Below are 72,089 nucleotides of genomic sequence, written 5' to 3' on the forward strand. Positions count from 1 at the left end.
TTTTCCTACGATTAACTAGATTTCAATAATGTTACTTATCTTGTCCCCATAGGTTCTATTAGAGAGAGATAGAGAGTTGAGAAGAATATATATAGCTAGAGATGGAGAGAGAGGGAGAGGGGAAATAACTGGTGTAGATATTGTTCGCCGTGAAATGTTTTTTTTTTCTTCAGCATAAAAAGAAATATAAAAACCGGCCGAGATTGACAGAGAGAGCGAGAGAGAGAGAGAGAAAAAAGAGAGATATAGATAGAGAGAGATTGAGAGAGAGAGAGAGAAGAAAAAAATGGTGTAAATATTGTTCGCCGTGTAATGTTCTTTTTATGCCGAAGAAAAAACAAACATTTCACGGCGTTACCTACAATAGTTTTTGTTCCCCCCCTCTCTCTCTCTCTCTCTCTCTCTTTCTCTCTCTCTCTCTCACACACACACACATACATACACACGCGCGCACGTGCGTGCGATTTTCTTTTTCTGCCGAAATAAAAAAAATTCTACGGCGTCAACATTATCTACCTGAAATGCCTTTTAACTGTAAACTTTGAATGTTTGTGCAACCATCTTAAACATAATGAGATGTTTGATCAAAGTCTATGCATCATCATCATCATCATCATCATCATCATCATCATCATCATCACTTTCATACATCACAGCTTGAGAATCTTCATCGTTTTCGCACTGGCTTCTGCACTGACACATGTCAGTACAGACTAAGTCTGTAGACCTACAGGAACATCTGCCAGAAGAACAGTCAAATATACATTTACATGTAACCATCTTAGGGGCTGGGAGGACCTTTGTGTTCGTTGGTTTCAGGATGCCATGCAATTGTTTGAAGTACCCATTTTCCAGGAGATACAGTTATGAAATCTGTGCCCATACCCTTGCTTGGATATGGACTCTTAAATTATGCTGCTTTAGAGCTCCAGGTATTGGAGGGAGCCTGTCACTTTCTGCCCTATGCTTATAGAACTGATGCCATTGCAGTTCAGGGATTATTTTTATGTTGATCCCTTTTGGCGAGTTAACTGTATATACAAAGGACTCCAAGTGTTGACAGCATTCCTTCTGTCACTTCTGCTTCATCCCTAAGCATTTGCAGAGCATTGACACCTGCATCTGCTTTGAGGTAGATCTTCAGCCAGTCTGTCTTGTATATACGGGAGAACCTCCCTGTGTTGTTGGTCCCAGTTTCTGCATGGAAGGCTGGCAAAGCCTTTGCTCTTTCTTTACCTAGAGCTCGCTACAGTGGTTCAATTTGTATAACACCAGAGACCATAGAAATGGACGTGTTTTTCAGCAATAGGTCATATTTTGCTGTGACTAACACTAAAGCGTCCGTATCTGGGGAGAAAAATACTAACTGTGCATCAGGTGGGTTTCGTTGTGAAGCTAGCACAGCCTGGTGGATCAGCAGCGTGTCTGCTTCCTCATGGTTATTTACTTCAAAGACCAGGTCTTTGTTGCTCTTAGTGTATCCAGAAGCAGATGTGGTGATCAGCTTGGATGATCCCCTGTTGTACTCTAGAGTTTGGGCAGCACGATAGGCAGTCAGATCAGCCTTCGTCTTGTCATGGGAGAGGAACCTCCTCATTGGGATGTGTTTGATGTTAGTGCCATCTCTGACTTGATACTGAACAGAAGCTTTTTCTTGTCTTTGTTTATCTCTGGTTGAACTTTTCAGAGAATCTGCTCAGTATGTATCAAAAACGAGGATGATTTCATCATAATCTCGTGTTAGTTGCATCAGTCTGTCATTGAAGCAGCCACTCAGATCCTTGACTGTCACTAAAGTCGCTGGTTTTTGCTCAACTTCTGCTCCAGCACCATGCCATCTACCAGTGCTATCTCTCGACTTGGCTGATCAGTAGATGTGGGTTCTGTAAATCTTGTATCCGTTGCATCTTGGTGGGTAGAACTTCCAGCTTGAAGTGACTGATCTTCATGGGGCATGTCTTCTCTTGTCAGCTTCTCAAGTAGATGGATTAACTTGGACTTGTCGTGGAATGGCAGTATTGCCCCATCAGGAGTAAACAGTGCTCTTGGTGTCAGAGTGAATTCATGGTTTCCTATGGCCTCTTTCTGGTTGAAGTCTCGGCTTGAGCTGGCAAGTATCATCAGCTTTGCAAACAGGTCCTTTGTCTCCTTCAGATCCATAGTATTGTCTCTGAGATTCACTGTTATCTTTTTGTTCCCAGAAAGGAACATATTGTTGTTCTCTTTCTTCACATGGGCCCAGGGGCTGACATCTCCTTTGATCCATTCTGACACGTAATCCTTATACAACTTCTGTCCAGTGACATCAACATTCAAGATCTGTGGTACATACTCATCTGGGATGTAGGCATTGTTGATCACATTGTACAGCTTTTCCCCTTTAGTAGTAAAGGGTTTTCCAGGGCTGAGTATGGCTTCCTTGATTATGTCGACTGTACCATGTGCCCTCTTGACTGCACTTGGTCCAAGCTCATGATGCTCTGTGATTCGTTCAGCGTCTATGCCAAACTGACTCTTGAACTCTTTTGACAGACGTGAAAGTTCTGGTGTGGCCAGAAAAAATCTCTGTCTGGCATTGGAATTGTTGGAGATGCATCTAGGAGCTGCACCATCTTCTCATATAGAGCCATGTCAAAGGTAATGACTGTGGGGTAATCTTCCCCAACTGAAAACTTCCTCAGCTTATTTGCTTGTACGATCACAGTAAGCAAAGTTTACCACTCGTGTGCCACCTCAGGGAGTAGTGGCAAGGCTCCAACCTGTGTCAAGAGAAGGCTTTCAGACAGCAGTGAGTTGTATCCTTCCCAGCCTGGAATCTTGCTGGAGGTTTCTCGAGGTTTCATTCTGGGTAAAGCAGATGCAACAACCCATCCAAGCTGTGTCAGCTAATAGGATCCTGAGATCCTCTGGCCGATGGCAAACTGTTCTGACCTCTTGGTAGCCTGCGGTTTTGACTTGTTACAGTGAAGCATGTCTACATGGTAGGGTGTGACTGATATACTCTTTGCATCACCTATAATCAAAGGTTCTGCAACAGGTTCTTTAAAAGGATCAACTTTCTAGTACACTGCCATGATGGTTCTGTGGGTGGTTCTCTTCCCATCAGGAGCGTCTCTGTAAAATCTGTGTTATCTACTACGAAAAACACAAAGATCCCCTTCTTCAGGAATGGTGGAACATAGAGGGCTTTGTATGCTCTGGTGTTTTATACAACAGTATTTGCCAGAGCAGTTTCAATGAGAATGACATTGCAATGTGAAATAGCGTAGCCATGAGCATTGAGAAGATTCAAAAGCGTGTCTTATGGTTGACAGTCAGTGCCAGTCCCAGAACCTGAGAGTTCCCTCGTGCACGGGGTGACTTGAACGCTGATTCATTGCTTGGCTTGTACCTTACATGTTTACTGGATTTGAACCCATACATGATATTCTGGCTCACCAAATTAATGATATAAAAGCAAGATTTTTTAGGAACAGCTGAAGTATGAATTTATAAATGATACATATTTTTTATTACAAAGATATTGCAATAAAACAACACCACATGAGTTTGAACCCAGTTATGTATCTAAAGGCTAATGTTAAAAATTGTGTTGTTTTATAACTACCACCATTGGCTTCTATGACCCTGAAAATGTAGGTTTAGCAGTTAAAATCAGTGTTCCAGCTTATTTACAGGCCAAGATATTACAAAACGTACATTTTACTGCGGCCATTTTGTAAATTCCAATATGGCCGCCATATACACATCTGAGAAAATTTTATAACCACCATCATTGGTTTTCTTTGGCCCTGAAAATGTAGGTTTAGCAGTTAAAATCAGTGTTCTAGCTTATTTAGAAGTCGAGATTACAAAACGTACATCTTACGGCGGCCATTTTGTAAATCCAATATGGCTGCCATATACGCATCTGAGCAAATGCAAACATTGATTTTCTGATTCCTGAGAAAAAACCTTTCCAAAAATGTATAGGTTTGCAAATCTCCAAAAAGTTCCCACAAAATTATATTAGGAACCTTACTATATTAGAGTAGAAGTCTTTCCAGCATCTAGAGACCTCAACAGTGGAAAAGGTGGAATTTTGATGCATGTCTGAAGTACATACGTCAGCGGAGCACAAGTGCTATTGATTCATTAGAGCACATTTCATTAAATTACGTGTAAAATAGACACAGAGATACAGCATTACGGCGATAGAACAAAAGTTAGAGCTTGGTCGATAATGCGGGATCTATTATGTTTTAGACTCTATATTGGACTCTGTCTAAGGGTGAAAGACTAGCAATAGATGCACCAGTCCAGACGTAGCAACAATACTACATGCATGAGCAAATTTTAGTTTTATAATTTTCTAACATGGTAGAGAGAGCTCACCTTTTTTGCAGCAGCCTTGACAATGTTCTCATTGTATTTGTTACAATTAGTGTTGACTGTGATTGGTAAGTCGTTTGAACGGTGAGCTCTTGGGTAGCGAATTATTTGCAGATGTATTATATTCTTGAAACTTATTTATTTTCAACCGTTTATCATATATCACGTCATCAAACACGCCGCTTTAGGTACGTAAAACATGTGCGTTTAATCTTTACTTACGTTTTCACCAAAATCTATGTTAACGCAAGTTTGGAAAGCCGCAATTTCTGCTGATGTTGATTGTTATTGCTGTTGTTGATCATCATTCTTGGTAATAATGTTTGTGTGCATTCGTTTCCACGATATCTTTCTTTAAAGAATTCTTTCTGAAAGGATACTAAGTGCTTAATTAATATTACTTACTTACGTGAAGGTCGCCAACGTTCCTAAATAATAGTGCTAACCACTGAGTCACCCTGCGGATGTTGACCACATGTAAGATAACTTGTCTTGATTAAGATTGGGGGTGAGATTTCAACAATATTAAATTTTATATCATTAAAAACAATGAATTTTCTTTTAAAATTATTTTACAAAAACAATATAGGAAGGTTTCTATTTAACTTATTTATATTAAAAATTATTCTGTTTTAAACGTCTATACAAAACAAAGAATTTTATTTTTATTTTTAGAGATCCCAACAATATTAAACGTTTTATTTACAGAAATAGGTAATTTACCATTTAAATATTGTTTTATTTACAACCAGAATTTCTTTATTAAAAAGAAAATGTTAAAACCAAAAACATGAAAGCAACAAAATGTTAAGAAAATGTTTAAAACGATGCTACCAAACGTATTGTTCTCTAATACGGATGACGTGAAAATTCTTGCCAGGTTTTGTTATAAAATACAACTGAGATGAGTTATCTCCCTCACATCAACATAAACTGAACTTGGGTTCTTTATGAAGCTCTGCGCAGTTATGTTTATTTTTAAAAGTATCTGTTGTGTTCGGGGAACAGAGTATCAGGACCATTAGATATTCTGATAACAAGTAAACAAACTCATTATAATTTAAACACAATTTATTCACGGCAGAAATGTTAAATTATTTACAGAACGATATTCAGTGCCCGTGGATGCCGCCATGTTGTCCTCGGTTCCTATCTCTAAAACTCTCCAGTCTTTTTAAAGGATCTATAAAGGGTGACAACTCTTACTTTCTGTATGTAGAGTTCTTCCGCCTTTTGTGACTTTCCTTTGAAATAAAATGCTTGTAGAATGTTTGATGTGGGTCTATTTCTAGGGTTAAAGTTGGTTTGCACCTTCGTTGCATCCTTCGGGTTGAATCTTTCATTCCAGAATTGCTTTGTTTACTGCATGTTGCTTGAACACTTTGAGGTAATTCAAATGTGTCCAGTCAAATATTTAATGGAATGACTGTTATTTGATTGTCACTTTGGGAGATATGAGTGACGAAGTTGATTTGCATGTCTAACCCAAATAGATGATTGTACATCAACATCATAGATTACATTATCAGAACGACGTACTCTGTGACCGTGTGTCCATTTTCTTTACCATTGCTGTATTTTTTCGACCATATAATAGGAATTTGCGTGATCTTGCTCCATGATGACGATTGAATTAGTTTTCTATCGTCCTGTTTCTCTTGGGAAGATTATTTGATGGTGGATGAATAGCATCCATTGGTAAACGTATTTTTCTGTTCATGAGTGTTTCAGCAGGAAACTTTATATTCATTCATTCCCCTTTTAACTTCAAGAGTGCTCTCTTTAATATGAGAACAAAGCGCTCGACTTAGTCATTTGTTATGCATGGAAAGGTGGAGATCTAAGGGTTTCAGTGCTTAATCCTACAGTGTTGTTGTATTCCGCTCTCAGTGTGAAAGTTTCCCTACAAGTAGTTACCAGAGTTGAGCCTGTTGTTATATTTTGTTCGGATCAGTTTTCCTTTAACTAGTGCATAGGTAGTTACCAGGGCTATATATATATATATATATATATATATATATATATATATATATATATATATATATATATATATATATATATATATACCCTTTCATGTCGTAAAATGACATATAAATTAGCTTTGAGGAAATAACTATATATATATATATATATATATATATATATATATATTAGTGTTGGGACTCGAAAATCGGAAAAATCGGAACTGTTTGTGGTATCGGAATCGGTATTGGAATGGGAAAAATTATAGTCTAATTTCCGATTCCAAACTGATTCTTTATAATTTTTAATAAAAAATTGAACAAGCACAAATTGTTTTATTATTATTATTATTATTATTATTATTATTATTATTATTAGAAGTTGTTCCTTTACAACATAAGACTGAGAAGGGTCACAGAATGAGTTATAAATCTCGTTTACTGACTTAACATTGATTAGCAGTTTAATTTATTTTATTTATTGGTTATTTATAACTTGCCTATTGCCTTTGTAATCGTTTCGTATCTATTCGCTAAAATGTCTATGTTCCCTCATCCGAGGAAGTTCATATGATTATTAAGAAGTTTTAAATGCTCGTGGGGGGGGCGGAATTTAGTTTGCACAAGAGGTACATTGGGGTGTTTGTCATCGGCTTCTTCTGAAATAATTAAAGTTTTATGGCACTTTTTTGGACACAAGGAAATCCTCAGACTCTCCAAACCTTATTTAATTTGTTTTTATTAGTTTTTATTGTAAGCAAAGTAAATATTCTACTGTTCAATTGCCTATTCAATATCACAGATTTTAAAAAGCTTTTCTCACCTATTTGATTGATGGCCATATGGCGTCTATTAAAGACTTCGGACTTTAATATCTAAGATATAACATGTTTTGAATTTTTTCTGGTGCTAGTTTTGTATGATTACCACATCTTTTTAAATATTTCATGTTTCCTTATATTTTGTTTTGTTTTGGCACAAGTGAAAATATAGATGAAAATCTCACAAGTTTATCAAAACTTTGGAAGAGAAAATATTGAGAAGTTGTTAACTTTAAAAAAATTCATTTACATTTAAAATACCGAAAACATATGAGATTCTACTTTTTCATGCGATTATGTGTGAGCACACTGAACCGTTATCTTAGAATTTAGAACAGGGGTTCAGTTGTGCATATAAATATAATGTAAACTGATTCCATTTCGGTACATTATAACTTTTTAAGCAATTATGTGATTTTTACGACTAATTCTAAGGCTGATCAGCCATAATCATAAAATCACATGTAATTGCTATATTTTTCGTATTGCCACAAGTACTTAGGGTTAGTAGTAGGAAAGGAGCATGGTTCTTATGACTTTTAATAATCTATATATTGATCCGATAGCATGCGTGTTATTTATTTTGTGTGTCACGATTGCATCCGAGTGACTGTTGTTTAATTATGGATTCCCATTTCTTATAATAAATAATTTTATCAAGAATTCTTCATAAGTTTGGGTTTTGGCTTTGGTTTTGGTTTTGGTTTCGATTATAGCTGATGGAACTCCAGTGATCCATAAATAATTTTACCAAGATTTCTTCATAAGTTTGGGTTCCGATTTCGATTATAGCTGATGGAACTCCAGTGATCCATTTATTTTCTTAAAATAATTTTATCAAGAATTCTTCATAAATTTTGGTTTCGGTTTCGATTATAGCTGAAGGAACTCAAGCTGATGCACCCAAGTCATATGGATACATTTTTTTTATTTTTGAAATCGCAACTTTATAATATATAAAAATCGATAGAACATTAACTCTATAATAATATATTCGAAATTTGCAACAATTAAAATACCATATGTAAGCGTACTTAATGGAACAGGGTGTCATTGCTAGCTTAAATAAATAAATACTTTTGCAGTTTTAACAAGAGTTACAATAATATCAGAGCATCTCTATTTTCGCCATGAATACCAACATCAATATATTACATATAAATGAGTCTTCTGTGGAATTTCCAAAGGCCCCGCTAGTTGTTATTATTTGCATCTCGTTTTTGTTCTTATTTTGTTTTTACAGCAAAGCAAATCAATTTAATAACCCATCAAATTTATATAATCAAAATAAAATTTAAACATTCATAGAAGGAATGCACATAATATTTAATGAAGCTCAACGTCCTCCCATGTTAAAAATGGTTTTCTAAATAGTAACATTATTATTTAGAAATTCGTTCGAAACAAGGGGGGCGTTTGTAATATTTTGTTCTTACATCGTTTTCTCATTTTACCTACCAATCGTCGGCTATTTTCAACTGTTTATGAAAACTTAATAGGATCATGGTTTCGAATCTCGTTAGATTCAGCAACGCTGATTATCGTAAACGATGAAACATGTAAATAAGTATGAATATATATATATAGAGAGAGAGAGAGAAAGAGAGAGAGAGAGAGAAAGAGAGAAAGAAAGAGAGAGAGTGATTAGAGGAAGAGATACAATTAAATTTACATTCAAAACCTTTAACAGCAAGGCCATGCTAAGTAAGTCAGCAAGTATTTATAGCGAGTTTATTCAATTATTATCTAATGTACATTATTTTATATTATAAATGCATACGATACAAGGAAATTGATAACAGTTCTTATCTTGCACTAGTCACGTGATATTTTAGCCTTCTTAATAATCAGCCACCTGTCTCTTCTTCCTAAGTTTGACTCAACTTGTCATCAAGGTAAGTCTGTCCACACCTCTACTGTTTGTGCTATGTGATTTTCACAGACACCTAATCATTTATCATTGCATAAACATACATTAGAGTTCTTTTTTTTTCTCTTTCATTTTTATTACTTTATCTGACATGTCCAAAGTATTGGTTAGTTTGTCAGGTAATGTTTGAAATAGCATTTTCTATGGTTTGTCATGTTTAAATTTAGCATTGTGGTTATCTACCAGGATATTATTTGAGATATTATTTTCGTGACTCTGTCATGCTTAAGCTTGAAATAGCATGTTAGTTTGTCTGCTATGCTAAAGTTCGAAATAGCATCTTGGTTTGTCCGCTATGCTTACATTTGGAATAGCATTTTTGTTGATCTGCCAGGCTTAATTTTAAAATAGCATGTTAGTCAGTCATCTCTGTTTAAGTTTGAAATAGTATTGTCTATCACATTAAAGTTACTATATTCACAGATTAAATGAACACATCTTCGGAATACTTTTTATTTTTTCGCGTCAATGGTGAAATTTCAAAAACAAAAAATCGTTTGTTTCTTTTTTAGAAATTACATATAAAAATCTATCTGCGACGTTGTTTGACTGCGGAATTTATTATATAAAATCTCGCACATTCTGATATATATATATATATATATATATATATATATATATATATATATATATATATATATAAACAAACGTTGATAAAGACAACAGATAGCTTCCGTTTGATGAGACCTATTTTATTTTTTCAAATTTTCTGATGATGTGCTTAGTATTTATATTAAAAGAAATAATATAAGTTCCATGTGTACTTGATTGCGGTGATGTTTTTCGTCTTCCCAAGAAGACATCATCAGAAAAGATATGTGAATATTATTTGCGAGGTGGGCTGGTAGGTTTGTGTATAATAGCACCGCTGAATACGTGCGAGCCTATGAGTGCCCAATGTCGATGTGAGGGGTGCCCAGTTCTGTGGTCAGTACTGGGCCACGTAGGGAAAGGGAGGGTTGTTAAGAAAATATATGGCAATTACGTTACACAGAATGTGCGTTTCATTCCTGTAAGGAATTGAGCACAGTTGAAATAAATACTGGAAATTGATACATAATATATCTACTTAGAACATTTTATGCGAGTACACCAAAAAATTATATACATACATACATACATACATACATACATACATATATATTATCGCTAGCGTAAAAAAGCGATGCTTAGGTGTTTGGACAATGTTTAAACATTGCTATTTCGCACGTAACGGTGAGAAGTGCTGGCTGTCGCTTAAGTGGTCAAGTTTCAATACTGGCTTGAGGTAAATGCTAATGTAGCTGCACTCATGAGCTGTGATACGGCAAAACAGTGTTTTTTTTGTTTTTTTTACAAAGGTGCTTACACTTATCAAAGTTCGGAGGTCATTCGAGGATAAGTGTTAATGAGTCGATGGGACAATGTCATAGTAATCGTTAGTAGTGGAAATTTGATAAATTAGATTGCTTAAAGGGGCGGCTTATCAAGAACTTGTTTACGTTCGACTTGAAGAGGACAATATTGTAGTCAGCTAGAAAGCAGAGAAACAGAGGAAAGTTCCACAGGTATGCAGTTCTAAGAAAAAAAAACACACGGAAGCTACTTTTATGTTTAGGCACAAATTCATGGAAGCTACTTTTAGGTTTAGGCACAAATAAAGAGTGAGGCAAATTATTGATAGTGGTTTCAGCTAGACGAGTGGGGTTTGTGAAAGTTTGGTGAGGGGAGACCACAGACTCTAGTTCCGACGAGCACTTACAATGAAAATAGCGATAAAGCAGAGGCAGGCTCGCAACGTCTCTTTTAAGGGAAAGAAGTTGCAGGGAAAAGAGCATCCCCCACTAGGCTGCGAAGTCTATTTTTAACTCAAGGCAGAATAAGCTGCTTCTAGTAGCTCCTGCCCAGATGTGAAAACAGTATTCCATCCTTGGACTGCTTGTATCTTATAGAGATAGAGAGTTACATTAGCAGTAGAATGATCCCACACTTTTTCCTTGACAACGGATTTGATGTACGTGTTCCATTTTAGATCAAGAGTAAAGGTCAAACCCAGAAGCTTCTCAAAACATGAAACTTATCCAAGACGAGAAACATTCATTTCAGTTGATGACAGCTGGGCATCAGAGTAGAGATAGAAGCTTGATTTTAGATGCATTAAAATTAACCATTTCCATTGCACCACGTTGTCAAGATCAGAAGAGAGAGAATCAGAAACAACTTGGTCATTTACGGCCTTTTCTCTCCTTCTCTCTCTTTATTTCTCTCTCTCCTTCTCTCTCTCTCTCTCTCTCTCTCTCTCTCTATATATATATATATATATATATATATATATATATATATATGAATAAACATCTGTAAAACCTATACACCTAAGACAGATACAAATTGAAGCACATAAAATACATTTATAGCATAGTCATGCGGAAAAACAAGAAAATGAGGAAAATCTTTTTCAAATGTTCGAGAAATAGAAACAAGAAAATATGCATCTGCACTAACGGCGCCTTAGTGCGAATCAGTTTTGGATTCTGAAATAGATATGCCCAAAATGTTGACCACATTTAATAGAAAGCGAGTTATTTCCAGCTGATAAAAAAGTAATATACACTTGAGTTAACCATCCCATGAGAATATATTGTTTTGTTTAGAAGAAGTCTTGTAATACAGTTCAGCTGAAAATACCGTTTGATACAAAGAGAACGGTAATTGGATGAAATAACAATGTTGAAGAACTGTATGATTGTCAAGTAAATATTCATTTACCAACGGAATTTATCAAATCATGATAGGTTGTTATATTTTACTATTATTATCTTGTAGTTATATACGTATAATCCTCCTTAACAAGAAATCTCCACTCGATCCTCAGATTGTTCTCACATGAAAGTTGCGAAAACGCTCGGATGCATTTTGTATCAGTCTATCAGAAATTAATATATTTTTAATCAAATTATTATTGGTTGTAAATATTTCTTGATATTTCTTGTGTATCATCATCATCATCATCATCATATTTCAATAGATTTTTATGTTTAAAGTATTGTTTTTTTCTCTTGATCCGACTAAAAATTTACGACGTACTTTAGATTCGAAATGCGATAATCGAATACACATGCCAAAGTCCACATCAGTCCGACACACATCAAACAAAACTAGTATCGATTCGTAGATGTCTGTAAACAATACCGCAGATTGTTTAACATCAATCCTGCTATCTGGGAAAACTCAACACTGATATTTAAATAGTAGCAATTGCACCGATTTCAATGATTATGAAAATATAGTGTAGAACATTCGTTGCTCCTCATTCAATCCCCGACAACGTCGGGTATCGTTGCTAGTTTATATTATAGCTAACCTTTATAAAGTAGGACGGCGCATAACGCATATGAATTAAAACTAGTTTTGGGGGATACTACACTTTAATATTATTAAAGAATATAAGTAAATCAAACCAGACGCGAACAAATAATTCTTCGACATATCAGTGCCGTAACTGCATAGAATGTCGGTTGGACTTTCACGAACTGCAAAATCGACGTTGTGGGGGTCGCAGATGCTCACTGACGTTGTATGTAAATATCTGTTTTCGTGATGCCCTTCTGTTTTGTTTTTCCTCCTTATTGCCATAATTCATTACTTTCTTTTACCTCCTATTTAATCTACTATATATCTAGAAAACTAATTACCCTTTATATTACTTGTTTTGGTCGGACTATTGTTCTCATCTTATTTGTGCAAATGTTTTTCTCACCTATACGAAACCACGGCCAATAAAACAACTCCAAGAATACGAAAGCATCTACAGAGTCAGTAACTTTTTCTCCTTTCTTTTCCAAGATAACGACCAACATGCCTGACGACGGTCGAAGGTTATATCGACGGAACGTTGCAGAAACCACAGCTATATAAAACAGAGACTAACTCCAAGAATACGAGCCTATCTACGGAGCCAGTAACTTTTCTCATTTCTTTCTCCAAACAACAACCAACATGCCTGACGACCGAAACGTTGCAAAAATAACACTCAAGATGAAAACAATAGTTCGATCAATACAAGTAATATAAACAATCAGCCCTCATCTAAAAAATTCAAAACTATAATAACTTTCTTTCGTTGAGATGTATATATTTTTATGACAAATAGAGTCTGAAGAATATATATTTTCTGAATATTTTTAAATAATATAATGAGTAAATTTGTTGAAATGATTATGAAATATATATGAATATATTCATGTATATATATATACGCACATACATATATATATGCACACACATATATATATACACACACACACATATATATACACTAAAATACATTATATATACATATATGACAAATGTATTTTAGTGTCTGATGAATATATATTTTCTGAATATTTTAAAATAATATGATGTTTAAATTTGTTCAAATGATTATGAAATAATTGTATCACATAAGAAAATACACTATATGATGTTCTTATTTTATATTTTGTTGTCTTAATTTTTGCAAAAATATTATATATATATATATATATATATATATAATTTTTACGAAAGCTACCGATTATCGATTAGCAAAGCAGTGTGTCTGTGAATGATTACGCTAATGCGCTAATGATATCGCATGCTATGATACAACTTTAAAAAAAAACTTAAATTCAAGTAAATATCACCATACGAGTAACAAGGCAATATAAGATAATCAGTAGGTTGTTTGATATGACAGCGGCGCGTTCGAAATGAATGTTTCTGATTAGAGTACACTTGAAACATGATACTTGACTTTTGTATTTACACTTTATTTCATATATTGTTATCATACATAAAAATAAGTTTATAAAATCAACAGTAGGTTCTCTACAGTGCAATGTAGATTGCAATACATTGTGAACTTAGTGAAACTTTCTCCCGGCGCACCGCGATGGATTCCACACTAGAACACAAAACCAATCGATTTTATTGAAAAATGGGCAATTTCACCGATTTCGATGACAATCAAAATATGGGAGATTGAAGTATTCGTTGATCATCATTCGATCATGGCGAACGTCAAGTCTTTTTTTGGTAATATTTCTATCCCTAAATGCAACTTCATCTGTGTGTGAGTCTGTTCCTTATAGACTCCGAAACGGCTGAACAAATTTTCTTTAAAATTTACAGAACTTTAGTGTATAAGTCTTGGAGTGATCATAGTTAAGTTTTGTCTCAGAATACCCCAGATAATTACCGATAATCAATAATCGAAACCGTTATTTTCATTTATCTATCATCGGTAAAGTTATTTTTTTCCATGTCGTCGCTTAGCAACAATGATAGAACGTGAAAATTCTAATGTGGGTCAGTTGATGGCGTGTTTTTTTGTTTGTTTGTTTTTTGTTTTTTGCATGACGTGGTTCAAACTGCATGTCAATTGGTTAATTTGTTTTTTCGTTAACTGGAAAGAGTATATATATATAAAATAATTTTATAAAAGAAACAGTAGATTGCAATGTAGAATAACATTAATTTTGAAGTAAGTTACTGCATGGAGGCATGTGAAGCTTCCTCCCGGGTTATTTCACGGATTTCGATGACAATAAAAATATAGGAGTGTGAAATATTTGTTGATCATTATTCAATCCCGGGCAACGTTGGATCTCACGGTTAGTATATATATATATATATATATATATATATATATAGAGAGAGAGAGAGAGAGAGAGAGAGAGAGAGAGAGAGAGAGAGAGAGGGAGAGGAGAGAGAAAGTTATGGAAAAAATAATCCAATGTAATGGAAAATAAACAAAGGAACATTGTTTAAAAAGTCATCAAAACGTCTCGTCTTTATTTTCAGACTTTCTCAAGATAATTCATTCGAAGGAAAGTGTAAAAGTCAATATGTTATGCCTGAATTGACAACTAAATTAGTCGAATTTAGTTTTAATGGATATCTATTTTGTCAAGTGGTTGTGGGTCCTGTTCTTGCAATATTGTTGTAGGTGCTTATGAACATGTCCCACAACATTTTATTTCGTTATGTTGATGACACTTTGGCTTTTTTTAAATCACATATGATATCTTGCAACAGTTTAATTGTCTTCATCCAACATTGAAATACACTATGGCGGGGAAGTCGAATAACTCATTATTGATTTTGAATGTTTTGTCTCAGAAATTAATTGATACATTCAATACAAGTATACACAGAAAGCCGACATTTTTAAGTCTATATGTTAGCTAAGATTAATTCTTGCGCTTACAGAATTCCATACTCTCATGATTATAAGGTTCTTCTCAGATAAATAAAATTCCAATGTTATCAAAAGCTTGTGCCATCATTCTCTGATAATCTGCTCGAAGTGTAATTAGGAGCTTTAAAAAATAGCGATAATTTTTGTTATCAATGATTATCATGAAAATATAGTAGGCATTTTCAATAATGAAGAATTTAAGCGCTCCTCTAATTTTATTTTTGATTTTAATTGTTTTTCGAAGTTTATTTTTGAAAACTATTACTGTGCTCTAGAAGCCAAGATGGCGCCGACTAGATTGTTTCCGCTGAATCTTTTTTTAAAACGATCTTTCGAATTATTTTAAAGTCTAAAGCTCTCTTTCCATGTGTTCGCTAGGATAGTTGTCTAACTGAAGAGCCCAAACTCGAGTCTTGGACTTCCAGTTCGTTGACTGTCATGGCTCTTGTGGGCTGCGACGTTGTTTGGCTGTGAAATTTATTATGTATATATATATATATGTGTGTGTGTGTGTGTGTGTGTGTGTGTGTGTGTGTGTGTGTGTGTGTGTGTGTGTGTGTATGTGCGCGTGCGTGTGTATGTATGTGCCTATCTCTCTATACTCATATAAAAGTAACTTTTCTTTCTTATATTTTCTGTTATTGTCATTTTCCCTATTAAATAAACCTTTTTCGTAAATCAACATCAGCGTCCGAGTGGTTTCATATCCATAGACAAGTAAGAATCTGTGTTCACGAAGACGACAACACGGGTGTATAATAATTTTTACATGTATCGGTAAGCGAAATAGGACAACAGGTGCGTGCCTGTCTTTTTCCCCATCATTATAAGTTAGTGAATAGTTTAAGGTCTCATTATGTGTTTCAAGTTCTAACAATTTAGACTGTTGCTGACGCATCCAAATTATTTATGCGACTATAGGAATGGCACCGAAGTGAGAAGAAAATGCTAAACATCTCGAATACGACACTCGGTGAATGATGTTTCTGTTGAATAATTGACAAATGATGGAGACTCGAAAAGAAATTTAAATAATGGACTGCGATGTTTCGTCGGCAAGGAAGCGAGAGGGAAAATGTTTTATGATCAATATCGATTGACTTTTCTGACATGAAGATGGTGTGTATATGTGTGTGTGCGTGCCTGTGTGTGTATGTGTGCTTGTGTGTGTCTGTGTGTGCGTGCGTGCACGTGTGTGTGTGCATGTGTGTGTCTGTGTGAGTGTCTCTGCAAGTCTGTAACTGGCTTTCTGGAATTCTAAATATTACCAGACGAGGCTTAGAGCGGATCAACGGAAGTATCATTTAATCAACGTTGCCAGAACCATAAACCATTCCTAAAACTGGAAAGATACTGAAATAGTTCGACCCTGTCAAAATGTGTGTCAGATCTGAATACAGCAAGCAACGACTCGAACGACTTCATTAAATGGGAAATAGTGAAATGAAGCAGGCGTTTATTTTATTTTATTTAAAATCGCTTTTATTAAATCAAACAATCATTAATCACAGAATTAGTCATCGTATGGGAAAAAAACTATTAAAGTTCTTTATGAATAATTTCAATTCTTTTCAGTTTTTGGTGGGGGGGCATTACCATTTTCTAGAAGACAAGTCGAGGTTCTTCTAGAGTCACCAGTACTTTTTCCGTGTATATAACCATCAACGTTTTAAGCAAAATCTATTTATGGAAATGTTTTAACATTTGGAATGTTGACACTTTTTAAAGACAAACAAGAATTTTCCCAAAACCATCATAACTTTAGGCAGAAATATCTTATTTCGTTATTATTTTTATTAGCGATAGCAACAGCGTGGAAACATCGCCGTCGTATTCAAATTTACTTACCTAAGTGGTTGAGATTTTCTTCTCTTGCACCCAAATGCCTGCATTACGTTTCTCCTTTTGACGGGGCGTATTTATATTTATATTTATTTTATGTGTATTTATTATTTTTATTTAATAATTTTTTTGTATTTTGATGTATTTTTATGCATCTTTATGCGCATAAAAATATATCAAAAATATTTGCATGTATGTATAAAATAATTTCAATCTTGCTTTGTCACTACAGTTTCAGTGCGAACTTAAACACACACTTCTAAAATATATACATGTCATTCTCGCCGCTTACAGCACTTTTTAAAGCGTGTTTCACGAAAGTATGCGTACATTACATTTATTTCGATCAAATACGTATTCCTACAAAGAGGGTAGCAAACGCTTTAACTCTCTATCCATTATGCTATCTAACTCGGATCACGTCACCACCAAAATATTTTTATCACTTATTATTATTTCTGCTCCACATCTTCTCTCTGGATTTGCTGTTTATAGATACCATAATCTTTAGATTTCATTACAACTTCTTCACATACAGCTTAGACTATTCATAATTATTATATGTCTTTCAGTTATTACAAAAACATCTATCTATGAAAAGATGAAAATAATATACGGAAAAATTCTTGCGCTTACAGAATTCCATACTCTCATGATTATAAGGTTCTTCTCAGATGTACGAAGATCCACATAGCCCATTAACAAACGTATCCAAATTACATTTGCGTTTATTGCATTAAACAGACGGGTCGTATTTACTGTATTTCCTTAAACTACTACAAATCCATTCCTGTGAAACGTTATGCATAATAAACCGAATTATTTTGCCACTTGAACCCATCCATACACCAAGAGCCCGTTCGTTTACTTGCCTGAACGCTAATACGTTTTTCTGACATTTGAGAAAATCGTTGCAATTTGACGAAAACAGTATCTAAATTCCCTTTACGTTTAGTATCTTAACAATCTGAACATGTCCTAACAATTTTACTTACATTACTGCGAGTATTTTTTTTTCAAACTAACCACCTGCCTGCCGTTGGATTTAGTAAACATGTGGTGATAACATGTTTACATGTATGTCTACCTCTTTTTTTTAAGTAAATCACCACTTATCAAGGCCTGAAGGCCCCTCGATGATTAGGGTTAATGAATGTGTGGTAGTGACGTCATCGTTAATGGCGTAGATTGAGTAGAATTTGTATTATTTAAGTGGACGGCTCAACAAGAACTTGCTTACATTGAACTTGAAGGTTACCATATTGTAGACCAGTGGAACAGTGTTCCACAAGCGGGCGGTTCAATGAAAGAAGCTTTGTTCGTGTAAGTAGCGTTTAGATTTAGGCGCAAATAGAGAGTGGGGAAAATTGTTTAGTGTGTGTAGCTAGTCGTGTGATTTTTGTAAAAGTTTGGCCGGGAGGGACCATATATTGGAGCTCAGGTGAGAAGCTACCATGAAAATAACGATAGAGCAGACACAGGTCCGCAACGTCTTTTCTGTGAGAAAGCGGTTGTAGAAGAGAAAAGGGCATCACCTACAAGTTTCTGAAGCCGATTTTGAACTCTATCAAGGCAGGATAGGTAGCGGTGAACAGTTCCTGTCCAGATGTGGTAGCAGTACTCCATTTTAGGATATACTTGGCCCTTATACAGATATAGGATTGGATCGGCAGTGAGATATCTACTGGAGTGGTAGAATGATCCAACCATTTTTCCAGCTATCTTGGCAACTGATTTATATGTTCCATTTCAGGTTAAGAGTGAAGATCAGTTCCAGAAGCTTGTCAAGACATGGAATTTCCCCAAGACAATAGCTATTCATTTCAATTGCGACCAGATGGGGCTCAAAGCGATTGTGATAAAAAGAGAGAAGCTTGGTTTTAGATGCATTAAAATTAACCAACCACCTTTTTCCCCATGTGCTCAAGATCAAATGAGAGAGAATCAGAAGACCTTTGTTATTGCCGGCCTTTTAAGTGCTGTCATAGTTTGTAGTATCGTTTGCATAAATGTCTATACATGATCTAAGAATGTGACTTGAGAAATCATTAATGAAGCTCAGGAAAAGAGTTAAGCCTAGGATAGATCCTTGAAGGATGCTTGCGTTGATATCATGAGCTTCTGATTTCTGCCCATCGACGATTACTCTTATAAGCCTATCAGAAGAAAGGATTTAATTGTTGAGAGAACATTTCCAGCTATTTCGTAGCTGGAGACCTTGTGAAGTAGACCTTTATGCCATACCCTATCAAAAACATTGGATATGCTGTTTTTACTTGGTATGTCGAGAACTATTGCTCTAGAGAGGAATCCCCCGTCGATAAATTAACTAATCCTATGTGAAATTATAGTCTGTACATCAGCTATAAATTTCTCAGGGCGGAAATTATATTGCTTCTTGCTAAGTAGGTTGTTTTTTTTTTGTTGTTTTGTTTTTTGCCGGGATGGTTGACAATTTCTGTATTTAGTACGAATCCAAGCAACTAACTCATGATGCACAAGAGACTAATGTACTGAGATGCCGAAGACTGATCTCTCGCATTTTTAAATACTGGGCAGTTTAACGAGGTTTTCAATTGTGTTGGGAAGCATTTCTCTTTTAGGCATCGATTGAACAGCTTATCAAGAATGGGTACTAGTTCCGCTTGTAGCTTTTTGAACTCTATGACTCGAATATTTTGAGGAGCGGTTTTTGGTGGCAACATTGCGATCACGAACAGATATGTGGATGTCGCTCAGATTATGGTCGGAATTGACGATACTCATCTGTTCATGCTTTTGTTCGTTATACGTAAAAACTCATGGGGGCCAAGCATCTGTTCTACTTTGGACATGATGTATTGAGCATATGACCCTCTCGCGTTTTCTATAATTCTTTTACAGTGACTGCTAGTATTCGTAAAAGCTTCTTCGGTTGCAAAACCTCTATTACGTTTAAAGCAGTTGAAGTAGTAGTTTCTATGAGTAATGTCTGCAGTACATTTTCAGGTCTGCCATGGCTGACTGTTCGGGTTCAATTGAAATGTTTTGGAGGGTATGTAGCTGCCTATGCCAATGATTATCCAATCAGTAAAGTCAGATACTATAGTAAACGACTTCTTTTGAAATTCTTTTGGGGTTCTTTTCGGGTGGGCAGTTCCGATATCAATGTTTGGAAACCATTTCAGTTAGCCATTGCGTATCGATACACAGTTCAACGGAGAGGGATATTTGAGGTTTTGTTGTACTTGGTTTTTATCTTTATTTGGACAACCTAGTGTATTGGGGGGTCTACGTTAGAAGTTGGAGTTCAGCGTTTTTTCTTGTTTTATATATAATAATATACTTATGTGTACAAACATTTAGCGGTTACACATGAAGAAAATTTCAAATCATACCTTTGATAAGCTCGACTTTCTCAGACCGCTAAGAATGATCGTCAGCTGTTTTATGATTTCATAATTAAGAATGGAGAAAAAGTAATACCCGTAAGAGTCACAAGATCAAATTCTTTTTGAATGTGTAAACCATAAAATGATCAGAGGATTTAACTAGCATTACTTGTTTCGATCGGACTATTGTTTCCATCTTGAGTTCTTGAGTGTTATTCGTACAACTTTTCGGTCGGTGTAGCCTCCAATCTTCATCAGGCATTTTATTCGCTAAGTTCTTTTAGTCTCCATTTAAATAATTCTTCTAATACATGTGTGTGAGTGTATATATATATATATATATATATATATATATATATATATATATATATATATATATATAGTGTAATCATATAAAGTCTAATGAAGAAACTGGCATCAAAGATTCAAAGAGCATGAACAATACAAATACCTTGACATTGAAGAAAATTAGTCAATACCATGCGAATATGTACACTGTGTAAAAAAGTCTACAAAGTAAAACTTCCAAACAAAAACAAAGTAACAGCCATTAACCAACTTGTTATAGATCTTTGAAATTATGGACTATTAAAATAGGGACATAACTAAATTATGGACTAGTCAAAAAGGGACATAAATAAATTATGGTTTAGTCAAAAAGGGACATAACTAGATTATAGACGGAGTGAAAAAGGGACATAATTAAATTATGGACTAGTCAAAAAGGGGCATAACTAAGCACTAAAACAAGAAAAACGTTGACACTGTCAAGAATAATGCAGAGAAATCAGTCTCTACCAAGATTGTATCTGACAAGAGGAGAAGGAGAAAGTATGGATCTCTCATAAATTGACCATTAACACGTAGCCATTATTGTGACCACTGACTAATATCGGATGAGCTCCAAGAAACCAAACTTATTATGGTACATAAATATCAAGAAACAAGAACCAATAAAACAATCTCGATCACAAAACTTGCCAAATATTTTGGACAAAACTGTCTGACAAGAGAGACAGGTACACCAAACTAGTACGCCAAGGAAATAGCCCAAATGAGCCATCAGAAATGTGTGTGTATGTCAGTTTTAGTAATATTTTATACAGATATATTGAATTTGACTCAAAGTATGGTTATTTTTCAGAGTAGAGAGTATATTCCCATAAAATTGAACATGTCTGTTTATCAATCTGTGGCTATTTTTATTGTTTTATCAATGTTATTATTATTATTATTATTATTATTATTATTATTATTATTATTGTTGTTGTTGTTGTTGTTGTTGTTGTTGTTATTTTATTATTATTATGATGATTATTATTATTATCATTATTATTATTATCATTATTATTTTTATTATTATCGCTGTTATTGTTATTTTATTGTTATTGTTAACACTATTATGGCTACTTTTTTTTTTTTTGTTGTTGTTGTTGTTGTTGTTGTTGTTGTTGTTGTTGTTGTTGTTGTTGTTGTTGTTGTTGTTGTTGTTGTTGTTGTTGTTGTTGTTGTTGTTGTTGTTGTTGTTGTTGTTGTTGTTGTTGTTGTTGTTGTTGTTGTTGTTGTTGTTGTTGTTGTTGTTGTTGTTGTTGTTGTTGTTGTTGTTGGCAATATTATTGTTAGTATGTATTAATTTTCATTATTATTCATTATAATTATCAGATGAAGACTTCTTTCGTGTTTGTTGCCAGTTTCCTCTTGGCGATTGGGTGAGTAATACTACGAATAAGTTTTCTTTATTTTTCTCTTGATAATCATTATGAAAAAGAATTTTGATTCGGACACCCTATGCAAGATGTCCGCCTCACAAACTTATCCCATCTTATCCCTTTCCATTTCATCTAACCCGACCATTCCAAAATCTATTTTGCCAGCACCTGCTAATCCCCTTTTCTGTGTTTATTTTGCCTACCCAACTTCCCCACCCTTACCAACTAGTCATATAACTTGTGCTACCTTTATTCTGTGTATGATTATAAACGACATCAGGGTGTGAGATCCCGAATTTATGAATTTGATGTAGTGTGGTCTCAATTGTCAGATGCCATTACTTCTATATATTACCGTGTAATATCAGAGTTTACTCTAATATTACACGGTAATATATATCAGGCTTCAATCTATGGTTTAAACAGAATATATTATATGCAAACTATATACAGTGTATCTATTATTATACTAAATGTGTGTTAATCAACGTCTCTATTTTACCAAAGCTGTTTTCCTCTGTAATTTTATTAGAGAAAATACATGCTAAAATGTTCCTCAGTTTAGATATGTTTGAAGAAACTTCATTTTAAATCTAATTAGACGTAATTTGTAATTAACTGAACAAGTCTTTTATCTATCACTTATCTATTTATTTCTCTCGTCCTCTCTCACTGTGTATTGGTTTAATCACTCTCTAATACTTTTTATGTGCCTGTGAGCATATAGATAAAGATTAATTATCTTTGCATTTAATTTACGTAGGATGTCGTTCATATCGGAAAAACTATACTATGTAAATTATATAACAAAATGACAGTACTGGTCTTTTTTTCTTTTTTGCTAATGATTCACTAATTATCAAGGCCAATAGCCACTCGAAGATAAGATTCAGCTGGACATATTGTTAGTTCAATGATGAAAAATCTTATGAATGGAATTTTCTTTTTCTCTTTTCCTCATTCCCTCTCCCACTCCCTCCGGAATTTAGCTGTGGGGATGAGGAAAATATGTAAGTAAGGAGATTTATTGCTTTTACTTATGCAATGATTTATTTTTAATATCTTAAAAGACATTGTATGATAGTTTAAGAAAGTTTTATTAAAATCAAAGTAAAACGAATAGTGATGGTTGTAATCCAGCGGATCAATATTCTTCCCCATTCAAGAGACAATACATTCATCATAATATTTATCCTCGAGTGGATTTTAGCCTTCGTAAGTGAGTACTCATTATTCAGATTAAAAATCAAGAGGTTGGTTTACGGTAAAACATACAAGCGGAATTAAACCTTATTTTGTAAATATCAATGTCCTTGCCCTATCTCTGTTTGAATAAGGTGAGAATGTAGAGACGAAAGTTAAGTGAGTCGCGTGATGTCATCGACGCAGGAAAAATACGTTTGAGAGTCGGAAGCTGGTTGGAGGCGAATCGGTGTGGTTTGATAAAATGTGCTCCCCCCCCCTCTCTCTCTCTCTCTCTCTCTCTCTCTCTCTCTCTATATATATATATATATATATATATATATATATATATATATATATATATATATATATATATATATATCGGTTTGTGTATTATTAATTGCAATGTTCGATGTATCAAACGAGATTTCCATAAGATCCGGAGCGTCGTGTGTGAATGCTTCCTCTGTAATCTCGGCAGTTCATGGTTTGTTGCCCAGCAGTAGGAATCCAGTTGAGTTAATCTGTTTTTCAAAAAGGAACGGCCATTTTGTTTTTGTTTTTCGAAAGAAGATCGATGAATGACAATAACCGTTAAAAAAAAGCAATTGGACATAGAAGAGAAGAAACTGGGAAATAAAAATACGGCGTTTATTCAGGCTGAATTCTCCGCGTGGCTAGAAGAAAAAAGAAACGGATATTGAAATATAGTTTTTAAGCGTAACATAAAATATACAAAAAAGAAAAGAAAATGAAGAAAATAGAAAAATAACGTGAAACACAAGGAAAAAAAATAAAATATATCAAATAGAATAAGAAGCAGACAATAAGAAAATTGTTCGGTAGAATTTTTAATTTTCGTCGAAGTGGAATCAATCTATCGGGCGGTGGTCAAATTTCCACACCCGCAAATGAATTGATCGGACATAAAATACTGCTTTTCTCTCGTTCCTTTTACGCTTATTAAATCTCGTCATATCACGTGAAGTTATCATCTACTTCAATAAAAAAGTTAGACCTCTTGCGTCTTTTTTTTCTGGTTTCTTCGAAGTAAGATTGCTTGTGGCATTATTACTACACTCCACTCTGATCCTATAATTACATATGAAACATTCAGTACGTAGTCTTTTGCGCCCTGTGCTTCCTCGCAGTGGTACAGTTATTGGGTCTCCATTAGAAGTGTCATCAGAAGAGCATGTCCATTTATATTGGATGCCAGTTCAGGCGGTCTCTCTCAAATTGACATAAATCTTTCACTCGCATTCTCTGTAGATATGTCAGAATAGACAGTCGTCGGGCCTAGTCCCACTATAGATCGCAGATCTTTCACATGGCGTGAAATTCCGTCGACCGACATGTTCTGTGCACTGTTGATTCTGGACACACGTATTACTCCATATTTTTGGTACATCGTCAGTGTGGAACCTTTACTAACACTCGGTAACCCGTTTTGAAGACAGTCTGCTGTTGATTGCGTGCTAGCGCTAATGTTCTATTAATTCCTTTTCGGCCGTATTGATAAATTATATTGGCAGGTGCTGTAGCAGGGGACACGTCATCCTTTGGCGTGACATTATATCAGTATACTGTTTCCGGTATAGTGCACAGTTTTTTGGCGGCGATCCTTTTAAGGTTCTGTGACGTCGTGTGATGATGCCGTTACCAGAGAGGATGGATGCACACCGGTATTAAAGTCGGTAGAACTTTCCACTGATTTAGGAAGGTTTTGATTAAGCTGCACTGAAACGCAGTGTCATTATATGTCAGAATCTCTGTTTGCAGGACCCACTCATAAAGGGAATCTTCAACTGGTTGATTACACTTTTCGCATCTGCCGGGGGATTCATTGGCATATAGCAAGCCGAGTTGGTCCGCTGTCAATCAATGAAATGGGGACCGTTACAATGGATAGTATCCATCTCTATCCGATGTCATGTTCTGACCAGTGCATGGATGACGGATCGATCGATTGACACTGTTCACTTTCACTGACGACGGTTTTCCAAGTGACCCTAAAATTCCACGGTTGATTTTGTCGGTAAACAATCTTGATCTGGTGAAACCCGACTGAGCTCACAGATGCAGTACAGACAGTCTGAACAGGCGCAGTGTTACTCTTAATTTCATCACGCCGCCTTTAAGACACTCTCGTCAATCGATCTGCCTTGTTTTGACGAAGGTACCTTCATCGACAGCGCGTATTCACCAATTTATTATCGCGTCTAGCCGCTGTCAAAGAGCATCTCACTTGTAGCTTTGGTTCGTATCCTGGCCTTACCGGTAACGGTATCTGAGATCCCTTTATGAAGGCAAGATAAATCAATGAACAAATGCAAGGTGATCATTTTCCAGAAGATTGCCAATGTGTTCCTTTAATAATATAGTGTTCCGCTTGGTAACCAGCAAGCACTCTCTACTACAGCCCCACTATATACCAACGACACATCGGTTGCGAGAGAGCTTGCGTGAACCCATACACTAAGATCTTGGCTGTCAACGCACCATTTTCCCCGCGCTGGGTCTTCTTTATGCATTCTGATGAGAACCTCTTTATTGTGGTGTTTATATGGACGTCGTCAAATTGTCACCTCATTGAATGGTGACATCAGATGCTCTCTACTTGACGAACGCCACGGTAACATGAAACCAATCATCAACATAACGAAAAATATTCCGTTGCGTGACGACACGAAGCATTTATGGGATTTTGTTCCCTCCTCTCAAATACAGAGTGTTACCTTCTTCGCCAGACTGGCCTGCAAACCAAGCACTTGTGTATCATCCTTTAGCTTCTCTAGCTCTTTGCTGAAGAGCCGTAACCTGTAAAAATGCTCCTTCACGCTCGCTGCATGAAGTCCACATACACATCATCAATATAGGCAGATATTACACATACACATCATCAATATAGGCAGATATTACACATACACATCATCAATATAGACAGATATTACACATACACATCATCAATATAGGCAGATATTACACATACACATCATCAATATAGACAGATATTACACATACACATCATCAATATAGGCAGATATTACACATACACATCATCAATATAGGCAGATATTACACATATACATCATCAATATAGGCAGATATTACACATACACATCATCAATATAGACAGATATTACACATACACATCATCAATATAGGCAGATATTACACATACACATCATCAATATAGGCAGATATTACACATATACATCATCAATATAGGCAGATATTACACATACACATCATCAATATAGGCAGATATTACTCGATGTATGCTCACTGTATGCTCTTGTTCTTCATAAAAATAGCGTCAACAATTGTTTACATAATAGATGGTGCGACCTTGAGTTCGAACTTAATGAGTATACATTGATAGGGTCACAGTGATTGATGTACACGTATTTGAAGGTTTGTCTCACGAAGATCTAACATTTGATCCTGGTTGCCGCCATTCTCACAACTTTTCGGTGCATACGTCTGCACGAGCCATAAATGGGTCAACGTACTTATTTAACTCCCGATTGTCGAGCGAAGGCCTTACCTTTTGTTTGTTTTGCAAGAATTACTGCCACCTGTTACTTCGAGGTAATATTGTTGTATTACTGCAACAAAGTTGAAGGTTGCTTTTTACTAACAAGACTTAAAATCAAGAAAATATTTCTGGGTAGTTAGAGAAAGTAATAATGGTATAAATAATAATGATGGGCCGATTTTGTTCTAAATTCCGGATTCCGATACAATCATTCCAATTCATTTTTAACCTCTAAACATTTAGCTTTAGACTTGGTATTTTTTGCATTTCTTTTAGTTTTCATAATAATTGTAAAACAAAGCACATGTAGTATGTGCATATATTTTTGCAAACGTAAAAATATACTTGTGAGAAGGCATCTATAGATTTTAGTTTTACAAATAGTTTAAAACTAATAAGTAGTTATCATTTTATCAGTTGTTCCAGCAATGGAAAATTATGTTTAAATAAAACAAGCTAAGAAAAAGAAAATAAAAGAAAATAATTGTTTTTGGCATAAAAATAAATAGGCATAAATTTTTCCGATTTCAATTTCAATTTGATATTTACCTTTTCTGATTCCGATATATCATCCCAACACTGATTAATAATAATGATAATTTGTAATGTCGATAGTTGTATTACAAAAAAAGTACTGATAGAATTTAGGTTAAGTTTAGAATTTCATTCGGAATGCGCTTTTGGAATTGAAATGTGTTTTTACAGATCATGAGGTATACCTCGACTTGAAAGATAAAAAAATCGGGGTGAAGCGGATGTGAAACAATTCTATGCGCAGCGTTTGTTTGTTGGTTTGTTTCTGATAACCGGCCATAGAATTAGGAGAAAATCTTACTTTACTTTATATATAAGATTTTAAAATATAGTGCACTTTTTCAAAGATACGCCGATTCTGTCAAAACACGATGTAACGCATTTTGTAAATCTTTAAAATTGATTTTGTTATTCCCTCTCTGGACGTTCTAAACTAGACAAATGTCGCGAATGTCTGAACATTATAAAGAGTATATAGTAACCTGTCACTATATCACGGTGACGATGGCTAAATGGTTAACTACATAGATTGAAAATTTGAGTAAGCCAACTTCGAATCCAACTCTTTTCACAAAAACACTTTCATCAAACTCACACCTACCATTGTTTAGCCTTCGACAAAGGAGATAAAAAAATTATATTCAAGTTTAACAGTGATGTTGATTTTAATTTGATAAATCATGTAATCGTAGAATTCTGACTACGAATCACAAATGTTTTGCGTGTTTTAAATTTTTTTTTTTCACTATTTAATCTTGTATGTATTCTTCTATATAGGCTTACGGAGACATGTAAAACTCAGCATCTGTTGACAGCTATTTCTGTCAACGTGTGTTACAACGCGAAACACACGAAACTAATTAAAGCGATGCACTTATAAAATGACAATATGTATACAATCTTTAATTATCTATTTTCGTCGTGCTTTGAAAATTGGCCTGAATTTCATTTAAATTTATGGACTCTTCTTAAATTTAATTCACGAGAGTTGTTAAAAAGTGTATTTATAGCTACACCTTCATCACATATGCATTCGTATGGTTTTCTACTTTTGAAACTGATAAGATATCATATATTGCTTTAACGCAAAAAATGTTTTGAATAAAGAAAAGCGCGACGTTTTTTTATGTAACGAAATATATTTATGCAGTTAAAATTATAACATTTTTAGCGGTTAAATTACAGAATTTTTATGCATGCCGCGGGTGTATTTGCGTAGGGCCGCATACGTCCTAGAAGCCATATGTTTTTGACATTTTTAGGTTAAAAGATAGAAAATAAACATATGTTATTCATGTACGGATCAGAAAATATACAGATGATATTCTTATTATCTATATGCTTATTTCAGAATCATTTATCAGTACCAGATGGGTGACCATTTGGGACTTCCAGATGCTGTATGTGCTCTCCGCTTATCTCGGCATTGTTTCCAGTCGTCCTGGACTTCTTGCCACTCAGAATTCAGAACTAGAATTCATTTGGTGCTGTGGTTTTTTTTTCAGCTTATAATTTTATTTGGGGTTACATCACTTGTAAAAGGTGCACCATAATTTGTATGTTGACAGACTTTTTGTTTCTGGTTAGTTGGTTACTTGTAGGGTAAAGTATCATCATTTGAAACTTTCCTTAAAAGGCTCGGTACAGAAAAACCGTATACATTCACCGATAGTGTCTCGTAGACATTTAAATTTTCCAATGAAAGAAAGAGCGATAAAGAGAGAGAGAGTTGAAGAGACAAAAAGAAGGTGCATAGAGAAAAAGAGAGTTAATTCATATATTATTGTGATGCTGAACATTAGGCGATATCAAACATGAGACTATGTAACGTAAACAACCCAACCGTAAACCGTCATCAACCATGTTTATTATTGGTCAATAATATTTTTTAGTTCGCAATAACTGATACAAAATGGAAACGACTTAACACTCTTCCCATCTCATAATCACATAACACATTTTAAATTCCAACGACTATGATTCCTCGAAAAAAAAAGAACAAAAATATTCTTTCCGCCATTTACCAATAAAAGCCATAATTATGTGAGGGAAGATTATTTTCAAATATTCTCCTCAACCGGGAACGGAGTAATGGACTTATATAAGCTAAAATGCTCGAACATTCTCTATCGAGGTAGTTAAAGCCAACGAAAACAAAATAAAACAAAAGCATTGTTGAATTAAAAAAAAAATAAATAAATAAAAATACAGAACCCAAGATGCCACCCCTACTTCCCCTTAAGTGCCCGGCATAAACCAGTTAGGACGACTAGTTCTTCCCTCTTCCTCGATATGAACTCGAGACCGCACGGTCAAACTCTTCCAAGATATGCCATTTTCTATCTATTATTTTGAAATCCACCTGTCTTGATATCGCAAAAAACTTATGTATTGCAGACATTCATTTATTTTTTTTTCAGGTTTAACTAAATTTCTGAACATTTAAACTGCACTCATCTTTCTTTTGCTCTTTTTTCTGTTGGCTTTTTTCTGTAAATTATATCTACACTATTAACTAAACACTGAAAAATGCTTTTTCTCAGCAGTATGCATTATTTCTTAACCAGTCTAATTTAGTAACTTAGCCAAATTGTTCTACTCTTAACCACCTTTTAAACGGGTTCTTCCAAACTAAATTAATACAAAAAAACCCGACCTCACAAATTGAAAGTTCCATTACGATATCTTATAAAGGTAAAGCTCGAATGCTCAAATCATTCTCTATAGAGGTTAGATAAAGCCCTCCCCCACAAAAAAATATCCACGCATAATTATGTGAGGGAAGATTATTTTAAAATATTCTCCTAAACTGGGAACGGAGTAATGGACTTATATTAAGTAGATATTAATAAGTCCTTACATTCTTTTCTCTCTTTTTTTAAATGGAGAGTAGATAATACACTGTGGTTGTGTTATCGGCAGCTCCTTTTTTTGTCCTTTAGTCCTTATTTCCAATGAGTGTTTTTCTGACAGAAGGTGAAGAAAAAGCTGCTTTCCAGGTCGGTAATACTTCGTGAACAGTAGCCTGAGATGTCGGAGATTTTTTTGTTTCTATGTCTATCCTTGTGGCAACGTCATTAGTAAGGGTGCTGGAGGTAAACGTTTCATCTGGGCTAACGTTACCCACCTGATAGTCAGGGACCCGAACCTTGGTTAACCATTAAAGAGGCTGTCCTATCAGCAGATGTAAAGTACTTGGGCTGCTGTATTTTCATTTGGTGAATGGATTCTGGGCCATGCAATAGTTTCTGGTGGGGCCTCTTGATGCCATACTAGTGGGTAATTGTTACGGCTTTACCTTATCATCTGCTACAAAAAAAATTTTCCTCTCTATCTCTCTCTTACTTTCCCTCTCTGTCCTACTCTAACCAAGTGTGTCGACCTGTTCCACAAACCCCAAAAAACTGAACATGAAATATCTCAAAAACACACACACACACACACACACACACGAATAAACCTAGAATCCCATCCTCCAACGTAGACCCCTACTTCCATATCTCCTTCTCCAACATCAGGGGTCTATGTTCCAACCTCCCAGAGGTTGAAACCCAATTACAGGAGATGAAACCGGACTTACTCTTTCTAAGCGAAACTGGCATAGGGCCGACCACTTCCCTAGATGAGTTCATAATAAAAGGATATTCTAACTTAACATCTAAATCTGACCCCCAAGGTCGCCATGGACATGGAATATGCGCCTCTATTAAAGATGGCTTCCCGTGTGGTAGAGATATCTCCAGAGAAGACCCTAATTTACCTTATATGTACTCCCGGGTTGCACTTGCTTACACCAGCGCATTCATATTTACCCTCTATCGCCCTCACAAACGCGGGGTTACTGTACTTAAGAGAATATCTGAGAAAATGGACCTCATCCTGTCTGCTCATCCTTCAGGTACCATTCACATTTGCGGTGACTTCAATGTCCATAATGTGGAATGGCTGACCCACTCAAACAAGACAGATGAAGAGGGGAGGTTCTGTCATGATTTTGCCATTGCTTATGACCTCACTCAGATTGTTCATGAACCAACCCGTGTGCCTGATACTACTGGTCAATATGCAAGCCTTCTAGACCTTTTTCTCACAACTTCCCCTGAGCTATGTTCATGTTCCTTTCTATCTCCCCTGGGATCATCCGATCACACAGTTGTATCAGTTAAGATAAAAATGAAATACAATAAGTCTTCCGATATACCTCTCCACCGTACTGTATATCGATACTCTATGGCTGACTGGGATAGCTTCCGTACATTCATATCTGATCTACCTCTGCATTCCATGTTTAAAAATGATGTATCCTCTATAGTATCAGACCTGACCGAATGGTTAATTGTAGGCATAGACAGATTCATACCATCCAAAAAAATTCCAACAAAAACCTAACAGCCAGCCATTGCGCACAGAAATCACTTTTCCATAGCTACCAACGTAATAGATGTACTGAGACTAAAGCTGTTTTCAGGACTGCCAGAAACCACTGTAAAAGAGTAATAAAAAATGCAAGAGAGCTATATGCTCAGTCCGCCAAATCCAAAGTAGCTGAGCAGCAGCTTGGTTCCCATCAGTTTTGGCAAATAGCAAATACGATCCTGAACAGATGCGTGTGTTCTATCCCAACCATCATCAATGGACCTGAGGTCATCTCATCAGCATCAGACAAAGCCAAACTATTCGCCAAGAACTTTGCAGCTAATTCTACCCTTTGCGACGAAGGGCATCAATCCCCCGCATTTCCTTCTACAACAGACAACACACTATCCAACATACAAATATCTGTGCACGAGGTCACCAAACTAATCAAAAACCTTGATTCCAGTAAAGCAACTGGCCCAGACGGCATTTCAATTATAGTATTTAAAAAGCTCCAACCAGAACTTGCCCCCATACTAACAAAACTGTTTAAGCGTTGCCTTAAAGAGGAGTGTTTTCCAACACCCCGGAAAACCTCGTCAGTATGCCCTGTATTTAAGAACTCAGGTGATAAGCCATCTCCCTCTCAGTACAGACCAATGAGTCTCTTGCGTGTCATGAGTAAGTTACTGGAATCCATATTAAATTAAGAAGTAGTCAACCACCTCAACAGAAATAGCCTCCTTAGTGACATGCAATATGGTTTCCGTTCTGTTAGATCTACAGCTGATGTGCTAACAGTTATATCCCACAGGATTAGTGAATCTCTCAACAAAGGCTGGCGTTCTAGGGCAATTGCTCTTGACATATCAAAGGCCTTCGATAAGGTATGTCATAAGGGCCTACTTCACAAGATTTTCAGCTACGATATAACTGGACATGTTTTCTCAATAGTTAAATCATTTCTCTCTGATAGGCTCATAAGAGTAGTGGTTGATGGGCAGCAATCAGAAGCCCACAATATTAATGCTGACGTCTCCCAGGGGTCCATCCTTGGCCAAACTCTCTTCCTGATCTACATCAATGATCTCCCAAAACACATACGTAAATCATTCGTTGACATCTATGCTGATGATACGACCATCTACGGCAACACACCAAAGGCCGTAAATGACAAAGCGCTCTGTGATTCCTTCTCCTCTGATCTTGAACGCGTGGTTCAGTGGGGGAAGAGATGGTTGGTTACTTTTAATGCATCTAAAACTAAGTTCCTAACTTTACATCATTAAAGCTCTGTTCCTCATCTGGCATCAATTGAAATGGGTGGCTCTCGTCTTGGCGAGGCTTCATGTTTTAACAAGCTCCTGGGTTTGACCTTTACTCCTGATCTGAAATGGAACACGTATATCAAGTCTGTTGCCCGGGCCGCTGGGAAAATGGTGGGATCCTTCTACTGCTCCAAAAGATATCTCACTACTGATACAATTCTCTATCTATATAAAAGCCAAGTACGTCCAAAGATGGAGTACTTCTGCCACATCTGGGCTGGAGTTTCAAAAAACAGCCTATCCTGCCTTGCGAAGTACAAAATAGACTTCGTGACTTAGTGGGGAATGCTCTCTTCTCTTCCCTACAACCTCTCTTCCACAGAAGAGACGTTGCAAGCCTGTCTTTGTTTTATCGTTGTTTCCATGGCAAGTGCTCATCCGAGCTCCAATCTCTGGTCCCCCCTCGCCAATCCTTCATGATAAACACCCGTCTAGCTAAAACCACTGTCAGTAATTTCCCCCACTCTTTATCTGCGCCTAAATCAAAACGTAGATTCCATGAACATGGCTTTTTTTCTGAGAAGTGCACGCATGTGGAATACTCTTCCGTTTGCCTGTTTCCCACCTGACTACAACTTGGACGTCTTCAAGTCCAACATAAACAAATTCCTGATTAATCGCCCCCTTAAGTAAGACACTTTATCAAATCTCCAATACCAACTATTACTACGATATTATCTCATTGATTATTGTACACAATATAACCCTTATCCCCGAGTGGCTTCCGAGCCTTGATAAGTGGTGATCCCTATGTAAAAAAAAACGGTATAAACCTGAAAAAAGGTTACATCGTTCGAAACGTTGCGATAATAACACATAAGATTATAATAGTGGTTTGAACAATCCAAATAGTACATATTATCAATCTTAATCTAAAAAAATTCGGAAACATGCTCAGCAACGTTTCATCTCTATTGTTCGAAGACTTTCTCAAGATTGCTAACTTGAAAGAAAACATCGCAGTTAATTTTTAAATCGGTCATTTAACGTTTGTTCAAAAATAAAGAAAAATTATTCCACCCAGGTGTGTGTGTGGCACGATCTTAACCAGGTTCTAAAGTTTCGGTCAATGCGTGTAGACACGTTATTCAAAATCCTAGGAGAATATCTACATAATCCCTATGTAGTTTATCTTGTAGCAGTCGCAGAGATTCACAAAAAAAACACACACACACACACAAAATAAATAGCATTATTTATTGGTCATGTGTGATTCTCTATCTTCTACTTCTGTAACATATGGTTCATTTATTGTAAAATATTTAGTTCTAATGTCTGTTACTATCTTCTTGTATATTATTGTGTGTGTTGCCTTACATGTTTCACGTCCTCTGTTTACGTGTATCTTCCACACGCTGTTTATCTGTGAATATGTGTAAGTTTACGTAAATCCAACCATTCATAATTTTCTTATTCTTCCGACACACAAAATAGTGACAAATTGTGCGAGAAAGATATCACTATGAATACTGTCGTTTCTGACGGACGAGGAATAGTATTTTTTTTTTGTTCATAAATTTATTTATTTATTTTTTATTTATTTTTTTTTTTAAATCTTATTTTATTTATTTACTTGTGACGAAACCAAATATGACTTTTATTAATTCTTTTTAATTTTTGTTTGCTTTCGTTTTGGTAAAACAGTTTTGTATCATCACAAAACCACGGTCATGTCCTACCCGATGATGAACTTGCTCGTGAGATATTTAAACGAATGGACAGTAACAAAGATGGGAGCCTTGCCTTTGAGGAAATGAAACAAGTTTTCGTTTCGATGGATCTTGACGGTAAGAACAAAAATAATAACAGCTTCATTCAGATCAGAATTAATTCACCGTAGAATTCTCATCTCAAACGCCTACGTCTGTTGATGTGGTACTTCTTGGTTAGTCCAGTGCGCGGTTGACAAGAAATCATCCTAAGAACGTCCAGTTACAAATCGCCTCACTGCCTACCTCAGCTTTACTTACTGCAAAGTGCTCATTCAGCTCAAATATTCAGCGCTTCCGATGCTATCATTGCAAAATAGGAAAAGTATCAAGTTAAACATGTACAAATGCAATAAAGATGACCGAACGCCCAAATATGACTACTTGATTGTGGAACCGTCCTGTGGTTGGATGACTTGAGAAACACTGAACTACTAAATAATATGAAAAGGCTTGGTTTCTGATTATTTTATTTTGGTTCTCTCTCTCTCTCTCTCTCTCTCTCTCTCTCTCTCTCCCTCCCTCCCTCTCTCTCTCTCTCTCTCTCTCGCTCGCTCACTCATACACTTTTTATATATATATATATATATATATATATATATATATATATATATATATATATATATATATATATACATTACATAGAAAAATGCGAGCATGAAAATAATATCATTAAGATTAAACTTAGAAAAGTAAAAGGACTAGTTGTCAAAACTGAAAAAGAAAAAGAAGATATTCTAGTAAAAAATAGAATAAATTTATAACTTAAAATATTACAGCATAAAGAATATTTTTTTAATAATTCAATTTAACATTATATAATCAATCCTAATGCTACAATATTTTAAGTTATAAATTTATTGTATATTTTACTAGAATATCTTGCTCTTTTCTTTTCAAGTTTTAACAACTAGTCCTATTACTTTTCTAGGTTTAATCTTAACAATTGTGGGATCCTTCTACCGCCCCTTTTCATGCTTGCATTTTTCTATGTAGTCCATGATTTTTCCAGGCTTTGCTTTGTCAATAATCTATAAAAAAGTTATTACCAACTTCTTAAATTGACTAAATCTATCTATATATCTAAAAAGTGAACGTGTCTGTGTATCTGTCTGTGTATCTGTCTGTGTACATTTTCCTACACAATAATTCTGTCAATTTTTAGTCTACAGACTCGAAATTTGATATACAGGGTACTGAAATTTGGGAAAATCTATGTGATCGGTTTTCGACCAGAAATTTGACTGTTAAGGGATCAAAGTTCAACGATTTTACCTTTCAGAAATCTACCAAACTCCTCCGACAATTTTGGGTCTAAACACTTGAAATTTTAGATATAGGTTCCTTAGACATGGATCTAACTTACTAACTTGATTAGAGCCATAAAAAATAAATGTTAAGAGGTCATAATAGGGATCAAAGTTGAAAAAATTGACCGTTTTTTGTTTTGTTTCGTTTTGTTTATTTGTTTTTTTGCTCAGCATACACCTCACACCCTGGCAACGCCGGGCACCCATGCTAGTATATCTATAAAAGTGAACGTGTCTGTGTATCTGTTTCTCTGTATCTGTGTCTCTGTGTGTCTGTGTGTGTACATTTCTCTACGCAATAACTCTGTCGATTTAAAGTCTACAGACTCGAAATTTGATATACAGGGTACTGAGATTTGGGAAAATCTTTGTAATCCGTTTTCGACCAGAAATTTGGCTGTTAAGGGGGCAAAGTTCAAAGATTTGACCTTTCAGAACTCTACCAAACTCCTCCGACAATTTGGGGTCTAAACACTTGAAATTTTAAATATAGGTTCCTTGGACATGGATCTAACTTAATAACTTGATTTGAACCCCAAGCAATAAATGTTTAGGAGTAATAATAGGGGTCAAAGTTTTTTTTTAAAAATGACTTCTGAGGTCTCTACCAAATTACTCAGACAATTTCTAGGTTAAACATAAATTTTACATAAAGGGTATTCAGAGATATGCAAAGTTTTTTAGTGGTTTGAGTCGAAAATTTGAGCTACCAATATATAAATGTATGTATGTATGTTTGCATGTCTGCCTGAAACTTTCGACACAGGCGACGAATTTTCACAAGATTATTATCATTTTGAAATGCGATCGTTCAGACGACAAATATCGAAGAATTGGTTAAAATCAGTAATAGCTTCACCTTTAACTGGGTACTTTTCTACAGGGGGGGTCGCTTTTTCCGCCGATATTTTCGAAAGTCATCATCTCTTTTCGATTGTCTAGCCTTAATTAAAACCTACGTCACTTCCGGTTTGGCGGTTGTCGTAACAGCAAAGATGTCAAGTTTTTCCCCGTTCTTTTCCTCCTTTGCGGTACGGGTTCGAGCCTGCCTTCCAACTACCACTTTTTTATTTTTTTGCTCAACATGCACCTCCAAACACCCGGGAAACGCCGGGCTGAAATGCTAGTAAAAAAAAATAAAATCAAAGACGTAAACAGTCAGTTTTGGCCGGCGAATCAAGGCGAAAGGTCGGTTAACCATTACGCACAGCAACGGTAAATTATCAGCGATAGTACAGCTGAGCGGCAAATCGGGACAGCAGTGAATTATTAACGACATTAGTAGCTAGATCGACGTAATCGTGGCAACAGGGCGAACTATGGGGGCGCGCAACGAACGAAAAAACTGCAAGGAGGGCAAAATATAAGAGACAACATTATATATATATATATATATATATATATATATATATATACATATATATATATATATATATATATATTATATATATATATTGTTGTCTTCGATAATTAGGTATCTCATTTTTCCCTGCGTTAGCACTTTGCAACAAACCTAGGGGAACTTTTTATATATCTGTGTTATGTCATTATCTCCGCCGTTCCCAACCTATTTGAGGTAGTGTATCAGATTTGGTTGCCATGGTAACCGACAGCCAATAAAAGAAAACGTCTTTTTTTTTCTTTACAGTTCTGAGAACTTTTGAACACCAGTAATTTTATGATAACTTTTGTTTTAATGAACGAAAATTGAACATTTTAATTTCAAAATATGGTTGAGAAGGTGACCTAATGAATTGTAAAAATTGTTTGTAATTTGGTTGCAAAATGAGTGAGCAGTGAAGCTTTAAAGCGGTTCTAAATGAGTAAAACTAACACTTAATCATATATTCAAACACTTCGTTGTAACAATGGATTTCATGTGCGCGCGTGATCATCAAACGTATTATAATTTTTATTCGAATGTTATAATTTCCCATTCTTATCTGATAATCGTATACGCGTGTGAAACCAATAGTTACAGTAAATTGAAAATAACTTATCTTTGTAAATAATATTAAACGTTATCTGAATAGCACCCTCTAAACTGGTTATTGTCTTATAAAATGATTGTTTTCACTCGGACTCCAAGGGAACACCACTAGTTATCGTCACATGTGAAAACTAGTGAGTATTATTATTATTATTATTATTATTATTATTATTATTATTATTATTATTATTATTATTATGATGATGATGATGATGATGACGATGACGATGACGATGACGATGATGACGACGACGACGACGACAACTAACAAACAAACAAATGAAGTTCATGACTAAGTGGAAAGAATACGAATCCGATGGAATTAATGAGTACTGGTTGCGATCTTCCACATGAATCCATGAGAGGCTTGCTGTTTGTCTGGATGATTGTATCAGATACTAGAATGGTTTGCAGTGCTAAAGGACCAGATGTCTAAAATTATAAACTAATTGCTTGCTTGAACTTGTTTTTGAAAAAAACTGATAGGGACAATCAGTTCAAAAGTATATGAAGTAAATGCTTCATTACCAGTGGAACAAACAGGCGGGAGGGAAAGGTGTTTAGGAACAAAATACCAACTGTCGATTGATAAATGTATTTTAAAAAACCGCAAAAGGAGAAAAATAAACTTGAATGTAGCTTGGATAGATCATAGGAAGGCTTATGATATGATGTCGCATACGTGGGCACTCAGGACGTTGAAAATGGAAGGGAGTGGCTGAAAATATTATTGAGTTCACAGGGAAAAGTATGAGCAGTTGGAAAATCAACCTTTTTTACAAATGGGAAATTATTAGGGACAGTCAACATCAGAGGCGGTATCTTCCAAGGAGATTCCTTTTCGCCACTTCTATTCATAATAGCACTCATACTATTAGCACATGTACTAAGAGAGACAAAGATGGGATCCCAATTGGAGAAGAATGGACCGAAGATCAACCACATGTTATTTATGGACGATCTGAAATTGTTTGGCAAAACAGAAAAGGAAATTGACTTTCTGGTTCAGTGGAGTGAAGACATAAACATGGAGTTTGGAATTTCCAAATGTGCAGTAGTTTGCATTAAACGAGGGAAGATAGGAGCCATGAAAGGCATTATTTTGACAAATGGGGGTGTTTGAATTTGAAACGATGCTTTGCAATGAAAGAAATTAGACGACGAAAGAGGTGTATATGAGCAGACTCAAACTGCTCTTGAAATCTAGACTAAATGTAGGAACTTGTTCTCGGCATCGTGGGTGGTTGCCTTAATTCGATACCGTGCAACTTTTGTAGGATGGACGCATGTAAATATGAAAAGGCTGAATAGAGTCAAATAGGGAGCACTTCACCCAAATCCTAACGTGCTCAGGCACAAGGAAAAAAGGGGAAGAGGTCTGATTGCGATTGAAGAATGTGTCGGCAAAGAGCTTAGAAGTGTTCACCATTACTTTGCTAACAGCCATGAAGTTTTACTCGCAGCTGTGGTGAAAGAGGAAGAACTAGATAAAAATTCATTGGAAGATAAGCAGAAGTACAAGGAAAGAATCGAAGCAGAAAAGTTGACTGAGTTGGTAAGAATAAAAATTCGTGATTAGTTTGAGCGAGATGCTAAATTACAAAAATGCCAGGACATGTGGAATTTTCTATCTAAATGTGACTTGAAAAGAAAAATAGAAAATCTTGTATTTGCTGCTCAGGAATAGGCACTAAATACAAATGCATTAAATAAAAACATCTATGGAAAGGACTGTTCGGATCAGTGCAGGTTATGTGGTATGTCTCTTGAAACAGTGTCACACATTGTTAGTGCGTGTTCAATATTTGCTCAAAAAGAGTATAAACGTCGCCGTGACAATGTTTGTACAAATCTGCACTGGAGTTTGGAATCCAAGTGACAGACAAATGGTACCAACATCACCCATAAGGGGTAGTGGAAAATTTGGATGTTAAGATTCTCTGAGATTTCATGATTCAGTGTGACTGAGAGATAACTCACAAGAAAACCTGATATTGTAGTTGTGAACAAAAAGACCAGTGGATGCCAAATTATTGATTTGCTTTGCCCAAACGACATTAACTTAAATGAGAAGAAGAATGAGAAACTACGAAACTAGATTGTGGAATAAGAAAACTTCCATCATGCCAATTCCTGATGATTTTATGAAACAGCTGAACACCGTGGGACAGGCACGACAGGAAATACAACATTACCGTACTCCAGAAGTCAGTTCTGCTTGGAGCAGCAAAAACAAACATCCTACGCCAGGTGCTTTCCATCTAATTGACTCTTTGACTATCTCCACTAACTATGGTGTAAAAGCTTGCTCTTGAGGGGAAAACGGTGTAAAACATCACAACATTTTGAAGTTGATGAAACAACAACAACAATAACAATAACAATAATAATATAAAAGTAAAAAATATGTTTAATAATGCAAGAAAAATGCTTCCTGTCTCGTTGTGTTATATTATTTAGATTATTCTTAATACTGCTTCCTCTTGAGTGTTATTTTCACAACGCTTAAGTCGATACAAGTTCCGACCTTCTTCAGGCGTATCTTGTCGAACTTCGGAATCTACAAGATACGCATGAAAAAAGTCGCAGGTTACATCGTTGTAAAAGTAACATTCAAGATGAGAACAGTAGTTCGAATAATTCAAATAATGCGACTTCTCAAATTTCATCTGAAAATCCAGAAAGATGTGTTATATCATTTTTTTAATGAAGAAAAGATATAAAGGTTTTGAAAATGTGTGTGTGTGTTTTTTTTTTCTTTTCATTTTCAGTTGATGGACACGTCACAAAAACCGAGTTTCTAACTTTATGGCTGGCAAACAACCTTGGTCACGCCAACTATGCTATGAACATCTTCGCACGTGCTGATACGAACGGTGACGGCATGTTGGATTTAGTTGACATCAGACGCTTCTATTCTTATTTCGATCGTAATGGTAAGTGATGCCGCATTTCAATTCATTTTATCTCTGTTTTAGAAGTATTCTCAATAGGTCATTCAGCCAGCAGTTTGAAATTTAGCATTTCCTCTATGTGATTGACCGGTATGGCATAATAGTAAAAAATAATATGCACATTAAAGTCTGATTCATATGCGATTTAATCGAATTATTGATAGGGATTTTCACACAAAAATAGTTTCATTCTAATCACCGATTCTTTTATTTATTTTTTTTTTACCTACCTATCGTTTTCACTTTAATTACTAACTTCAGAGCAGGAGTATGAATCATTAACACTCATGGCTACTTGACGATCTTACAACCCATAACACAATAAAATATATATGATATAAATTTAAGTAGGTTTTTTTTTTCGTATTACATCATGCGTTATAACTTGATTATTGTGCTGACTAGGGATTGAACACTTAATACAAAAACATTTAACTATGTTTTAATACAAAACTATGCAAATTAAAAACTTATTTATGCAATAAAATATATTAATATATAATAAAATACGATAATAAAATATAGTAATAAAAATTATTAATGTAATAAAGATGTAATGTAATAAAAACTTGTGTAAAATCAAAACTTATTACAAGTTCGTAGCAAAACTACATTTTTAACAAAAACTTATAAACGCTTATGTCCTATGCTATGCTTTATTTTGTCACGCATGACTGATTCAGTATCCAGTATAAATAATACTGCGTTGTAGCTTATAAATATACACATATATATACATATATATATATATACATATATATATATATACATATATATATATATATTATATAATCACTGTAATCAAATGTATTAAAAAGGCAATCCATAAAGAAATATATATTATCATTACAACAATTTGCATATAATATAATCCCTAAACAGAGTCGTAAGATAGAGAAAAGAACATTCTAAAATGTCCGTTTGCCTAGAAATCGGATCATTTGCACATACTGTGTGGAGATGTTGTAAACAGAACAGGTCCGTTATTATTGGAACTGCGATCATAGATACATTATAACTGCATATTCTTTTCCTTGTGTTGATTCTCAGGTATATATCCATTGATATCTTATATGTTTTTATGTAGAGTGATATGATCCTCAGTTGATTAATTGTGTCTAACTGCGTCGGATATATACTCGAGAGTCAAAACAATGAAAGAATATGCTGCTCTGTCATAGCCCTGGTTATAACATAATACGATCGCGCAACAGTACATTTTCTTTCATAAATTTATATTTATTTTGATGCTTTATTTATATCTAAATTTTATTTTATTTATTAATCAAACCCAGCGACGATTCTTGAACAAATTATTAAATTACTTTTCGAAGTAAACATGCATCTTTTTACAAATAAGAAGATAATTTTAATTTGCAAATACATTTAATCATAAAATAGTATCTTCCTTCCAGTATATTTGTATGGTGAGCATTATCAAAAATTCCCTACAAGTCAAACTTGGAAAAATCCCTAGTCCCTATGTAAATACATTGCTGCGAGGATGCTCTTTCGTGATTATGAAATAATACAAACGTTTCAACATTTGTCATTGTTCATGGTTTTAGAAATTAAAAGACGCAACAATTAATACTTAGAGATATTATTTTAATTGACTAATGCTACTTATATGGCATTAATTTGTTGGGGAAGGAGGGTTTTTTTCTTCTTTTTTTTACTTTTTCTTCTTTTTTTTTTTTTTTTGGGTTCTTCCATTTTTTTCAGGCGACGGGTAACAGAATAAAATCTACTCTCATTACTTCTTTTTTTATAACCGCTTGCCTTTTAAATTATCTTCCCCCTCTTTATTTCGTACAAATATCTATAAATGTAATAAATGCATAAATTTAAATGTAATATAAATAAATATCTTGTTGTTCAACTCCCTAGTCAGGTTTTTCCTTATAGATCAGATCTCTATCAGTTCTAATATGCTTTGCTTGGAATGAATGAAAGTTATTTTTAATTGAGACTAACATGCTTACTTTCCTTGTGACATTAGATGATTTTCAAGCTAAACACGGGAAATACTTTTGATGCCAAATCAAGAACAAGAGAGATAACATGTGCATGAAAAACAACTATTGTTTGTTTTTTGTTTGTTTGCTCTTTCGTCAGTACGTCAGTGTTGTCAGTACGTCGTAAATCACACTTAATTTTAAGTACAATTGGCATCACTTAATTAGCCGATTCAGATGCCGTGTTCATCTTATTAGAGAATTTGAATAAACATTGCATTATATCACGCTCGTCATCTTCTCAGACCTTCAGAAGTATGTCCGTTATTGGTAGTCGTTTGCATTCGATGCGATTGAACATATATATTCGAGAGTTTGTACGTCGGTCGGTAACGTTGAAGTTCATGATAACATTTTCAGCAGTCTGCCACAATTTAGATTGAAAATAACAATTCCCATCGCTAAATACACAGATTTCATAGACGAATCTTCATATATATATATGTGTGTGTGTGTGTGTGTGTGTGTGTGTGTGTGTGTGTGTGTGTGTGTGTGTGTGTGTGTGTGTGTGTGTGGATGTGGATGTTATTTTAAGAGCATGGAAATTTACTTGAAGCGTTGCTGCTAAATAATATATATGTATTTAATACGGCTGTAACCAATGTGCAAAAAAAAAAACGAAATGTTGACAGGGAAGATAAATGAAAACAAATAATTGACGACGATATATGTGATAGTTTTCTTCAAAAATTTAACTACTCTTCTTCCTTAGTTTCTTTAAACCTTGTAATCAAACAACAGTTTACCGCTTTTAATGCAGTCCTTTGCATTATTGTTGAACTAGTTGGATGCCGGCGTAGCCCAATCCTACAATACACTTAAACATGATATTTTAATTTATGCAATTTGCGTATGTATTATTATAGAATCAATCCTCTATTAATTAGTATATATGACGAGGAATAATTTTCCCTGTGAACTAATTCGCAATTTTCTTTTTTAATAATAATAATAATAATAATGATAATATCGTTCATCGATTTCCGTCTGTGTTTGTTTACAATATCACGTCAGCTTACATTTGGGCTTGACGATGAATGCTCTGGAAAAGTAATTTCTGATTAATGTTAAGTTTTAAAATATACAAACGAAGAAATGATTTGCGGCGATTTTAAATGGTACCTCTTCTTTTGTTGTAAAGTGAACTCCTTAATGATAATAATAAATAAATGGTGAGACACATCGAAGTTTGAACACGAGATCATGTGATCTGCAGGCGAATGCTCTACATGTGAGCTATATTTCCAGATGTCAATAATTCTTTTTCTTAAGACGAAATAATTGATAAGATTTTATTATCTCCTTTACCGGTGTAACGTATAAACATTCCCCTGTAAAAATTATTCTTTTATCTATAAGAAAAAAAAAAACATTATTTTCGATTTTTGATACTTATCAGATGAATTTCTGAACAAAACATATCTAAGAACACTGCCAGACATATAAATTACCTTTGACATGTAAATTAGATATAAATTATATCATAAATTATAATATAAATTATCTTTATAAAAGATAAGCTCAGCCGTTTGGGAACCTATCTCTCTCTCTCTCTCTCTCTCTCTCTCTCTCTCTCTCTCTCTCTCACACACACACACACACACACACACACATAAATACACATACGAAGTGACGTTTATATAATAGTAGATATTCTGCAAGATCTTTCAAGCTGCACCATTGGAGCATTAGAGGACAGGAAAGACAGTGTTCTCGATTTTTGTATATTGTTGGGTCAATTTTATGCACCATCTTGTCATAAGAACTGCTGATCGCCTCATCCTAGTTTTCAGGTAGTTGAGTGTTTTCCATTGAAGTCATGGTGCTTCTGAAAATCGAGGGGTTCAAGTCGCGATTCATGTCAGTAATACTTACTATAACCTGCGAATTCTTACGAATACTTTGAAGCATTCTCCCCACATAAAAAACGTATACATTAATTTTTCAGTAAATCTTTACTGTTTTAGCAGTAAGTGTAGGATGTACTAAAAAATTAATATATAATTTAAGAAGTATTTTACATTTTGTCTTGAATTATTTGTAATTGTTCAGCTTCTCTTTCATTATTCTGTTTTTTATTCGCATTGTTTACGCCTTTATTAAATACATATGTACTTATTTATGTTATTGCTTTGTTTAACAAGCCGTCATAATTCTTCCGTGAAATTACTTATCGTTGTGTTCTCTTTATTGCCTATTATTATTATTATTATTAGTAGTAGTATTAGTATTAGTATTAGTATTAGTAGTAGTAGTAGTAACAACCATTGTAAAGTTTCATCTCCTCTAACTACTTCCGTCTCCACCTAATCGTCCTCAGACTCGGCAGAAATCCAAGTTGGTATCTTGTGGAGATCGCATTACTAGAACGAAGTCACGTGGCATCAGGTGATTGAGTACAAGCTAAAATGGCGGTAAATCATAAATTCACCTTTTCAACAAAAGAGAGCGTGTTTTTACGACACAAAATTCAACAAATTTGAGATGACAAATGAAGTATTCTGAACATATTAGTCAATAATTTCAGAATAATAAATTATCAAAACAAAATGTCCGCAATGCGTAAATATAACGTAATAGTTGGGTGTAAATGTTTCATAATTTTTTACGTTTATAAAATTATGTAAACATTAAAATATATTAAAGACATTTACAGTTTTGCCATTGTATAATAATGTTTCACCTGAATTTAAATATTTACAGTTTGGCCATTGTATAATAATGTTTCACCTGAATTTAAATATAATTTGTTGATGGACCCGAAACATCAACAAACTTGATGGGATGGGCAGCAAACTTGGTATGCAGATTCGAAGTGTTCCCTCGAATAAAGACGATGGAGAACCGTGTCCTCTCACAGTAGTCCTGGTGTGGCCCGATATCGATAGATCCATATCGATAGATCCCTATTGATAGATCCATATCGATAGATCCATATCGATAGATCCATATTGATAGACCCATATTGATAGATCCATATCGATAGGTCCATATCGAGAGATCCATATCGATAGATCCATATCGATAGATCCATATTGATAGATCCATATTGATAGATCCATATCGATAGATCCATATTGATAGATCCATATCGATGGATCCATATTGATAGATCCATATTGATAGATCCATGTCGATAGGTCCATATCGATAGATCCATATCGAGAGATCCATATCGATAGGTCCATATCGATGGATCCATATTGATAGATCCATATCGATGGATCCATATCGATAGATCCATATCGATGGATCCATATTGATAAATCCATATCGATAGGTCCATATCGATAGATCCATATCGATAGATCCATATCGATGGATCCATATCGATAGATCCATATCGATAGGTCCATATCGAGAGATCCATATTGATAGATCCATATCGATAGATCCATATCGATGGATCCATATCGTTAGTTCCATATCGATAGATCCATATCGATAGATCCATATCGATAGGTTCAGGTGGTTGAAAAAGTCATGCGTTTTTGCGTGTTCTCGCATATCGCTTGTATTAATTCTAAATTCTTGTACAATCTGAATCATCTGACGTTCATCATTTTCTCACATCTGCAGACATATATTCGTCATTGGCATCCTATTCGACTTTCTGTATCCTTCATCCTCCTGCAATTATGCATTATTCAACTTATTCTTCAATACATTACAAAAAAGGAAAATAACGATTATATAAAACTAGCTGTAATATCGGATATTTGATTTTGTTTTCAAATGTTAGAACTTAAATCAAAAATAGCGTTTAAATTTTTGTGCTCACCATATGATTGTTTCATGTCTACATTATCATTTTTTACAGGAGATAAAAAAGTGAATGACGCTGAATTCGTGACAACTTGGATTTCCTTGGAACTTGCTTTCTAACTCTACTTTTTGTTTGGTTAACAACGCCGAGTTCAAAAAATTAAAAAAAGGCCAAAATAAACAGAATTTGGATATTCATCAATTATTGACTTTTTATTTATTTATTTTTATTTTTTTTTTTTAATGCAATTTATATCATCTTAATTTTTTTAAATGCAATTTATATCATCTTAATTTTTTTAAATGCAATTTATATCATCTTAATTTTTTAATGCAATTTATATCATGTTATTTTTTTAAATGCAATTTATATCATCTTAATTTTTTTAAATGCAATTTATATCATCTTAATATTTTGTCATATTTATTTTTTTTAAATGCAATTTATATCATCTTAATTTTTTGTCATATTTATTTTTTTTAAATGCAATTTATATCATCTTAATTTTTTTAAATGCAATTTATATCATCTTAATTTTTTGTCATATTTAGGGATACTCATCTTTTTACTATCTCCCTAAATAAAGCATTACAAATCATTTCATAGATTTCTTACACTGTTAATACAACATATCCGGACAATTTCTGTCAAATAGTTGATTTGATAGTACCCACAAATATTTTCTTAGTTCATCCAATATAATTTTTAAATACTCTCCGCTATTGTTGTTCTCGAATGTTCTTAACCTGGCAACTTGTTACAAAAAATATTACTCTGTTAGTAAAAACAAAGAATTGGTTAATACATTTAATTTTGCAATTTATCACATTAAAATGTATATTTCTTATCGTGTAAATATGATTTCTGGTTAAGGTTTTTATTAATTAGACTTTTTTATACTAACGTATTATCAGTTACTGTTAAGTACAAGATAGATTTTTAAAAATTTATCTGCTTAGTATTTAATTGCATTTGGCTAAAAGAAACCATTATAACCTACAAGTAATGTTCTCTATTATTCTCTAGTGTTGGTCTTAGATCCATCTGTAAGTGTGCGTGTGATAGGTATGATAGCATATAGATAGCAAGGGTGGTACCTCTTCCGAACCGACATTGCTTTTTTTTTACACAGTGATCACCACTTATCAAGGCCCGAAAGCCACTCAGGGATAAGGGTTATTGCAAGTACATTACGTTAGTGTGGAGATTTGATGAAGTGTTTACTTAAGGGGGTGGTTCATTAGGAATTTGTTAACGTTGGACTTGAACACATCCAAGTTGTAGTCAGGTGGGAAGCAGGCAGACGGAACAGAGTTCCACAGGCGTGCAGTTCTAAGAAAGAAGCTTTGTTCATGGAATCCGCGTTTTGATTTAGGCACAGATATAGAGTGGGGGAAATTTTTCACAGTGGATTCAGCTAGACGGGTGTTTTTCGTGAAAGATTGGCGAGGGGGGGAACCAGAGATTGGAGTTCAGACGAGCACCTGCCAGGGAAATAACGATAAAACAAGGATAGGCTCGCAACGTCTCTTCTGTGGGAGAGAGGTTGCAGGGTATAGAAAAGGGCATCTCCCACTAAGCCACGAAGTCTATTTTGTACTCTTTCAAGGCAGGATAGGCTGTTTTTCGCAGCTCCTGCCCAGATATGGCAACAGTATTCCATCCTTGGACGTACTTGGCTTTTGTATAGATAGAGAATTGCATCAGTAGTGAGATATCTTCTGGAGCGGTAGAAGGATCCTACCATCTTTCCAGCGACCTTGGTAACAGACTTGATGTACGTGTTCCATTTCAGATCAAGATTAAAGGTCAAATCCAGAAGCTTGTCAAAACACGGGGCCTCACCCAGACGAGAGCCATCCATCACAATTGATGCCAGATGGTGTTCAGAGCGTTGATGATGTAAGGATAGGAGTTTGATTTTGGATGCATTAAAGGTAATCAGCCACATCTTCCCCCACTGAACCACGTGCTCGAGATCAGAGGAGAGAGAATAAGAGAGAACTTTGTCATTTACAGCCTTTGATGTGTTGCCGTAGATGATCGTGTCATCAGCATAGATGTCAACGAATGATTTAAGTATATGTTTAGGGAGGTCATTGATGTAGATCAGGAAGAGAGTTGGGCCAGGATTGACCCCTGAGGGATTTCAGCATTTATATTGCAGGCCTCCGATTTTTGTCCATCTACCACTACTCTTATGAGCCTATCGGAGAGAAATGATTTAATTATTGAGAAAACATTTCCAGTTATACCGTAGCTGGAAATCTTGTGAAGTAGACCCTTATGCCATACCTTGTCGAAGGCCTTTGATATGTCAAGAGCAATTGACCTAGAAAGGAAGCCTTTGTCAAGAGATTCACTAATCCTGTGGGATATAACCGTCAGCACATCTGCGGTAGATCTTGCAGAGCGGAAACCATATTGTGTGTAACTAAGAAGGTTATTCCTGCTGAGGTGGTTGACCTTTGCTTGTGTAGAGAAAGGCTTGCATTGTTCTGGAGTTTTATTTCTAGCCTAGTTCCACAACCAAGGATTAAAAATATAATTTAGCTCACCATTTAATTTCTAGATGGGAGAGGAGGATATATATATATATATATATATATATATATATATATATATATATATATATATATATATAGATAGATAGATAGATAGATAGATAGATAGATAGATAGATAGATAGATAGATAGATCGCAATCATGAAAGGAAGGCTTTTATAATTCATTATTAAAAGTAAAATGTGCTTTAAAATAAAGAAAAAAGACGAAGAAGAGAAAATAAAAAAGGGGGGAAGTCAGCTGACCGGTTTCGTCCTCGTTTTCTCAAAGCTGTATCGAAGATTTTAAAAAAGGGAAAATCGAAAATATGTACATTTAAAATAAAATTACGTTGCGTTCTGCTATGTGTGGAAAAAAGGGGAAAAGTGATTAAAATAATGCAACATTATGAAATTTTTCGGAGATCCTAGAGACTAATCACGCTCAAACCTAAAAGACATTCCCTCTGTTTACAGAGAGAAGGCCTTCTAAATTGAAGGTGAACAGTGTCCAAAATCATTAATGGAATGTTGAGTAAGCACGACTAAGAACTGAAAATGAGTTCGTACTGAAGTTCGCTGCACATGACGGTTTTTAATGAGGTGGTCAGTTATTGAAGCTTCGTATGTGTTGGCAAGTACGTCTGTTACTTGGTATGTCCCATTTCTGGTTTTGGTAGGATCATGCTGTTGAACTCTTCCATCCAATCTCAATGTCGTTCGACCCACATAGTTGGCACCGCAACTACATTCAAAATTGTAAATTACATTATTGTCATGATGGGGATGAAGATAGAACATCTTTTCGAGAAGATGGCATTAACTTTCTCGTAGACAACACAACACGCACATTTGAAGCAAAGTAATATTTTTCCACCGTTGAGCTGATTGGCTTGGCGAATTTCTCATTTACTGTCCCCAACCACGGTAAACGTAAATATATTGGACATTTATTCACTGTTTGAATGATTTTAGTTTCAGAAAACTCAGTTATTTTCCTTTGCATAAATGACCTAATCACATCAAGAGGGTACCTATTTATAGATAGAGTATCAGTAATTATTTTAAATTCCTAATTCAATTTTGTTTTTTAACAAATCATAAGGGCACGATGTGTTAGGGTCTGAATTAAATTTATCTTACGTTTTGGGGGGCAAAATGAATCCCAGCGCGTATACAGTCCCGTAAATGTAGATTTGTTGTATATTGGTGCATGGAAATTAGATTGTTATATATATATATATATATATATATATATATATATATATATATATATATATATATATATATATATATATATATTAGCAAAAGTACCCGTCGTTGACTGGGTTCAAAAACAGCCTACAGAAAATGGATTCTGATTTATGAAAGTATGATAGGTTATGAAAAGGAGGGATTGTAAAGAGATAGCTTCGAATTTAGGAGTATCAAAACCAAAGCAAAATATGATGAAAGTAAAAATAAAATAGATAAACCCCATAATTTATTATACCATACCTGTTCACACTGAAACACTTATCACAATATTCTATGGATCTATATTAAAAAAACCTTGTTAAAATTTGTGACATATTTCCATTCTATGGAGGTCAGGCGCGAACGAACACCCCCCATAATTTTATTATACCATATTTCTTCAAACTGAAACATAATTATCAAAGTATACTTACGCAGATAGATATGAAAAGTCTTTATTAAAGTTTGTGCCTATTTCCATTCTATGGGGGCAAGGCGCGAACGCAGACCCCACAATTTTATTATACCATCCCTATTCAAATTAAAATATTCTTATCAAAGTATTATTATGTACATCTATATCAAAAACACTTGTAAACGTTTATTTTTTAATTTTTTTATTTTTTTATTTCCATACTTTGTGGACCAGACGCGTACGCAGACCCCACAATTTTAATGAATCATCATTATGCCAAATAAAACATACCCATCCCTGTGTCTATCATGATATGTGGTCAGTTTTCTATAATAGTTAGCCATATAGGAGCCTATTCGTGACCAGACACACACGTTCAGCTTTATATTATGTGTGTGTGTGTGTGTGTGTGTGTGTGATTTGAAATTGGTATATTTAGGCAGCATTTTTTTATTCAAGAAAATATTATTAAATGCCACGGAGACACTTTGCTTTATGATTGTTTTCTTTTAATTTTTCGATTTTCCGTATAATCTTTTTATATCAAAATAAAAAATATTAATAAAAGTTTCATAGTTGTTGCTGTCACAAGTACTTTGATTCGTCCACGAATCATCATCTGGTGTTGAAGTAAAAGTCCGAATGAGCGAAAAAAAAGTGAAAACTAAAATATACAGTAAACGGCGATAAGTTAAAATATATAGAGTCGATGAAAAGTCGATTAAAAATATAGGTCGATTAATAATTCGAGTATTAAATTCAGTTCTTGGACACCGTTAGCAAAATCAGTCCAATACGAACTACGCAAGACATTTTAGAATGTTACTGCTTTTCTCGAATGCGATATCAGTTATAGTGGACTGAAGGGTTCTAATATATTACGCTTCAAGAATTTTTAATTTTTTGATGTTATGTTCATGTTGTATAAGTTTTATGTTGTCAACGAGGACCTTTCTAAGATTGTCCCCCTAAGATTTCTCCCCCCCCTCCAATTATAGAAAGGTCGTCGTTGACAACATAAAAATTATACATTACATTTAATTATACATTGCATTTAATAATATTTGCTTGAATGTATATATATATATATGTGGGGGGGTGTAGGAGGTACCACTTATTGCTCAAATGCCACTCAAACATAAGCGTTAATGATTGTCAAGTGATCGGTGATGACGATCAGTAATTGTGAAAAGTGGTAGAATTTCATTGTTTAAAAGGGCGGCTAAATAAAAACTTGTTTACATTGGACTTGAAAACGATCATGTTATATTCATGTAGGAAGCAGCTCCGCGGTACTGCATTACAAAGACAAGCAGTTCAAGGTAAAAAACGTCGTCCATCTAATTTTTGTTTAAATTTCGATACAGGTACGTAGTAGGGGAGATTATTGACAGTGGGTGTAGCTAGACGAATGTTCAATGAGAATGTTTTACAAGGGTGAAGAAAGGTTGGTTGGTTGGTTGGTTGTTTTTGTATTACGGCATATCAACTCTTTTCAGGTTATTTAATGCCGAATCCAAAGATTTTGAAGAATTTTTTTTAATATAATATATTTGTTTTCAAGTCGGCTTCTATTTAACCAATAGTAAGGACCCTAACAGGTACTACCACTCTGGGTCAGACTGGACCTGGGAGCAATGGCAATTAAGGGGTGACATCACACTCCCCAAAGCCCACAAGCTGGGCCTCACTACTGGATATATTTTAAGGTCATATGCAGGGCCGAAGAAAGGTTTAAGTTCAGTCGAGTACCTATTATGAAAATAACAAAAGAGCAGAGATAGACTCGTATTGTTTCATCAAATGAAACAGAAGTAGCAGAAAGAAGGAAAGGACATTGCCCACTGGATTTCGAGGTCGACTTTGTCATCTGTACATTTATATCTACTAGCACGGCGCTCGGTGTTGCCCAGTCAGAAGATACGTGCAAATATGATACATTCATCCATGCCGATTATGCATTTATTTCTGGGATATCTAAGGATTCGAAAACTACACAAAGTCATACAATATCCAACAGAGAATCCAAACGACCCCGAATTCTCGAAAAGAACGCGACTGTTTTTGCAGAACTGATTCAATGTTTAGACGATAGAAGTCTGTCTCTGATTATAAGAGACGCATTGGATGATGGAAGGAAAACATTGAACATATTAAGAGAACATTATTTATCAAAAGGGAAACCGAGAATAATATCCCTATATACAGAACTAACGTCTCTGAAACGTAACGAGGATGAAACGATTACCGACTACGTTATAAGGGCAGAAACAACCGCCAATGTCTTAAAACTCTCAGGTGAAATAATAAGCGATAGCTTGTTGATATCAATGACCCCCAAGTGACTTCCAGCCGATTTTAAACCATTTACAACAGCTATAACTCAGAAAGACAAACCCATAAATTTCAGCGAATTTAAAGTGGCATTGCGCAGTTAAGAAGAGACTAATCGTATGCTCGTGGACAATAATAACTCCAGCAATATTATGAAGTTCAAAAATGCTTCTCGAAAGCAGACACCACCAAATTACGCAACTCACCGCAACGTCTCCAAAAATAATTTTCCCAAATAAAAGAATAACATTACATTATCTGCTATAATTGTGGACGACCAAACCAGAAAAGTTTCCAATGTCGATATAAACGCTCTAAAATGGACTCCGTAAAAAACGTTGAGAACTTTGAGGAAGAACATACATTTCTATTCACATGTAACTTTGACAATACCACAAACGGTAAAAATCTCCTTGTAGACTGTGGTGCTACAGCGCACGTTATCACCAAGGAATCTGATTTTATTAATTTTGATTCAAACTTTAATCCTCAAAGTCATTTTGTCGAACTTGCCGACGGTAGTCAAATAAATAATATAGTCTTGAAAAGAGGCGATGCTAAAATATCCCTAAAAATAATAAAGGTGAAATCTGTAACTATATTCTAAAAAATGCTCTGTTCATACCTACATTAAAGCAGGACATATTTTCCGTGCAGGCTGCAATTAAACAAGGCGCGAATATACATTTTTGTTCATATTGACCCTTTGACGTTAAAAGGTATAGTAATGGCGTCCTAAATAAATATACGTAACGTTACGTGGCGTTACACTTTACTTTAGTAATTCATAAAATAAAACTGGAAATAAGTAAATAAAATCCGGGTTGCATTTTTTCTTTTTTAACAAAAACATTTATTACCGTCACTTTCGGCACCACATGTCCATTTTAGCTTGGATAGTGTTTCTCTTTCTTCAGACCACCTGCTAGGCACAGCCGGCCCATTCTTATCTTCGCTTTTCACGTCCGTCACTTTTGATGCCGACGTTGTTTCTGTCTTCTGGTGCATTTTCTCTCCTTCTTTGCTTTCTCTTCTCGTACACATTTCCTAATTTGCATATGCAAATCTCATTGCAAGCCAGCCATCCTTCGCTGCTGCTGATACTTTCCCACGCGTTCATATGCACTATGTTACAATCTTTCAAGTCGTGTTGTTGCACTATCTTTGGTTCATTAAGTTGTTAGGAAAATATGTACAAAGTGCCTCTTTTTCTGCATGTTAAGAATGGGTTTCTAAATATTAATGTTATTATTTCATCATAGTCGGTATTTTGCATGAGTATTTGTTTATTTTTAACTGGACACAAACTTAATTCATTTCTTGTCTCAAAATATTCTGCACAAAAACCTTTGGAAGATCTCCATCTGTAGCTGATTTTCATTTTTTTTATCATCTCTCCAATAGCGAATTAGAAATTATTAAAGTTTTAGAAAAATAGATTTAAACGATGTCAGTGGTTTCTTTGCCAGAACTTCATAAATTTGAAACACAAGATTAAGGAACTGCTTCCCTTATGATTATAACATAGTTGTCTTCAAGTTCAATGCCAAGAAATACTTATCGAGATGTCTTCTTAAGTAATCAACTTATCCTTTTCCACCCAATATTTCTAACACTCTCAGTGTTTTTCATCATCTAATTATTATTCTTTATTTATCCTCGTGTAGTTATTGGCCTTGGTAAATGGTGACTGATTAGCTTTTAAACAATCTAGACTTTCAAGAAGTATCGACTTTAATTATACTTGCGTGTCATTTAATCATCAATATACAGCATAATTACGTGGACACACCGGTTCTCGTCAGATCACCAAAGTTAAGCCACAATGTGATTGGCTAGTAACAGATGGCTATTTTGGAATACTAACTGCTGTATGTCCTCTCTACTTATATCGACATTGTTTCCAGTTGTCTTGAATTTCTGTTTGCTACTTGACTTTAACAATTCCGACTTAATGAATGCGTGGGTAGAAATTGCTCAACTCTTGCCACAAACATTTCACGCGCAGGCACCTTTACAGTGGGTATCGATAGTTTGTCAAGACTGAACGGAGCCGATTTTTCCGATCATTTGATCTCGCGTATCACGAGATCACTTAATCTCCAAAAGGTGTTTTATTATGCGTTCGATGTACTTTGTGAGTTACAGTTTTAGTGTGCTCATATTTTTTTTGTAAACATGCTTAAAAATATATAATATATTTTCGGATTTTAAAAGTTTGACAAAAATAGCATTTAAACTGGCGAATCAAACTTTGCTTTTTGCTCGCTAATTTTCATTTTTTTTTTTTTTTACTGCATAATATAACAAACTCTGTTTATTTATGTCAAGAATTACTTGGTTCGGTTCAAACTACTTATAATATAAATCATTTTAATAGTCACCTAAAATCAGAATCAGCAATGGGGATAGATCATATTTTACGTCAAATTAAATTAATCCGGTTTGCCTACTTTATAACAAAACTGTTTATGTCTTTTTATATGCAGAAACATTTTAAAGTGTGCAAACAAATAAAAATTAAAACCTAAAATGACATGACTAGATCCCGGACAACGTCGGTAGTATTGTCGGTATAATTATAGAATTTAAAAGTTTGGTCATATAATATGCAAGCATATACCGCATATGCTCTGATATAGAAAAAATAGAGGTAAAAAAAAGATCTGTACTATTTATTCAGAGTCTCATTTCATTGTTGCGAATGCATAACAGCGACACCAGCGCCGCCTTTTAATGGTGCGGTTTAGTAACTTTATAGCAAAGCTGAACTAACAACAATCGTGAACTAAAAACGAGGGGGGGGGCGTTGGAAAATACAAAATGCAGGTTTGTTGGAAACAAGTAAAGAAAGGAAAGAAAAAACGTTAAAAGGGTGAACGAAATGCGGAGGGAAGAAGAAAAGTAAAAAATAAAAGAAGGAAAAAGACAAAGAGGGAAAAGAGGAAGGAATTCAAATTGGAAAGAATAAAAAGAAAAATAAGAAATGATAAAAGGGAAAGGAAGAAATGGAGAAAGCAAGAAAACACATTAAATAGAAGAGTGAAACATGAATAGAGGGAAGTAAAAAGTATTAAAGAAAGAAAGAAATGGAAGTGAATGAAGGAAAAGGAAGAAAGAAGAAAAGGACAAAGAAGAAAAGGAATTAAATGATAAAGCATGAAGAACAAAAACAAGAAAATAAGAAAACGTTAATAGAATGCGAAACACGAAACAGAATTTGGATAGAGGTAAATTGAATGAAGAAAAACATTTGAAAGATGAGAGAAACAATGGCACTAAAGAACTAAAATGAAAGCCTGAAAAAGGAAAGGGAGATAAAAAAGGGGGGGAATTAAAAGATTTAATGTGAGACGAATAAAGGAGGGGAAGAAGAAAGTGGGGTTAAAAATGGATGCGGTTTCAATGTTCTGGGTTCCATGTAGTGTTTCATGTTTTGCCTTTGCAGCATTTTGTCTGGCCCACACTTGTTGCTCTTGTGTGTTAGTTTCCACATTCACAGGTTTTTCTTAATATTTCAGCTGTTTTCATGATTGTTTATTTAGCTGTTTTTGTTTTTGGTTGTTTTTGTTTGTTCGTCTTATTTTAATGCCGAACATAGTAATTTTGGAAAAAGGTCTTTATGCTTCAAGTTCTTTATATTTTAAAATATTTATTCATATTATTTGGTTTGATTGTTTCGTAATGGATATTTGTCGTTTTGTTTTAGATTTTGCAGAACATGATTGAGTTTTGCAAAGAAAAAGGAAAAACAATAACATCAATGTTTGGTATATTTTAGGCAGGCATCTTCAAACAGCCTGATCTGGTAGCATCAGTATGAGAAAAAAAGAAAGGGGAAAGTGAGAAAATGAGGATAAAGAAGGATGAAGAAAGAAAAAGAAAGAGGGAGAAAAAACAAAATGAAACGTTAAAATAATGAGTCAATAAAAAAGAAAGGAAAAAGGAAAAGAAGATGGAAGAAAAGAATGTAAGTGAAAGAAATACAGAAGAAAAATGAAAGAAAGAAAAATGTAAAGAAAATATTAAGAACGAAGGGAAGGAAGATAAAATATGTAAAAACGAAACGAAGAGAGGAAAGACGGGAAAGTAAAAGAAATAAAGAAAAAAGAAAGAACAAATAAATAAAAAATGTAAAGAAAGAAAAAGAAAAGGAACAATAAAAAAGGGAAGAAAAAAATGAAAAAGTTAAAGAAAAAATGAGGCATAAGAAAGAAAGAAAATATAAATGGAAATATAATGAAATTTTTAAAAGTTAAAACCGAAAAGAGAAAGGTGTTGTATCTGTCCTCATACTGCACTTAATCTTTTCTGTCTTCTAGACTGATGCAATTTTATTTATTTATTTATTCATTTTTTGTCGCAATCTAAAGTGCTCTTTTTGGGGAACTGGACTTCCCCAGATTAAAAAAAAAACATTTGTATCTAACTCTGCCCTCGTGAGAAGGCAGATAAATAGATGCAGAAAAGAAATTATGAATGAAAATAAGGCAGGAAGAATGAAAGAGGCTAGTACTTCATGTGCTCAGTTGGCGCTATATTGTCCTCTGGGGGATACAATTCAGACAAAGAATAAAGTGAATTCAGATTCGTCTTTTAATTTCTATTAGACGCAACCTTAAACCGTTGAATTAGAACGATACCATTATTTATTTTAGTTTGATTTTCTTCGAAAACAATAAAGTGTCACGTTTTTTTAAGATATTCTTCTTAATTGACTGAAAATAATAGGTCTTGTTATTTCTATTATTATTATTATTATTATTATTATTATTATTATTATTATTATTATTATTATTATTTACTATGAGTTTCCACACAGGCCATCATCAAAGATTTCTCTTTGAGAACAAACTGTGGTGTTCAGTGGAGTCTGAGTGACACCAGATTTCCAGTACTCTTCATCTCTTTCGATAGATTTTGCAAACTATTTTGCGTTATCGCAACAGCCGTTTATCATTGATTTCTCGTTAGCAGTGACCATTAATCTGCACTGGAAGGTAGGTGGCAATAAGCACCCCCAAGATCCCAGTCTTCTTCAAACTCATCCTGTGGAGATCTAGATAGTACTTTCTCTCTTTCCATCCTCCTTGACATTTCTCGACTATTTGGTGTGGTGCCAGTTTATACCGACACTTAAAATTATGCAGTTTTAGTTTTTTTTTCCTTGTTTGTGTTTTTCTTCTGTAGCAGTTTCTATGTGTCCGGCTAGGTTTGTACCCCATATGCATTGGTCGCTGCATTCAAGGGTTTTCCTTAAAATTTGTGCTGTTTTCATTATTGTTATCTGTTTCCATTCCTCCGATTCTAATCTCTTTCAGCGATTCCTCCGATTCTAATCTGTTTCATTAGTTCTTTAAAGTTGTTCGGTATTGTTTCTAGTGCTATTAATTCAAACTATACCAATACTTTACTATATCCATAACATTTTTAAGGAAACGCGGAAGGGATGAGCCGTATTTTTCTTTTCCTTAGAGGGTTTATGTTTTGCCATTCACAGTCTATTTAATGTAAGTCTTTTAAAGTGTTTACGGTTTGTCACTGATTCCTGTTTAATTTTCAATAATTTTTTCTATTCTGATTATCTCAAGTTTTTCATTCAGACACAGAAAACACAGTATATATATATATATATATATATATATATATATATATTCTTTAAATACCAACTAGCGAGAACTTGAATACCTACTAGACACTATCATCGAATGTCTCTCTACATAGAGATTTGTCAGGAAAACCTGCCATAAGTACACTTCTCCCTACAAGCCAACCTTTACTAAACATTCAAAATAACAGTATTCGCAAATGACATAAGATCCCATCAGTATGACTACTCTAAACTCGTATATAATTTATGTTATTATAGTAAGAGCACTAAACTGGATACTCTATCAGACTAGATGAATTCTTGTTCTGGAATCCAGTAAGACCAAGAGAGACCACAAAAATAGTATACTATAACACGGTTAACTGGTCAATTGGCGAGAGGAAAAATTAATGAATGATTACTGTTTTACTTCTTTATTTTTAAATCAAACCGTTATCAAGACGCACTGAATAATACTGTCACTCGCAGAATTACACCATGCAGACCAGAAAAAGGAAAACAAAACAGATATTTCATTAACAATGATGTATAGCATCGAAATATATCTGGTTTGAAATGCACAGAAGCTCCCGCCGGCTTCATTTATCGACATTTTTTCTATCGCGTTACCAAATGTCGCACCTCGACAGGAAAATATATCTTCATAAAGTAAATGATATATTCAGTTAATGTTTATTTTAACAGACTTTAAACGGGTTGTGGTGAAAATCAAAGTTCTTGAGAGCTTGTATCTGTGATATAAGTTATGATAACCGGTGCGTGATGTACTTGTGCAATAGAAGAGTTTGATTGGGTAAATATGAATGGGGTTCGTCGTAACTGACTGAGGCACTGTTACCTGCGGTTGTGACGGATAATAGTATATCAGTCAATTACGCTACGAGCTTCCTACGTACTCGCATGTGAATTAAAAAAATGCCAACTATTTACCAATAACACCCTTAGATACATCGCACATAAAATACACAAGTTCAACATTCCCCATACAAATAAACTAAACAAAAAACATGCAACACCTTATATCTAACAAGAAATGGTATAGTTCACAATTTAACCAACATTCAGTTCTATACTGTTGAGTTTATGTCGTATGTGTTAGACTAAAGTTTGCTGTCGAAAAGTAATCTAATGATATGACAAATACATGCGTCCAAATCACAGCTCAGGTCGAAGGATTTATCTAAGAGACCCTTCTCGCTTCCATCTCATACCATACCCGAAAGCACTCTTCTTTATCTGCAAAAGATTAAGGATATTTTTACGATGTCAATAATCGAATATTATATTTCGAATTATCAATAATCGAGTTCAAATTCTCATAAGTCTAAACTGGATACTTTTATAAATTTACGGAAATCAACATATAACATATCAACATTATATAAATATATTATTTAACCCATTTTATGCAACCTTAGTTCAAAGCGAATATTTTTGCCTAAAATGTATTTTAATGTTTGTCGAAGTTTTGTTTTGTCTATTTTTTGTGAAGAAAACAATACGTACTAACATTTATCGCAGTTAGTTACTTTCTATTCTTTAAGCACGATATTTGGAATGAAATTTCAGAAGTATTTTCTTCATCTAAGCTATAAACCGGTAGGCGCTAGGTAAAAATAGGGATTGAAATAGCAAGGTACTGTACCAACACTGCCGACCCCAAGCAAGGTGAAGCCTTACAGACCGTTCGACAGATAAAAAGAATTTCTCTTACAGATGGTTGTCTTTTGTCCTATCTTTTATTTTCTTTGAGCAAACAATTTCTATGACGTATGTCAACCTATGACCCACGATCAGTCGTTTATAACTTAATCATGACGTTCCCGTATCAACTCAATATTAATAAGACCAAGAGACGAATTCAAGCGATTGACTATATGCAATTTTGATTCACACAGAAATTTCTGGCACTCATGTCACAATAGTTTATACTCCATTGATCAACATATGATCCGCGATCACCTTTTACAAGTTAAACAAGCTGTTCCCATATCAACCAAATGTTGCAAAAGTCTCTGAGATAAATTCAAAAGACTGGTTATACATAGTAATAAAATAAAACTATAGAAACACGCCGATTCGTCCGACTCTCACAAATTGATATAGGTGTTTTCAAGGGCATTTTGATTAGCGTTATACTGAAACTCGATTATATTTATATATTGCAATATCCTTCAACTCAGAATCAAGGTTCAAAGTTGAAAGATATTGGTACGTGATACGATTAAATGATCCTTAATCGTTATACTCCATTATCACGAGGAATGCCATTGAAAGCAACTAAATATTAATATATAAAATTTCTTACACAAACGATGTTCTTAGTCTCTCGCCACTTTAACGTATATCCAATAAAAAGTGCTTGGTTGTTCTTCCTTACGAGACATTCACAATGAGAACTCGCTTTCTACCACAGCGAAAAGTGATAACTTCATCCCTCCAAAATTCTACCTCACGATTGAATTTCGCATACAGAACATATTAACTCTCGCTGCTGCTGATGCTATATGTGTGTGATTTTTGCCTGTATATAAAATGGGCTTCCGCTTTGTTCTACAAAGTTTTCCGGTAAAGATGAGACTAAAAGAAAGAAACAAAGTAATCTAAAAGAGTCCAAATACAGGAAAAATGTCGAAATGAATTGATTTGCTGGTATACTTTGATTTGGGAATTCTGTTCGTATATATCGTTATTTATATAAAGCAAAAAATGTCTTTAAATGTTTATATTATGCGATTCACTCCTATATAAATTAACCAACGATTAAAACACATCTTCTAAGAGTGGGTAATTTAAGATATATTTAGTTTAATTTAGTTTTATAAAAAATAAAAAGATGGAGCGCATGATCTTTGAAAATTCAAATATCTCCAATTATTGTGACATTTAACAATAATAACATAAATTAATAAGAATTCTGAAAATTTTAATTCGACTTTAAACTTGAGGTCAATATGAAAAGTATTAAAATATAACAGTTTCGTGGCGTGTGTAGATCAGTTTCAATTATAAAAGTCTACGATTGTTAAGAGAAGCCCTATTTTAATCTGGCATACTTTAATAAACGAAATGCGAAGCATTTCACTGCTATTTTAGCTGGTAAGTGTTCCATGTTATTGTCGTACACCCATCTAATCGTATGATCACACAAATGACAGTGGATGGCTAGTCATTTTGAACGCACTACTCATCCGCAGTGGGACAGCGTCATATACACTAGGATATGAATTTCTAGTAGAATAAGTTAGCTCAACCAAACACTCTCAAACGTGGAATTACTACTACTTGTATCAGAATATGGTTAGCTCAATTCAGCAGTCCCTGATGATGCATCATCGCTATTGTGCTTAACTAAGACATGGGCGCACGTCTCCCACGTCTTAAAGCGTGCCTTTAACGACCATCGACTGTAGACATTACTCTAGCGATACGACCTGGTCGAAATTTTGGCATGCAATGACCTCGTGGATTTTCCACCTAAACTGTGCTCCCCTCTTTATAAAATGTAGAGATCCTTTGGTGATCCGAACATTGCTCCCTTTCACTCTGATCTGGTATGAATGCAGCAAAATGGGGTGTGCGGGCGAGACGAACCCGTCTTTATTGAGGGTAACTTTGTATCAATACAGAGTATGCATAATTATTCACACGTACGTACACGTAAACCCAACATGTTGTAGCAGAATACGTCGCAAAGAATATAGGACAAGTAATAACTCTACTCCATTTTGTAACAACGACATCTATTTTCTCATTCTCCCACCACGCGTGACTTTTCATTACGGCCGTGACATCACTCACGTTACTAGCGTGATCTTAAACGTGCTCCTCTGTCTGTTGCACGCGTTCTTTCTTATAATCTTTTCTGTATCCTTACGGTGACTAATTTCGCATATTGTATGCACTTGCATACGCGCGTCCGCTCTGTTATAATCCTTCGTATCCTAAAAATTATTTACAAAAATTTAATACTTGCCCCGAGGTAAATAAAAGTAAGAAAAATCGCAAAAGTTCACACACAAACATGCATACATATAAAATGCCGCAGTACATAGTCCGTTTTACCCTTTCACTTTATAATTTTTCCCTTTCCCTGTCAGAAACTTATTCTTTTATTACTTTGCTTATTTTGCATTTGTAAACGAAAAGGAATTCCAACGTTTTTCTCCAAACATTTAAAGACAACGTTTTAATACGTTGAAAGGGGGGGGGTCTTAATTAACCGTTTCTATAGCGAGAATGTAGTTTCTTAGAAATTGCCTAAATCAGTCGTGTAATATTTCAGCTTTGTTGTCCAAAATTCAATTTTTTGACAGAAAAATTAATAACACACAGTTAATATGAGTTTATAAACATTTCTATGAAAATAGTGTTCACTATATTTTAAATATAGAACATACTCAGGAAATAATATTAGGCTACATAGTTCAATACAAATAAGAAAATCACATTGTAAGCGATAATTTTTACTTTACTCATTCATTCAAGCACTTGTTGGCAGACAATGTTCTTTTTGCCCTATTTCTTTCCAGTGTTCCTTTTTTACATAAAGTTTCGCTGACTTTTCTTCAGTGAGAGACGGCTGTATGTCGAACTCACTACGAGTTCCTTTTTCACACCATAACAACAATTATCATATATTATTATGATACCGAAAAGGAAGATATATCAAAGGGAGGTCACATTCATATTCTTGTCCAGAGTTGCCAAATTGGTCTTCTTAAAGCTAAATTCCGCGATTTTTGCTTTTTTTAAAGTAGTTCGGCTTTAAACAACTATATTTGCCCTTTTTCAAAGCATAACCTACGGACTTACTAAAAAAAAGTAGAAGAAGCAAGGTCTATTGTATTATAAAACTCAAATCGTCTTGCTTGGGCTTTGAAACTGTGTTTCCGGTTCTGCCTTACGATGCGCATGCGTAAAGAAATAAAAACAAAGCCATCTAAACTTTTTTATCGGCCATTTTTTCGCGTTTAAAATGTGCAAATAAAAGAAAGCTGTAAATCCCTTTTGCCTTTTTACATCGGCATTTTACGGATTTTATTTGTATTTTTAATTGAAAGTTTAAATCGTTTTCAAACCAATATTTACAATTCCATGTCTTTTATTGAGATGATTGTAATTGACAGTTTAAAAACGTCCAAATTACTCAAATCAGCTTGCCCCATCGTTGAAACCGTGTTGATAAAAAGAAAATATTAACTGTCGATGCAGCAAGATTGAACACTAGACGAAAGACTGTTCGGGAAACGAACAAGGGTGCAAGGCATCAGCGCCAGCCTACTTTCCCTGGAAGATATATATGCAGCTCTCCTGGAGACTATCGTCTATGTTGATGGAATGCAGTGTTCAGCATTAATCGACACAGGGTGTTCACACACAATCGATGCGAATCGACGTCGATCCTGGAAGGCAGGAACGGTAGACGTCATGGCAATTGGAGATATGCCCCATGCATGCTGTGCCAGGGGAGCGATCCCCATTTCCACAAACAAAAGCGACTTTATCAGAATCAGCGTGCTATTAGTGCGTGGTAGACCACTGGTGGTTGACTTCTGATAAGGATCTATCCGATAAATGCATTGGGAGGCATTAATGTTGGACCTACTGGTGCAGTTCAGATCAGCAATAGGAAAATACCCACGTGTGCGGCTATCTCCATTAGTGAACCTGACATCACTGCTACATTTGACTATCGGAGACGGGCGTGAATCGTGGTCTGGAATTGGGCAGATGACCGCAAACCTGAAGGACTTCGCAATGAATTGCCTGAATATCGAGTGTCTGCTGAAATCCAATCAGAGTATGATTAGGAACCCGAGCATTAATAACAATTGCTGGCTCGTGCCATAATCGGAAGAAAGTCGGAATTCTGTTGATGGCTGTTATTCAGTGGTATAAGGTAAAGTTGCCGCTAGTGATGGACTACTGCGAACTTAATCACGTGGATGCATTCACGGTCAACAGGGATGTTTGCGCTGCTAAAAAGGAGCTAACGTGTCATTGTCGAATTTCAAAAGGAGCTTGTTTCCAAGTACGAGTCCACAGGACATACCAGACTGTGGAGATTGATGGGAAAGAGAAATTGTCTGACACATTTTGGATTTGGGTTGAAAGTGGCTCCTCTTGTCATGAAGACCATCGTCAGCATGGTGCTATCACAAGAAGAAACTGTAGATCATGCAACATCAGCCTACATCGACGAAAACATTGCGCCCGTGTCTCAAGTAAAGGAATATTTGGCCCGATTTGGATTAGACTGCAAGGATCCGGAATTGCTGGAGGACGGCACACGCATATTCAGGTTGCGGTCTCAAGAGTGCACGGTGTCCTACTGTGGAAGCGATGAAACGCAGTCTCAGAAGTCCCTAATATCGTCACATGACGAACCATATTCTCCTTGAGCGGAAGGTTTGTGTGGCACTTCCCGGTATATGCTAAACTGAACTAAATTAAGCAAAATTCTATGAATTCCCCTTTTTATCAATTAATTCGATCGATCGTGGATAGCTACACTTCATATAAACACCAGAAATCCCGTCCGTTGGTTAGAAATTAGAATACTACTTTTCAAAACATTGGTTGAAGAAGGTATGCGCTTATAAATGGATTTCTAATGATTCCTTGAAATCGCAGAAAGAAAAAGATTATAAGAAAGAACGCGTGCAACAGACAGAGGAGCACGTTTAAGATCACGTTAGTAACGTGAGTGATGTCACGGCCTATCAAATTAATGTAGTGTGTTATTTATAATAAAATAGTGTGCTCTTTTCTTACACACGTAATTGAGCACTCTGTCCATTACTCCTGTACACAAGCACATTTTTATAACCTTTTTGTAAATTTATGACGGCCGAGATTTGACATCAACCAAACTTTATCAGAATTTTTAATGAGATTTAATGTTGATTTTTAAACCATAAATCTTTCTAAAATTTCGATTACTGTGTAAAGGGAATAAAACACTGGACAAACCGATCGGCGCCTAATGCTTCGACACAACTAATATCAAATCTGTCAATTGCGTATCAGCGTTTAACGATAAAAATGCTATTTTAAATTGAAGACAATAAAACAACGAATGTTTTATTTTGCACATAAATGATAACAAAACAACGCAAATTCTATTTCGAATTTCAGTTCGACAGGAAAACGAACATTTTATTTCGAACGTAACAATGACAGATCAACGAAATTCTGTTATGAATTTAAGGGTTACAAAACAACGAAAATTGTATTTTGAACGTAAAAATGATAAGACATGAATGACCCTCGTCTTAGGGAGGCTTTGTCAAGCTTCTGTGTCTGACTTTTACTCCTGATTTGAAATCGAACACGTACATCAAATCTGTTGCCAAGGTCGCTGGAAAAAAATGGCTGGATCATTCTACTGCTCCAGTAGATAATTCACTGCTGATGCAATCCTTTTCCTGTATAAGAGCCAAGTACTTCCTAGGATGGAGTAGTATTTCCACATCTGGGCAGGAGCTGCTCAAATTTCCTATCTTGCCTTGACAGAGTTCAAAACTGACTATCCTTTACTCTTCCCTGCGATCTCTTTTCTGCAAAAGATACATCACTTTCTTGTTTCTGCTCTATCGATATTTTCATGACATGTGCTTATTTGAGCTCCAATCTTTCCACCCTTGTCAAATTTTCATCAAAAATGCTCGTCTAGCTGAAATTACTATCAATAATTTCCCCACTCTTCAGCTAACCGTGAATTCCATGGACAAAGCTTCTTTCTTGGAACTGCCCGCCTGTGGAACACTGTTCAGTTTACCTGCTGTTTAGCTGACTAGAATACGGTCGTCTATGCACGATAGATCAGCTATTTCTAAATTACGTATAATACATCGATCGACATTGAATCGCATGTAGATGCGTGGAGGCATCGCAAAACGTTTTACTTTTTATTGCGATAAATCACATGCACAAAGGTATTTTTGCGGCAGTAAACCTCGTTTTCAAATAAATACGTTGCAATGGAAATCTGACTGTGAAATATCTAAACTCTTCGTAGCGTTAAATATTGGCAAGTATGTCAACTAGTAATCCTTAAGGAATTATAATCGTATCTTGGTATATTTTGGTCGTTTTCAAGTCTCATGTATGTAAATTCTTGTTGAGCCATTTTCTGAAATAATTAAATCCTATCCAAGTTCCACCATCACTGATCATCACGATGTTCTCTCATTGTCTATCCGACAGTTATTGACCTTCGTCCTAAAATTGGCTTATTGGCTTTAATAAATGGTGATCCTAAGTAAAAAAAAAAATAATGATAAATATATAATTTAAAAAGTATTAAAAAATGAACATGTGTGTGTGATATTGTATCCCTTATCTATTTTGTTGAGACTAAACTATTTGATTTTCGTAACCAAAAATATGAATTTTAGAAATTTTCTAGAATCAAAAAGCATGTAATGAATTTTGATTACATTGGAATAAGGAATCGAGACATAAGGTTTTGTATCTTGAAATCAAATCTTTAAGATACTGTTTCTAATAATAAAAAAAGAAAACACTATGTTTCTCAGGGCAAGTAAAATGAAATCGCCGAACACAACAGCTTTGCCCCATTTTTATGTTTTCTTATGAAAATATAAAAGTGGTTTAAAATGTTAAAAGAATATATATTTCAGTAAAAGATCACCCGCCCGGGACAGGTAAAATTATATTTAGTAAAATATAGTTTTGCACCGCTTTTTCATTCATTTGCTCTTTTTACGATATCATAAAAGTGGTACAAAACTGTTCTGCTTTATTAACAAATATAATTTATAGAATAAACGCCGTAGTTGTCATTAAAACTGAATGATTTAGAAAAGATAAACACATAGATTTGTTTACAACGGCTAATCTCTTAGTTTTGTGACTGAAGGCGGGATTGCGTTGTCATAAGCCGTTAGTCCCAACATTGAAGACTTTCTTGGCAACCAACCATGGAAAATGTTAGCTGTTTTCGGTTACATCGGCTGAAATATTTTTTGTTCAGAAACGGCAAAGATATTTCCGACTTGATTAATTAAAGCTGGACACAAACCGATCGGTTTATTGGAACAGATCGCAATGAAAGATGGCGGCGTTTGTTAGCGGCCGTCCAACATAAGATGGAGACTCGATTTGGATCTCTTTCATCATTCGGACGGCTGTTCATGCAGACGCCATTTTAGTGTCGGACGAGATGAAGGTCGTCCGGTTAACATGCATGAAATAATGTCAATCATTCCGAACTAACGCGGATTTGTCCAATTCAAGCTGTTTTTACAAGAGAGTTATGACCGACACGAAATGATGAATAGATGTGTGGGAATTGTTTGTGACAAGCTAGTGACAAGACAAAACGCGAATTAAGCCAACACACACACACACACACACACACACACACACACACACACACACACATATATATATATATATATATATATATATATATATATATATATATTACTGGATGCAATAGCTTAAAATCTATCATATAAATGTGATGTCTATGCATGTTTGTCTGTTTGTAGCTGTCGAAACGAATACATGCGAATTTTTTCCTTTGATAATAACTATTTTACTATCAAAAGGATTCGCTATTATTAAAATCAATCATAAAATACATTTGTTCTTTTTAATGCTGTATAAATATTGAAAAGTATAATCTCCAAGAAAGTTAGATACTTAATTTGTATTACTATTTTTAAACACTTTTCAATAAATTAACGTTTATGTTATACATTAGCAATTTTTTTGCTCTCTCTCTCTCTCTCTCTCTCTCTCTCTCTCTCTCTCTCTCTCTCTCTCTCTCTCTCTCTACATATATATATCCTGGTAAGTATATATATATATATATATATATATATATATATATATATATAAATATATATATATACTCACCAGGATATGAAGTTTCACCTCAATGGTCTACAGGTAACCATATGGGAAAACCAACCCTTTAGCCATCCAAATACGGAAAAGTTCTAGTAAAATACTGCAACTCAAAAATAGTAGTTTAAATTCCCTCTGAAAATATTATTCCGGAAATGAAAAGATTTCAGATTAGGGACTTTTCCTTACCTACTGAATATGCTTATAAATTAAAGGGAAGTAACTATATCATGAGTTATTTCCCTCGACCTCTTAAAAAATAAATATCTAAAAAGACGATTAGTTATTTGCTTTTACTTCTCTACATCCTAAAAACGCTCAATGACTGTTTTGTATTTTATGGGTAATAAAAAAAAACAAAAACATATTACGTATAAGCTGCACATCCTGGAAGCGGAACTGACTTTTAAGACAAGGAATCTAAGATCACCTGCAAATTCTTGAATAATTCACAGACTGTAAACGAATCAAATCAAATCTGAAGAGAGACACACGAGATGGGGTGTGGGGGGGGGTTAAACGGATGTATATTGATTTATCGATTTTTTCTCTTGTTAACTTCATTTGAATGAATGCGATTTACTATCCAAACGAATTTCGTTTTCACTTTCTTCTTCCCGCTCGAAATTTGCCTCGAGACTTACATCACGAAAATCAATGACGTCATATTATTTGAAGAAATAAATATAACGCTTCATTTGTAATTGGATTGAAAATGGCACCTTTGTATTGGAGTGCGTCTTCACAACGCTGTGAGGGGGTTTGTCCGCCTGTTTGTCGACCAGCCACGTTTTAGTTTAGAAGTGGAATTGGCATCGTTGAACACGCAGATTAAAAAAAAACCTTCTTATTTTAGATATATATATATATATATATATATATATATATATATATATATATATATATATATATATGTTACTTTGTTGGTACGTTATGATCAACTTTGACAGAGCGTGCTTGTTGGTCAATCATGCTTATGTTTTAAATAACGTTTTGTGTTGTGTATTACGTCTACATTTTAAATAGCATTTTCGTCAGTTTCTTACGCTTACTCCAAACAACATTCTCGTTATCTATCACGTGGCTGGTGTTTCCGTTGTGTATCACGCGTAACTTCGAAACAGCATTTTTTTTTTTCATTTCTTTTCTTTTTTTTTTTTTTTTTTTTTTGTCTATCAAACTTTAGCTAGAGACAGCTTTTTCGTTTTCGAGCACGATTCAATTATGGGTACCGTAATAGAAATTTGATAATTCATTTTAGAGTACGGCAACTTGAAAACAACGATGTATAGTTAGCTGGGAAGCTCCGCAATATTGTGTTCAACAGACACGCAGCTCTAAGGAGGAAACTCTGCTCATGGAATTTTCGCTTAAATTTAAGCACAGATAGAGAGTAAGGAAAAGTTGCTAAGAGTTGTTGTAGAAAGATGAGTGTTAGCCGTGAAAGACTTAACGGGGTAACCATAGAGTAAAGTTCCGTTGATCACCTGCCATGAAAACAAACGGTGGAGCAGAGGGAGGCTAGGAATGTGAGACAGAAGTTACAGAGAGGAGAAAAGGACATCGCCCACTAGATGCCGAAATCGGTTTTGTACTCTGTAGAGACAGAAAAGGATGCTCTCAGATCTGACAACAGTACTCTATCTTATGACGCACTTGGTTCTTATACAGGTAGAGGGTTTACATCTTCAGTCAGATATCTACTGGAGCGATAGAATGATCCAAACATTTTTCCGACGATCTTAGCAACGAATTTGATGCATGTGTTCCATGTCCTATCCGGCATGAAGATCAGTCTTAGAAGCTTGTTAAAACATGATACTCTCCCAAGACGAGAGCCATTCATTTCAATTGGGCCCAAGTGGATATCAGAGTAATAATGATTGGAAGTGAGAAACTTGGTTTTAGATGCATTAAAATTATCCAGATACCTTTTCCTTGTTGTACCACGTGGTCAACGTCAAAGCGGGGGGAAACAGAGTTCGTTGTCTACAATGGATTGTTTGAAATGTATTTTTTTCTTTTTCCATATGTAACGCTTAGTTAACTGTATAGCATTTTCGTCTGAGTGTAACGCGTAAGTTTAAAATAGCATTTTCGTCATTCTCTCGCGATTTAGTTTTAAATAAAATTTTCGTTAATATATTACGCTTTAATTTGACACAACATTTTTGCGAAGATCTTATGATTAAGTTTAAGATAGCATTTATCTAAATCTGTCACGCTTAAATTTGAAATAACATTCGTTGATTTATTGCACTAATGCATTTTTTATTTATTGCACTAATCTTAAATGCATTTTTGTCAGTCTGTCACGATTAAAGTTCAAGTTGCAATATTGTTAGTTTATGACGTTTATTTTAATCGCTATAAGCACATATAAAGTTATCTTACCAGATTTTTTAAAGTTAGATTCAAATAGCTATGAATACTATGACATATCGATATTTGATTCGAACTAGCCTATTTTTTGTTTATATCTTCCCGTCATTGACAATAAAATTCTTATTTTTGAAAATAAAATTTTTAGAATGCAAATTTTTTCCTTACTGTATATTCATATACATTAAATTGAATTAATCATATCATAATGATTGGCTTCTTCAAAATAAATATCTTTAAAGCGGATGAAGTATTTCAATTGGTTTAAATATTAAAAAGAATACGTTCCCTTTTTCAGTTATTATCCCAGGTAACGCCGTATTATATACATGATATACAGATAGTATTATATACATTTATTCTTAGGATATTCAAACCCTTGTTATATGTCAAAGTCAGTAATGCGGTTCTTTTTCATTGGCTTTCATCTTTAAATAACACGCGCCAGTATAACACTATGCGATGGTCAAAGATGGCGGATGGCCAATCGGCAGTGTGTGTGCTATTTGAAGCAGGCAATAACGCATAATCGATATTGTACTTATAAATACATCGACTAGTTGTCTTGATTTTGAAACAATTTCGATAAGTGACTCATTCCAATCGAATCAGCATAGGCAGATTTCTATTTGGGTTCTATTTTTTCTAGGTTAGAACAAAAAGCACACTAGCTATACAGAAAGTAAAACTGGGACATAGCGAGAGGATGGGGTCTGATTGGTTGATCGAAGTAGTTAGAGTTGAGTAGTTATTGGTGTAAAGTAATGGAAATAATTGGGGGCACGTTCTGAGAA

General features: G+C 34.7%; 1 protein-coding gene across 1 annotated transcript; it reads left to right on the forward strand.

The window, feature by feature from the left end:
• The first annotated feature begins 8,959 nt into the window (after window positions 1-8,959).
• On the forward strand, window positions 8,960-47,093 carry LOC145254607 (uncharacterized). The gene is made up of 5 exons (XM_080113215.1): window positions 8,960-9,048; window positions 22,158-22,204; window positions 34,790-34,932; window positions 40,926-41,090; window positions 46,947-47,093. The coding sequence occupies exons 2-5, from the start codon at window positions 22,158-22,160 to the stop codon at window positions 47,009-47,011; spliced, it is 420 nt and encodes a 139-aa protein (XP_079969341.1). The 5' UTR covers window positions 8,960-9,048; the 3' UTR covers window positions 47,012-47,093.
• The last annotated feature ends 24,996 nt before the right edge of the window (window positions 47,094-72,089 follow it).

This window comes from Euprymna scolopes, chromosome 30, assembly GCF_053919585.1.
Source record: "Euprymna scolopes isolate OS-2025 chromosome 30, ASM5391958v1, whole genome shotgun sequence".
NCBI classification, from domain to species: domain Eukaryota; kingdom Metazoa; phylum Mollusca; class Cephalopoda; order Sepiida; family Sepiolidae; genus Euprymna; species Euprymna scolopes.

Bases quoted from the DNA above. Each gene is read 5' to 3' on its own strand.
- LOC145254607 (XM_080113215.1), top strand. From the start codon at position 22,158: ATGAAGACTTCTTTCGTGTTTGTTGCCAGTTTCCTCTTGGCGATTGG. The intron at 22,205-34,789 runs GTGAGTAATACT...TTGGTAAAACAG, and splicing joins AGTTTCCTCTTGGCGATTGG to TTTTGTATCATCACAAAACC. The intron at 41,091-46,946 runs GTAAGTGATGCC...CATTTTTTACAG, and splicing joins TTCTTATTTCGATCGTAATG to GAGATAAAAAAGTGAATGAC.